Consider the following 71,851-nt stretch of genomic DNA (forward strand, 5'->3'; position numbering starts at 1 on the left):
TTAATGCTTGTGTCACTGTATCCATCCCTTTTTCCTGCCCTTCTACACCTGCAAGGGCTAAGCCTGATATAGAACCTCTTTTCCTTTGTGCAATTTTTGTTTTGGCTCTTGTTTTTATCTCATCTTCTTGGCCACTCATGTCCCAAGGTCGTTCCCACAGGAATTATTTCCAGATGGAAAACTCCACTGACTTGCTCTTTACACACTTGACTTTATGGCTATTTTCCCACAACCCTCTAGAGGGAGCAGCTCACAGTTCAAGGTATAGAGAAACAAAGAGAAAAATGGCTACAACTCTTCCAGTAAGTTTCCACTAAAAAGGCTGTCAATTTGTATCTTCAACCAAACTCCTAACAGTAGCAAATAAAGTCCCAACTTTGTATCAATCACGCAATGCACCAATTTTGTATCTATTTCAAATGACAGTTTCCAGTCCCAGTGACTTACTCTTCTTTTAAAGCAGTCCTTTCCCAAGGGTTTAAAACGGCAGAGAAATCTTTTTCCTTTCACCTCTTTCAAACAGCTAATACAAGTTCAGATTCATCCCCCCCCCCCGCTCCTGCTGCTAAGGGGGGAGGTTCAAGTTCAATGTCTGGGTTAAATGGTAATAAAATTATCTTCCGTCAAATTGCAGCTTGTATGTCGTTACTTTAGCTGTCATGCAGTCTGGGAAAGGCAGACTTCCTTATTTTAGCTCTTTCCCGTTTTCGGCCAAATTTTTAAATTTTTTGCTTTAAATCCCAAAAGTTTTCCAATCCTACTCACAGGTAATTTGTAAATCCAAATGCCAGGAAGGAATCGGTGCTCTCCATTATGGCGACGCGGCTTCACTCCACGGGCTGGGTAGCGACTCTCAGCACCGCGCTCTCACCCGATGCCGCTCCGGAGCCTTTAAAAAGGCTCCTTCACAGTAACGGGGGGCGCTTAGGGTGCTCACCGAGTCTCCTTGCTCACAGGCTTCTGTGCCTGTGATTTTAGGGGTCCCCGCTTCGCCGTAGCGGTCAGACCCGAACTCGCGGAGTAGTCTCCCTGAGCAGAGCTCAGCAGGAGACCGCCATTAAACGCTGGCGCCGACCGGAAGTCTTGAGGATGGGCATTCCTCCCCTTTCAACCATCTGGCGGAGTCACTCTTCCACCTGGCCCAGAACAGGAGGCTCCTTCCCAACACGCAGAATGCCTTGCACGTGATCAATGGGCCTGTGATCACTGTGACATAGGCAGGGCCGGATTTATGTATAGGCTAAGTAGGCTGAAGCCTAGGGCCTCTAGATCTAGGGGGCTTCGCCAGGCTGCACGCTCCCCAGCGCCACAGACAGTCTTCCCTCTCCCAAAATTGCAAACCCAAGACTTCATGTGAGGGCAGGGCAACTGGCAGAAAGATATTTCTAAGTTTGTCTGGAATGGGAAAAAGCCTAGAATAAAATACAAAATACTTATAGATACTAAAGATAGAGGAGGCTTCTCCCTTCCAGACCTAAAATTGCATTATGAAGCAGCTTGCATCACGTGGATTCGGGACTGGATTAAATTAGAGAGAGATGAAATAATAGATTTTGAAGGACATGATAATAGATTTGGTTGGCATTCATATTTATGGTATGGGAAAGATAAAAAAACACAAAGGTTTTCATAATCATATAATAAGAAAAACACTTATAAAAGTGTGGAATAAACATAAAGATTTTTTAGAACCCAAAACTCCATGGTGGCTTTCACCGGTTGAAGAATTAGCATTAAAACCTCTTAATAAGAGAGGAAATTGGCCGACGTACAGAGAATTATTAATAGAGGCGGGAAAAGGGTTAAAGCTGAAAGAATGAGGAACTAAAGGTTACCATAATAAAGGACAAAGGTGGAAAGAACCTAACAGAAGCAGAAGACGTCAAGAAGAGGTGGCAAGAATACACAGAGGGATTATACCAGAAAGATATGGATGTCTCATACACCCCAGGTAGTGTGGTTGGTGACCTTGAGCCTGACATCCTGGAGAGCGAAGTCAAATGGGCCTTAGAAAGCACTGCTAATAACAAGGCCAGTGGAAGTGATGATATTCCAGCTGAACTATTAAATTTTGTTAAAGATGATGCTGTTAAGGTGCCACACTCAATATGCCAGCAAGTTTGGGAAACTCAGCAGTGGCCAGAGGATTGGAGAAGACCAGTCTACCTCCTTTAGAGGAAAAGGCATTGAGGGGAGGACCTGTTGCCTCCACAATCCTTCCTAAACATGCATAAGCTGAGAGGCAATTGTCCGACAAATGTGGTGCTGTGGGGAGGCAGGAACATTTTCCTGCAGTTAAGTATTTTCTAAGTTCCTTTCCCAAAACTTCCCCAAACGGTTCTGAAGCCTCTCTAACCTCAGAAGTCTTTTCTTCTCTCTGGAATTCTGGGATTCGAGGATAACTTCATGGAGAAGGAAAGAAACCTGCAGAATCAGCAAATGAGTGCCCGCCGGGAGCCTCCACCCCCACCGCTGCCACCAAGCAGGCTGTAAGTTGCCTTAGAGGTGTACTGTGCCCTCCCGCCTCCTTGGTTTTAAGGACTACTTGAGTTCTGTTCTCATCTCCCTTAGGTGTATCCGTGACAAGGAGAGCATGAGCAAGAAGCAACCCCAAGTGACCCACACTATGCACAAGCTCTTTGTGCCTTCCACACATACGCAGTCCGGACAGAGAGAGGGACTCATCAAGCACGTCCTCGCCAAGAGAGAGAAGGAATATGTCAACACCCAGAATTTCAGGTTAGATCATGCAAAAGTGCAAACACCATGCAAACACCAGTGGAACCTGTATCATAGTTGGGGTTGGAGAAAGCGACATCTACATGACAGCTTTATTGTTGGGTGCCAGGCAAAGTCTGTCCTGTTCACTCAGGCCACATGGGTGGGTAATTTAAAGTATTAGTTGTGGTGGGCAATTTTCCTTGGTGCCACATACTGAACCGTGGCTTCAGAGCTTTCAGGGCAGCAGCTGAAGAAGGAGCAAAAGAGTTTTCTTGTGTGTGTGTTTCTTTGTGGCTGATTAGCTGCTCTCCCTGTGCAAAGGTCAGAGGGGGCAGGGTTTCTGTTGAGTCAGGTGATTAGCTGTGGGAGGAGCTTATCAGAGCTTGCAGGGCAGCAGCTGAAGGAGGAGCAAAAGATCCATCTTTTAGATTTAGGGGAGCTAGTTTCAAACGTTTGTTGGGGGAGACCAAGGTTTTTTTGGGGGGGTTATTTGTCCTGTCTTCGTGCTTTTTAAGATGGAGGACCACTGTAGACACCCCCAACGACACGTTTTCAAGATGGAGGGTGAGGGAACAGCTGCAGTCGCCTGCGGTTCCTGTGCAATGTTTGCCATCTTGCCAAAGGTTGCAGGCAGCTTTACCACGGCAATTGCATGTTGATTGCCCTCTTAGAAGACAAAGTCCAGCAACTGGAGGAACGTGTAGCTACGCTCCAAAGAATTAGAGAGCTGGAGCTTTTCTTGGAAGCAACAGAGAACACCGTCTCCACCAAGGAGGAGACAGGGGACACCCCTGAGAAGGAGGCTAGTTCACCAACACAGGTGCCAGATATATGGAGAAACGTGACTCAAAGAAGTAGGAGGCCCAGGGTTCGCTCTGATTGTTTAGAAATACACAATCGCTTTGAAGTCCTCTCCCCTAGCATGGAAGATGAAGAACAGACTCCATTTGAGGATCTCTCCCTCATTACAGTTGAACAGGTATATGAAGACGAGCAGCAAAGTCAGTCCTCAGGGAATGTGCAGGTGACCTTGGAACGGAGAGCTCACGGAAGAACCCCGACCAAACCTAAGAGGAGGCGTGTAGTGGTGATAGGGGATTCCCTACTGAGGGGAACAGAAGCAGTGATCTGTGGGCCTGACAAGATGTCTCGGGAGGTGTGCTGTCTCCTCGGGGCTAAGATCCAAGATGTAACTGAACGACTGCAAGGAATCATAAAACCCACTGACAAATACCCCTTCTTCTTGGTTCATGTGGGAACCAATGACACTGCAAGCAATAGCCTCCAGAAGATCAAAAGAGACTATGAGGCTCTGGGCAGGAAATTGAAGCAATTAAATGCACAAATTGTCATCTCATCTGTCCTCCCAGTTGAACGACGTGGCCCAGGGAGAGAGGGAAAAATAGTGGAAGTGAACAGCTGGCTTCGCAAATGGTGTAAACAGGAACGGTTTGGATTCTTAGATCACGGACTGCAGTTTCTTGAAGATGGACTTCTGGCAAGCTATGGGCTGCACCTCACAACAGTTGTGAGGAATGTTTTTGCCAAAAATCTCAGAAACCTCATCAGGAGGGCTTTAAACTGACTAATGTGGGGGAGGGAGACAGTGCTCCTGAAGGTAGGAGTCTATCAATTGATGAAGATGATCATCCAAATGTCATAGACCAAATGGAGCAAACAGCACGCAGACCTAGTGGTGGGAGGAAAAAATCATTAAATAAGAGACACGGGGCAATGATTAATGGACTTCAATGTCTGTACACTAATGCGCAAAGCATGGGAAATAAACAAGATGAGCTTGAGCTCTTGGTACAGCAAACTAAATATGACATCATAGGCATTACTGAAACCTGGTGGGATAAGTCCCACGATTGGAATGTAATAATGGAGGGATACAATCTATTTCAGAGAAACAGACCAGACAAGAAAGGAGGAGGAGTGGCGTTATATGTCAGGGATGTGTATACCTGTGAAGAGATCCAAGATTTAGAACCTCAAAGCCAAAGTGAGAGCATTTGGGTCAAAATTAAGGGAGAGAAGAATAACAGAGACCTCATTGTGGGAGTTTACTATAGATCCCCAAGCCAAACAGAGGACATAGATGATGCCTTCCTGGAACAGATGGCCAAGCATGCAAAAGGAAGGCAGATAGTAGTAATGGGGGACTTCAATTACCCGGATATTTGTTGGATCTCAAACTCAGCCAAGAGCATAAGATCAAACAGATTCCTCACTGGCCTTGCAGACAACTTCATTGTCCAGAAAGTGGGAGAAGCAACAAGAGGAACAGCCATTTTAGATCTGGTCCTAACCAATGTTGATGACCTGGTTAGTGGGGTAGAAGTGGAAGGATCATTAGGCGCGAGTGAGTATGCTCTTCTGAAGTTTACTATACAGCGGAAAGGAGCAGCCAAGCATACTAGGACTCAATTTCTTGACTTTAAGAAAGCCGACTTCATAAAACTTAGGGAAGTGCTGGGTGAGATCCCATGGACAGTAATACTAAAAGGAAAGGGAGTTCATGATGGCTGGGAGTTTGTTAAGAGGGAGATAGTAAAAGCACAACTTCAGGCAATACCAATGAGACGGAAACATGGAAGGTGCCTAAAGAAGCCAGGGTGGCTATCTAAAGAACTTTTAACTGAGTTAAGATTTAAAAAGGATGTGTACAAAAAATGGAAAAGGGGGGATACCACCAAAGAGGAATTCAAACAAATAGCCAGCACATGTAGACACAAAGTCAGAAAAGCTAAAGCACAGAATGAACTCAGGCTTGCTAGAGAGGTTAAAAGCAACAAAAAAAGGGACTTCCGGGTTAGCGCCATCGGTAATGGCGGATTCCCTCTGTCTCTCTGAGGGACTAGCTCCGCGGGATCGGGTCTGACCGCTGCGGCGAAGTGGGGACCCCTCTAAAAATCACAGGCGGGTGAAACCTGTGAGCGTGGGACTCAGCGGGCACCTTCAGCGCCCCCCCCAATCTGCAAAGGAACCCCTTTTCTGGGCTCTGGAGCGAAGCGGGGAGAGTGGCGCGGTGCTGTGAGTGGACTGCTTCTTCCGTGGAGTGAAGCCGCACAGCCGTTACCAGAGAGCGCTGACTTTTTCCTGGGACAATTTGGCTACAAAAAAGCAACTACCCGTGAGTAGAAAAAAATTGGATTTAAAAGAAGGAAAAAGAGTCAATTTGGCACCGAAACGGGGAGGTATAAACAGGAAGTCCACCTCCCGTTTCTTGTATATAGATTAAAGCAAAGAGACTGTGAGCTAGAACTTTGAAAGACGTCTTTAAAAGGGCTCAAATCCTAACATCAAATAGAAGATCTCCCCTCCGAATTGCAGGTGAGGAGGGGAAAAGGTTTGAACTGTATTTTCCTGTAAAAAAGTGTGGAAAAGAAGCTAAAATCCACCGCTTAGACCCTGGGAACGGACTGCTTTGAGACAATGAATGCCGTACTGTGAAAGGCACTATTGGCAAATTGAGCACTTTTGACAGCTAACTTTGCAAAAGAGATACAGTGTTTCTGGCGGACTTTTTCTGGTTTTAGAGTAACTTTAAAGCAACTGGAATTGATACAGTCGTTTTTTTATGAACTGGGGAACTTAAAAAGGTTATTTTTAAAAGTTTCAAGTCTGACTGTTACTGTGTCCCCCTAGAGGAAGCTGGGCATTGCTACAAAAATAACTGAGCCAGGGGAATTTTCCACTCCATAATAAATCCCAGCTGTGGGACTGACCTTGGACTTATCTAGAGTGTTATGGCAGATGGAAAAGAAAAGTCAGAGTTGCCTCGAGAGAAAACAACGAGGTCTGGTAAATCTTTTCGTACACATATAGGGCTACAGAGAAGGGCATCAGCATCCGGTTCTTCTGGAATACCTGGATCATCAGGGGCTGCACCTGCACAAGCGAAGTTAAAAGGAATGTCGTCTGAGGATGTTTTAGCTTTGGCATTAGGAAGAATTAATGAATCTTTGGAAAATTTAGCCAAACAAGTAGCTGAAACAAACAGGTAGCTGAAACAAACAAACAGGTAGCTGAAACAAACAAACAAGTAGCTGAAGCATCAGTTAAAATTGACCAAAACACTACAAGCATAAATAACTTGTGACAGAAGGTGAATACCAACACAGAGTCCATTGAGAAATTGCTTCAAGAATCCACCCAGACTCGAAAGACTGCTGAAGAAGCAAAGGAGATAGCAACTGCCACTGAAGAGAAGATACCACCGATATACAGACAACTTGACAACTACAGGTTGAGGTTTTCTATTGTTGAATTGAAGGAGAAACAAACGAATTTGAGGATCAGGGCTGTACCTGAACTTGAGAAAGACAACTTGGCTGACTTTCTTACAAAGGAATTTACAGACTTTTGGCAATTAGATTCAGGGAAGGACGAATTTAAGATAGTGAGTGCATTTAGACTTGGAAGAGGAGGAAAGAAGAATAAGGTGAGAGACTGCCTCATTACTCTTCAAACAAAAGAGGAGAGAGATAAAATCTTGAATCTGCACTTCCGAAGGACCTTGGAAATTTATCAGTCAAGTGTTGAGATATTTAAGGACATCCCGAAACATATTTGGACCTCAGGTTTAACTACGGAGATCTGGTCGCTTTGTTGAGAGGTAATAGAATCATTTTCAGGTGGGAATTCCCTCAAGGCCTGTCTTTTAAATACAAAGGAAGGAAGATAAAGATAAGCTCACTTGATGACAAAGAAAGATTTTTGAAAGACCACGGAGAAGATTTACAAAAAGAAGCAGAATCTGGGGAAGAGCCAAAAGCACTGGAAAGAGGAATGCTAGACATAGCAAACTTATCTTTTGGATTGCTTGGTTCAGAGAAAGTGACGCCACCCACAGAACAAGAACAGACACTTGGTGCAGTTGGAGGAAAAGTAAAGTAATTTCATTATGGCTCTGCAACTATTAAGTTGGAATTGTAATGGTCTCAACTCCCCCCGGAAAAGGAAAAATGTTTTTCATTTATTGAAAAAGGAACAATTGGACTTGATTTGCCTACAGGAAACACATGTGATAAGGCTACATAGAAAAGTACTGATTAACAAAAGATTGGGACAGGAGTTTATTTCATCTGACAAAGTTAAGAAAAGAGGAGTAGTGATCTATGCAAAGGAGAGATTATCACTGAAATTTATTTTTAAAGATGACCAAGGAAGATTTGTAGCAATTGAAATTCAATTTCAAGGAGAGAAATTCTTGAGAGTAGGAGTTTATGCACCGAATGAGGGGAAATCTGAATTCTTTAAAAAGTTGCATGAGACCTTAATGAACTACATGGATTATAACCTGATTCTGATGGGAGATATGAATGGAGTAGTATCTACAAATATGGATAAGGCACAAAGACAGGTGGTCACCAAGGATGGTAGATTACCGAAAACTTTTTTCGAGATGACAGATAATCTGGACTTAGTTGATATTTGGAGAACAAAGAATCCCTTGGGTAGAGAGGGAACTTTCTTTTCTGAAGCCAAAATGACATGGACCAGAATTGACCAAATATGGGTAACTAGAGGAATGGCACCAAAGATAAAGAAGGCGGAAATTTGCCCAAGAACTTGCTCTGACCATAATGCTGTGAAGATGGAGATGAAATTAATATCAACTGGCTCTTTTAGATGGAGGATGAATGACACCTTATTTAGAGATGAAAATGTAATAAAGAAGGCCCAAAAAACTATCAGAGACTATTTTGAGATAAATATGAACACTAATGTTGAAAAAAGAGTTATCTGGGACGCAAGCAAAGCCGTTATGAGAGGGTTCTTGATACAACAGAATGCAATAAAGAAGAGAAGCCAAAATGAGAAGAAAGACAAAATTTTGGAGAAAATAAAAGAAAGTGAGAAGAAATTGAGAGCAAAACCAAAGTCGCAAGAGATCCTGAGAGAAATAAAGTTATATCAAGTTCAATATATGAATAAGATGAATCAGGAAATAGAATGGAAAATTAAACAAATGAGACAAAAGACATTTGAATCAGCTAACAAATGTGGGAAATTGTTGGCTTGGCAAATGAAAAAAAGACAAAAATTAAATACTATTACAAATTTAGAAGTGGAAGGAAGGAACATACAGAACCCAGCCGAGATTAAAAAATGTTTCCAGAGATATTTTAAACAATTATACACACAAGAGCCACAGAAAGAAGTTGACATAGATCGATTTTTGAAGATGAATGGATTACAAAAAATTTCTCAAGAAAATAAATTAATGCTGAATTGTAAAATATCTGAACAGGAAATAGAAGGTGCCATTCAAAACATGCAATTGGGCAAATCTCCAGGACCAGATGGATTGACTTCAAGATATTACAGAACTTTAAAAGAATGGTTAGTACAACCTTTAAAGGAAGTCTGTAATGAAATATTGGAAGGGAAAAAGGCACCAGAATTGTGGAAAGAAGCGTACATTACACTTATACCGAAAACAGAAACTGAAAAAACCCAGCTTAAGAACTACCGCCCCATATCATTACTCAATGTGGATTACAAAATTTTTGCAGATATTTTGGCCAAGAGATTAAAAAAAGTGTTGATGGAAGAGATTCATAAGGACCAAGCAGGCTTTCTTCCGGGTAGACATTTGTCTGATAATTTGAGGAATATAATTAATATCTTGGAAAAGCTAGAGGTGAACATTAATACTAAGGCAGTTTTGATATTTGTGGACGCGGAGAAAGCCTTTGACAACATCTCTTGGAGTTTTATGAAGAAGAACCTACAGGGGATGGGGGTGGGAGAAGGATTTGGAAATGGTATAGGTGCAATTTACTCTGAACAAAAGGCTAAGTTAATTGTTAATAACGAGGTTACGGAGGAATTTAAGATAGAAAAAGGAACACGACAAGGTTGCCCAATTTCTCCATTGCTTTTTATATCAGTCCTGGAGGTTTTGCTGAATATGATTAGAAGGGACCAGTTGGTTAAAGGAGTACAAGTTGGAGCTAAACAGTATAAACTGAGAGCATTTGCAGATGATTTAGTACTGACATTACAGGAGCCAGAATCTAGTACCAAAAGTGTTTTGGAACTGATTCAAGAGTTTGGTCAGGTTGCAGGATTCAAATTGAATAAACTAAAAACAAAAGTTTTAGAGAAAAATTTAACAGCGATCGAAAGAGAGAGGTTTCAGAATGTGACAGGTTTAACAGTAGTTAAGAAAGTGAAATACCTGGGGATTAACATGACAGCTAAAAATGGGAACTTATTTAAAGACAACTATGAAAAATGCTGGTCGGAAGTGAAAAAAGATTTAGAAATTTGGTCAAATTTGAAGCTTTCACTGCTAGGCTGTATTGCTGCGATAAAGATGAATGTATTGCCAAGAATGTTGTTTTTATTTCAAACATTGCAAATTGTGGACAAAATGGATTGTTTCAAGAAGTGGCAGAAAGATATTTCTAGATTTGTCTGGCAGGGCAAGAAGCCCAGAATAAAATTTAAAATATTAACAGATGCAAAGGAAAGAGGTGGATTTGCCCTGCCAGACCTTAAACTTTATTATGAATCAGCAGCTTTCTGCTGGTTGAAAGAATGGCTACTCCTTGAAAACACAGACATTTTGGATTTGGAAGGTTTTAATAATGTATTTGGATGGCATGCATATTTATGGTATGATAAGGTCAAAGCACATAAAGCATTTAAAAATCATATTGTCAGGAAAGCATTGTTTAATGTTTGGACAAGATATAAGGATTTGCTTGAAAATAAAACCCCAAGGTGGTTGTCACCGATGGAAGCGAAGGCTCAGAAAAAACTCAATATGGAGGCCAAATGGCCGAAATATTGGGAAATTTTGGAAAAAGTGGGAGACATATTGAAACTACAGAGTTTTGAGAAATTAAAAAACAAAGTGCGAGATTGGCTTCATTATTATCAAATAATAAAGGTAAAGGTAAAGGTACCCCTGCCCATACGGGCCAGTCTTGACAGACTCTAGGGTTGTGCGCCCATCTCACTCAAGAGGCCGGGGGCCAGCGCTGTCCGCAGACACTTCCGGGTCACGTGGCCAGCGTGACAAGCTGCATCTGGCAAGCCAGCGCGGCACACGGAACGCCGTTTACCTTCCCGCTAGTAAGCGGTCCCTATTTATCTACTTGCACCCGGCACAAGATGTTGGACATAACATTATGTTTGCTGACTGGGAACAGTTGTAGACCACAGGTATGAAGTTTACGGCATGTAATGCCTTAAGAGAGAATATTATGAAAATGATATACAGGTGGTACATGACACCAGTCAAGCTTGCAAAAATCTATCATTTGCCCGATAATAAGTGTTGGAAATGTAAAGAAACTGAAGGTAAATTCTTTCACCTTTGGTGGACGTGCCCAAAAATTAAGGTTTTCTGGGAGATGATCTATAATGAAATGAAAAAGGTATTTAAATATACCTTCCCGAAGAAACCAGAGGCCTTTCTCTTGGGCATAGTCGGCCAATTGGTGCCAAAGAAGGATAGAACTTTCTTTATGTATGCAACAACAGCAGCAAGAATACTGATTGCAAAGTATTGGAAGACACAAGATTTACCCACCCTGGAAGAATGGCAGATGAAGGTGATGGACTACATGGAACTGGCAGAAATGACCGGTAGAATCCGAGACCAGGGAGAAGAGTCGGTGGAAGAAGATTGGAAGAAATTTAAAGACTACCTACAGAAATATTGTAAAATTAATGAGTGTTAAAATGATGTTGGATGAAAGTTAAGTGGTTTTTAGCTATAACGCTATAAGGAGTATGAAAAAAATGGACTATTAACAGACAAAAATTTAATGTTATATTATTTTAAGATTAAAGATTAGGATAAACAAAGAGGGGAAGGATTTGCTGAACTAACAAACTGAACTGGAATACAAAAAGGGAGGTGTGAGGAGGTCCAGGAAATAAGCAAACGAAACAAAGTGATGGAAAGATGGAAAAAAAATTTTAATCTATTTTTACTTTGTATTTTTCTTTTTTCTTTTTTCATTTTGTAAAATTCTAATAAATATCTTTAAAAAATAATAATAAAAGCAACAAAAAAGGCTTTTATGGGTATGTCCGTAGCAAAAGGAAGAACAAAGAAACAGTGGGGTCACTCAGAGGAGAAGATGGTGAAATGCAAACAGGGGACACAGAAAGGGCTGAACTCCTCAATGCCTTCTTTGCCTCAGTCTTCTCCGATAAAGAAAACAATGCCCGACCTGAAGAATTTGGAGCAAATGATTCAGCAGAGGAAACACAGCCCAGAATAACTAAGGAGATAGTACAAGAATACTTGGCTAGTTTAGATGTATTCAAGTCTCCAGGGCCAGATGAACTGCATCCAAGAGTATTAAAAGAACTGGCAGATGTGATCTCAGAACCACTGGCAGTCATCTTTGAGAATTCCTGGAGAACAGGCGAAGTCCCGGTAGACTGGAAGAGGGCAAATGTTGTTCCTATTTTCAAAAAGGGGAAAAGAGAGGACCCAAATAATTACCGCCCAGTCAGTCTGACATCAATACCAGGGAAGATTCTGGAGCAGATCATTAAGCAAACAGTCTGTGAGCACCTAGAAAGGAATGCTGTGATCACCAATAGTCAGCATGGATTTCTGAAAAATAAGTCATGTCAGACTAACCTGATCTCGTTTTTTGACAGAATTACAAGCCTGGTAGATGAAGGGAACACAGTGGATGTAGCCTACCTTGATTTCAGCAAGGCATTCGACAAGGTGCCCCATGATATTCTTGTAAAGAAGCTGGTAAAATGCGGTCTTGACTATGCTACCACTCAGTGGATTTGGAAGCTTCCACTTGTATTTTAAATTAACCACAGTTTGGTGTGTCCAGATCCTATGGTGGTTAATTTTACCAGCTTTGTAAACTCATGATTGGAAGTTGGCTTGTTTCAATGAGCCATGGTTCAAATTAAGCGGTTTGTGCAGCTTCAGACATTGTGACAAGATGCAGTTAATCCAAAACTGAAGCAAAACCTTTGGAACTCCTCCTAAAAGCTGTGCTGGAGGACAGGGAGGTGTGACCCCCCCCCAAAAAAAAAACTTGGTGTGGGTCATCCTTATAATGCTAAGCTTACTACTTCAGACAAAGTTTTTGCTTTGGTTATTTCCTCGTACCATTAGTAGTACCCAGTGGCCATTTGTTTTAAATGTCTGCTTTTATGATATGTTTATCAGTATGTGGTTAGCAGCTTCAGATCTTACTGTTTTACAGAGGCTGTTTAGCTTGCTCTTTTTACCGCTTTACTAGACAGGCTGTATTTCTGTGCTGTTTTCAGAGTGGGGAATGCCCATTCCTTCATGGCCAGCATGGAAACACAGAATGCTAGCCATTTAGGAGGTTTGCAAAGAGGACAAGGGTGTTACGGGGTAATCTTCTAGCAAACAAGCTTGGCACAGCAGATCTGAGAGGTGGTTTTCTGCTCCCTGAAAGCCAGCCTGGAAACCAGGTTGCCAGGTGAAGGAAGAATGGAGAGATCAACCAACTCACTTGCCTTCAAAGAATTTCTGGTTGCCTGTGGCTACTGGGATAGTGCTTAAATATCAGGCTGGCTGACACATCTTAAAAAATACAAGGAAAAAGCTTTTTTTCTTTCATTAGCAAAGCTCATTTGGGGCCCAGAATAGCTAAGTTGAGGAAGAAGTGGCTGGTATTACTTGTTCGTTCTTGGTCCTGATCTTGCCTGCCCTTGTAATCCTACCTGCCACACACTCCTGTTGTCTTTGCATATTTAACCAGCACGTCTGTTCAGATTGGAGTCTAATAATAATAATAATAATAATAATAATAATAATAATAATAATAATAATAATAATAATTATTATTATTATTATTTATTATTTGCACCCCGCCCATCTGGCTGGGTTCCCCAGCCTCTCTGGACGGCTTCCAACAAAGATGAAAAATACACAATACACTAAAATGTCACATATTAAAAACTTCCCTGAACAGGGCTGCCTTCAGATGTCTTCTGAATGTCAGGTAGATGTTTATCGCTTTGACATCTGATGGGAGGGCGTTTCACAGGGCGGGCGCCACTACCGAGAAGGCCCTCTGCCTGGTTCCCTGTAACTTGGCCTCTCGCAGTGAGGGAACCACCAGAAGGCCCTCGGAACTGGACCTCAGTGTCCGGGCAGAACGATGGGGGAGGAGACGCTCCTTCAGATATACTGGACCGAGGCCGTTTAGGGCTTTAAAGGTCAGCACCAACACTTTGAATTGTGCTCGGAAACGTACTGGGAGTCCAAACCCCCTGATGATCTCTCCCAGCGGCTTCATATAGATGTTAAAAAGCATGGGGGAGAGGACAGAACCCTGAGGCACCCCACAAGTGAGGGCCCAGGGGTCTGAACACTCATCCCCCACCACCACTTTCTGAACACGGCCCAGGAGGAAGGAGCGAAACCACTGTATAACAGTGCTCCCAGCCCCTCTAGATGGTCCAGAAGGATGTTATGGTCGATTGTATCAAAGGCCGCTGAGAGATCCAGCAGAACTAGGAAACAACTCTCACCTTTGTCCCTAGCTCGCCGGAGATCATCAACCAGTGCGACCAAGGCAGTTTCAGTCCCATGATGAGGCCTGAATCCCGACTGGAAGGGATCCAAATGGTCCACTTCTTCCAGGCGTGCCTGGAGTTGTTCAGCAACCACTCGCTCAATCACCTTGCCCAAGAATGGAAGATTTGAGACTGGGCGATAATTGGCCATCGTGGCCGCATCTAAAGATGGTTTTTTAAGAAGCGGTTTAATAACCGCCTCTTTCAGCAGGTCTGGAAAGGCTCCCTCATGGAGGGAAGCATTCACCACCCCACGAAGCCCATCGCCCAGTCCTTCCCGGCTAGCTTTTATAAGCCAGGATGGGCAAGGATCCAGGAGACAGGTGGTTGGCTTCACTCGTCCAAGCAGCCTGTCCCCATCCTCGGAGGTAACAGATTGGAATTGATCCCACACAACTTGACTAGACAGGACTCTAGCACTCTCCCGCCCTGGCCCTGCTCCCACGGTGGAGTCTACTTCTTCCCGAATCTGAGCGTTTTTATCTGCAAAAAACTTTGCAAAATCATTGCAGGAGATCATGTGGCCCGTACTGGGCCCCGATGTCGCAGGTGGTTCCTGCAGTTCCACATCCTTCTCTTCCTTGCAGGATTTTCGTGGGGACATGGAATGTGAATGGGCAGTCTCCAGACAGTGGATTGGAACCTTGGCTGAACTGTGACCCTGAACCCCCAGATATCTACTGCATTGGGTGAGCAGACATAATAGCTTTTCAGAGAGCCCTCTCTCAGAGTCTTTGTTTCCACACAGCTACTTTCTAAACTGAGGTCCTGTTGTGTGAAGACTTTTGCTTTCAACTTGGAACAAAATAGGAGAATCCTGAGGATTTGTATCTTTTAGCCAGGAAGCAACTTTCTGCCATAATGAATGTGGCAGTGCCATCCTTTCACCCTGTGGGCAGTGAATTACAGCAGCATCAAAGATAGCCAGAGGCCTAGGAGGCTCTGGGGGAAGGATGGCCTCAGTGCTAGGGATGTGTATTGTGTCTGATGGCACTTTGGCATTAGGTTCCAGGAGCTGGACCTGAGCACAGAGGCTTTCTTCTACTTGGACTCGACAAAGGAGCAAGAGTGGCTGACAGCTGTGGAAAAGGCTTTGCATTCCAAATCCAAGTACAAGAAAGTAAGTCCAACCCCACCCATTTCTTCAGCAGCCAGACAGCTGTCAGGAGCTGGAGTGAGGAGGAGGAGGAGGAGGAGGAGGTCAGCAAGAAAAAACACCTGGTGTCAGTGGTGTTTTATTCAAAAGAAGCCAACATTCTTTATTCAAAGAAACCAAAACCGTGCAGGCCTAGTGATCACAGAAACCTTTCCCAACAGGTCTTGCCCCAGTGAGGTAGTTGTGAAGGCTGAAGGTTGCTACCCTCCCACCACTCTCTGAAGTCTCCTCCTCCCCCTGGTCCTTCCCAAGCAACCTGAGACTCTGACACCTTGCCTGTCTTTGCTCCTTCCTCTTAATTTCTCTGTCTTCTGGGAGACCAGCACGGAGGGGAGCTGATCGCAGCAGGATGGGGAGACCCCCTGGCTTCTTCAGCAGCCTGCCTGATCTCTGCCTCTTGACCCCTGCCTCCAGCCTCCACTTCTGCCTCTGTTTCTGGACTGCTGTTTGCCACAGAATCTTCCTGCCCTCTTGCCTCTTCAGTTTCCAACACCTCCTCTTGCTCACAGTCTGCTCCCTCTTCTCCCTCTGACAACTCAGCGTCGTCGTCCCCCCACCAGTTCCCTGGCTCTGAGCCTTCTTCCCTTGGGGGACCCCCAGTTGGTGCCCCCTGCCACTCCTATCTGCATCCAGCCGGCCCAGGACATCAAGCAATGAACAGAGCTGGTAGACATCCCAGTACCTTGCATCTTCTAGGTGCAGCTGGTGCGTCTAGTCGGAATGATGTTGCTCATCTTTGTCAGGAAGGACCAGCTCAGCCGCATCAAGGAAGTGAGGGAGACAGTGGGCACAGGCATCATGGGGAAGATGGGGAGTAGACCCTGACAGCGGAATTCCCTACGTCTATCTTTCTGTCTTTCTATCTGTTTTTATAATCTCTGCCAACCAGTTTCCCCCTCTTTCCTGCTTGCTCACTAACAGCCATCTTTGCTCTGCCCCTGCAGGATAATAAGGGGTGTGTGACCGTGAGGTTTGTCTTCAACAATACCAGCTTCTGCATTGTCAATTCCCACCTTGCTGCCCACGTGGAAGACTTCAAGCGCCAAAACCAGAATTACAAGGATATCTGTGCCCAGATGAGCTTCCTGCCCCCTGACCAGGGTCTGCTGCAGCTGACAATCATGAAACACGAGTGCATTTCAAGGGCTTGGAGGGAGAGAGCCTTGGCTGATGTAACTTGTTGGTCTCCGCTATCTGGAGAAGCAAATTGAGTCACGTTTCTGTAACTTTCCTGCCTGTGTGTAGCTCAAGGGTAGGCAGCATAGTGCTCTCCAAATGTTGATAGACCAAAATTCCCATAATTGTTAAGAATTGGCCTTGCTGACTGGGGTTCATGAGAGTTCCACTTCAGCAACACCAGGAGGGTGCAGTGTCGGCAATCCCTGCTGCTGCAGCTGCACCACTAAGGTTTCTACTAGAGCAGCCAAAAGTGCCCAGCATTGTAGGCTCCTGCTTCATTCAGGGCAGACAGATACTAAACATCTGTGGAAGCGAGTGCTGGGCTTCATTCATTAATTCATTAATTGTGGGGATTTCTTCCCCAAAGTGGCATATTTAAAATAATAATCAGAAATGCACCTCAAGATAATTTAAAGCATCTAAACTGTACCTTAATAGCAGCAGATCTAAAGAGAGCAACATAAACCTAGTGGCAGAGATGTATTAGATTAGATTAGATTAGATTAGATTAGATTAGATTATAGCAAATGTGGGCAACTTCTCCAGTGATTGGGGTGGGGCAGGGGGGTGGGAGTTGCAATTTGTTAAGGGCAGTAATACAAAAGCAGAGCAGCCATTTTGCATGGAGAAGGTTCCAGGCTCAGTCACCAGTGTGTGCAGATAGGGCTGGGAATGATCTCTGCCTGAAAGCTGCTGCCAGTCCATGTAGTCAGTCCTGAGCTTGATGGGTCAATGGTCTGCCTCAATATAAGGTAGCTTCCTATGTTCCTGTGTACTACAGCAGTTTTTGGAGGGCAACAAGCACCCTACCCATGAATTAAAGAACCATGGGAAATTTTAAAAGTGTTTGCTGAAAGGACATCAAAGCAGGGGCCAGGTGAACCTCTTTGGGAATATTATTCTAAAAGGTAGGGTGCCATTACTGAAAAGGCCCTGTCATACTTGAAAGAGCAGGTGTACCCTGGGAAGGGGCTGCCCCTGCTAAAGATTCTAGTCAGTGGAGAGGCAGTGCAAAAATAAGTGGGCCTTCTTCTGGTACCCTTTTCCCAAACCTTGAAACACTTTAAAGGCCAAATGGAACACTCTGAATTGGGCCTGGAACCAGTTCAAGAGCCAGTGTAGTTCACAGAGCACTAGCCTAATATGATCATACTCTGAAAGTAATTTATTGCTCAGAGAGATAACAGTCCGGCGGGATTTCCTCGCTGCGCCAGGCCTTCAAAGGCATTCCAAAGCTCTGAGCAAAAGCAGAGTCTAGCAGTGGTCAGAAAATAAGCCTTCTGTCTTCTGTGCGTCGATGTGCATAAATCAGGCTGTCACGCAGAGTTACTAAAACTAAAAGCACTTTATAGCAGAAACTATCCATTATCTAGCAGAGTATGGAACATCGTACAAATGTGTCTGTCCCAGACAAAAACAAAAGCAGAATAGAACAAAGGACTGAGACTCTCAGATGTGACGCAGAGTCTCTCCGCCCCACAGTAGGCAGGACACACACTCTGAGCTGTTTAACCCTGTAAGCTCAGGTTCTCCTCACACCCCCTCTCGTCCTGCACTACTGGGGGCAAGCAAGTATCACCACTTACCCCAACTCCAAACCACCACAGAACTCCCCATGATGCTGGAAGCTCAATGGTTTAGTAAAACCATCAGCCAAGTTATCGTGACTGGCACAATATTTCAGCCGTATCAAACCTGACTGAACACTTTGACATACATTCTGGAAAAGTATGTGTAGATGCTTGGTTCTGGCCTTAAACTGCCCAGATTCTGCTAGCTTCAGACAGGGTTGATTGTCTTCCCAAACAGTGATGGGCAAGCTACAATCCCCACAGATCTCTTGCACCAAGCATCTATAGAACTCCAGTTCTCGGCACAAATCTGACAGTGTGCTGAACTCAGCCTCAGTAGAGAACAGCGCAACGAGACTTTGCTTCCGGGACTTCCACCCAACAAGAGATTTCCCAAACTTTATTACCACCCCAGATACGGACTTCCTGTCATCCAGATTTGCCCAGTTGCTGTCTGCCCAGAATGTGAGCTTCGTCTCACCTGCAGCTGACAGTTTGAGACTGAAGTCTTTGGTATCCTGCAGGTAGCGCAGTAAACGCTTGATACCATGCCAGGCACTTACACTGGGCTTTGAAGCTTCCCTACTGAGCTGATTGGTAGCAAAAGCAATGTCCGGTCTGCTCCATTGGGACAGATACAACAGACTACCCAGAGCTGACTGAAAGAGCACAGCGTTCTCGAACTCAGCACGTTCTGCTTGCTGACTGTCCATCACATAGCTTGTCTCCATGGGTGTCCTAACCCCTGCACAATCAGACATTCTAAACTTCTCAAGCAACTGCTCTATCTTGCCTTTCTGACTGAGCAAGAAGCTACCATCCTCAGTTCTAGCTATCTCCACGCCCAGGTAGATCTTTAATGCACACAGGTTCTTGAACTGAAACCGCTTCCCTAGCTCTTTGGCAAACTTCTGTACCTGTTTGTCTGCCCTTGCGGTGTAAATGATGTCATCAACAAAGATTAACACCATTTCCTGTGACTCTCTTGACCCTTTAAGGTACAGGCAACTGTCAGCAAGACTCTTCCTGAAACCTAGCTTCTCTAAAGCTTCATTCAGGCACAAGTTCCAATTCCTGGCTGATTGTTTCAAACCGTAAATTGACTTGTGAAGTCTCCATACAGTACCTTGCTCATTGCCCTCAAACCCTGGAGGAGGAAGCATGTACAGATCCTCCTGAAGGTCTGAGTTCAAGTAGGCTACATCCACATCAAAGTGATGCACCAGCAAACCTCTTTGTGCAGCAATGGCTAAGAGCATGCGCAGAGTTTCACTTCTGGAAGTAGGAGCATATACCTCAGTATAATACAGCCCCTTCCGCTGTGTGAACTCTCTGGCTACTAGACTAGCCTTGTACTGTGGTTCTCCAGTTGCTGTGGGTTTAAGACGGTAAACCCAGTGGCTACTCACGGCCTGTTTGCCCGCTGGCAACTTTGTGAAGGAGAACACACCTAGAGACTCCATTGAGCTCATCTTCTTTTGCATCGCCTCATGCCATTTCCTGGCTTCTTCCTGAGGCAGTTTCTGAACATCCTCAAAACTCTCAGGTTCACACTGTGCCATACCAACCCACACACTAGTGACTGCAAACCTGTCAGCAGGTTTCCCTTTCGTTGCCCGAGTTGAACTGCGCAACCCAACTTCAGATACCCCCTCTGACCCACTAGGGCCAGCCAGAACGTCCTTGGCATCAGAGAGCCCCCCCTCTGACTTGCTGCACCGTCTGGACTTCTCAGCTGACCTTATGGGAGAAGAAGGAGCACTGCTGTGTTCAAGCTTCACAGCCTTAGGAGAAGTTCTCCCCTCTACCTGATCTGGGTCTGGACTCTGTGCCTCAACAGAAGGTTCAACCTCTTCCTCTTCTTCATCAGCAGAGTCAAGCAGACTCTCTGAAAGAATATCAGAGTTCCCATGCATGCGTGTCCACCCACTCTGCTCACAGAATTCAGCACTGTTCTGGACTGATTCCCTGATGGATAAGCAAATCTCCACCCCTTGGTCCCTGGCTCATACCCACAGAAAATAATCTTTTGGGACCTAGGGCCACCCTTTCTGCGTTTGGCCTTTGGTATGAGGACCCAAGCCTCACAGCCAAAAACACAGAAGAAATGAGAGACTTCCGGTCGGCGCCAGCGATTAATGGCGGGTTCCCTCTGAGCTCCGGAGGGAACCGGCTCCGCGAAGCTTGGGTCTGGCCGCTGCGGCGAAGCGGAGACCCGAAGAAATCACAGGCGGTGAAGCCTGTGAGCTCGGAGACTCAGCGGGCTCCATTTGCGCCCCCCGACTGCAAGGGAGCCTTTTTAAAGGCTTCTGAACGGAGCGGGGGTGAGCGGCGCGGAGCTGAGAGTCGTCTACCCTCTTCGCGGGGTGAAGCCGCAAGCCATTGTCGGAGAGCGCCAATTCCTTTCTGGACAATTGGAACTGAAAGCAACTACCCGTGAGTAGGGGTAAGAAGCCGAATCAAATTTGGTACCGAAACAGGAGAAGTATAAACAGGAAGTCTGCTTCTCCCGGCTTGTAGATAGAGTAAAGCAAAGAGATTGCAAAGCAGTAACTTTGGAAGACGTTTTTTAAAGACCTTAAATCCACCACCAAAAAAGAAGGATCCCCCTCCTCTTAGCAGGGGTGGAGGGGTGAATTTGGAGCATTAGTTTCCTGCAAAGACAGTGAGAAGCAAAGTTTTACCTGCTGCCTCTAAAATCTGGGAACGGACTGCGTTTGACAGCTGTCAAAGTGCTAAGGGCAAAGAATATTGATACTTTGTGAAAGGATACAACTGCTTTTAGAACGGATTTGGATATAAAAGCAACTTTTGATTGAAATTGTGTATACTTAGAGAACAAAGGGGAGGTACTAGGACTATATTTGTTGCAACTGAAATTGGAAGTGTGTCCCCCTAGAGGAGATTATGTTGTAGCAAGCACCAAGCCACTAAACAACTGAGCCTGGAAAATTCCTTTTCAAAACAAAGTGACTAGGCGTGAGACTGACCTTGGGCTGTTTATGGGAGTGCTATGGCAGATGAGAAGGGCAAGATAGAACAGACGGAAGAAAAGACGCTCAGGTCTGGAAAACAATACAAAATAGATATTGCTCAGCAGAGAAGGGCCTCAACATCCGGAGCAGTAAGTTCAGCAGGAGCTGCGGCTTCACAACAAAGGCCAAAGGCTATGTCATCACAAGACCCATTGGCTCAGGCACTTAGTAAAATTAATGCATCACTGGAAAATCTAGCCAAACAGGTTGCAGAGACAAACAAACAAGTAGCTGAGGCCTCAGCAAAAATTGATCTGAACACTACAAGTATAATTGAACTGGGAAAGAAGGTGAACTCTAATACACAGTCTATTGAGAAGTTATTAGAGGAATCGGCCTCGACTCGGAAATTAGCTGAGGAAGCGAAGGAGATTGCAACTGCTGTCCAGGAGAAGATACCACCGGTATACAAGAAACTTGAGGACCATGACTTGACCTTGTCTATGATCGAACTCCAAGGGAAAGAGAGGAACTTAAGACTCAGGGCAGTACCGGAAAAGGAGCAGGACAATTTGGTGGACTATCTTACAAAGGAATTTACAGACTTTTGGCAAAAAGACCTGGGGAAGGAAGAATTCAAGATAGTGAGTGCATTTAGGATTGGCAGAAGACAAAGAAAGAATAGAGCAAGGGACTGTCTGATTACTTTAAGAACAAAAGAGGAAAGAGATAAAATTTTGAATCTACAGTATCAAAGATCTTTGGAAATTGAAGATTCTCTTGTGGAGATTTTCAGGGATATACCTAAACTTATACTGGATGTTAGGGCCCACTACAGAGATCTGGTGGACCTATTGAAAAGAGATAGAAGTCTCTTCAGATGGGAATTTCCCCAAGGCCTATCTTTCAAATTTAAAGGAAGGAAAATAAGAATAAGGACAGTGGATGATAAAGACAAATTTTTGAATGACCACGAGGAGAATCTACAGAAGGGGGTGGAAGCTGGAGAAGAGCCAACCGCATCAGAAGGAATTCGAGACATAGCAAACTTATCATTTGGACTTCCTGAACCGGGGAAAGATACATCACCGACAGAAGAAGAACAACAACTTGGTGCAGTTGGTGGGAGGAGTAAGTAATTCACTATGGCTCTGCAACTTCTAAGTTGGAATTGTAATGGACTGAATTCCCCTCGAAAGAGAAAAAGTGTTTTTCATATATTAAGAAAAGAACAATTGGATTTGATCTGTCTACAGGAAACACATGTAATGAGGCTACACAGGAAGTTGCTTATTAATAAGAGATTGGGACAAGAATTTATTTCATCTGACAAGGTTAAAAAAAGAGGAGTTGTGATATATGAAAAGGAGAAACTTTCACCGAAACAAATTTTCAAGGATGAACAAGGAAGATATTTGGCTATTGAAATTCAACTTCAAGGAGAGAAATTTCTGATTGTAGGGGTGTATGCACCGAACGAGGGGAAATCTGAATTTTTTAAGAAGTTGCATGAAATTCTCCTGGACTACATGGACTATAATATAATTTTAATGGGAGATATGAATGGAGTTGTTTCTATAAATATGGACAAGGCACAAAGACAGGTAATCACCAAAGATGGTAGATTACCAAAGACTTTTTTTGAACTGACTGATAATATGGACCTGATTGACATTTGGAGAACTAAGAACCCCTTAGGGAGAGAGGGAACTTTCTTCTCTGAAGCTAAAATGACTTGGACTAGAATTGACCAAATTTGGATTACTAGAGGAATGGCACCAAAGATAAAAAAAGTGGAAATCTGCCCTAAAACTTGCTCAGACCATAATGCAGTAAAGATGGAGATGAAGCAAATGACACCCGGCTCCTTTAGATGGAGGATGAATGACACTCTATTTAGAGATGAAGAAGTATATAAAAAGGCCCAAAAAACCTTGAGAGATTATTTTGAAATAAATATGACTACTAATGTTGAAAAAAGAGTAATCTGGGATGCCAGTAAAGCCGTGATGAGAGGGTTTCTGATTCAACAGAATGCAATAAAGAAGAGAAGCCAAAATGAGAAAAAGGATAAAATTCTGGAGAAAATAAAAGAAGGAGAGAAAAAACTGAGAGTAAAGCCAAAGTCACAGGAGATCCTGAAAGAAATAAAGTTACTTCAGGTACAATACATGGAATTGTGTATCTCACACACAAAAACCACCAAAAAACAACAAAAACATCAAAACTAATCGGACTGTTATGATGAGAGTGCATGTCGGATCTCGTCTTCAGTTTTTCTTTTTCTGTGAACCGTCCCTTGGAGCTCTCCTGGCCCCAAGCTGTCATTTGGCTTTGCTCAATTACCCACCCTTGCATCGTGGTGTTCACCCTCTGTTGTCGGATATATCAGTCTTTATGTCACTGTGTTTTTATGTTTGTGCATATTTTATGGGCTAATAGCCGTAAATAAATAAATAAAATGGAATTGATGAACCAGGAAATAGAATGGAAAATTAAACAAAAGAGACAGAAGACATTTGAATCAGCAAACAAATGTGGGAAACTACTAGCTTGGCAACTGAAAAAAAGACAAAAATTAAATACAATTACAAATCTGGAAGTGGAAGGAAAAGATATACATAACCCAATTGAGATTAGAAACTGCTTCCAGAAGTATTTTAAACAACTATATGCACAAGGGCCACAGAACGAAATGGACATAGATCGATTCTTGAAGATAAATGGATTACAAAAAATTTCACAAGAAAGCAAACTTATGTTGAACTGTAAAATATCTGACCAGGAGATAGAAGGTGCCATTCAAAATATGCAAGTAGGCAAGTCTCCAGGACCGGATGGGTTGTCTTCCTGCTATTACAGACTCTTGAAAGAGTGGCTATTGCAACCATTGAAGGAAGTCTGTAATGAAATCTTGGAGGGGAAGAGGGCACCAGAATCGTGGAAAGAGGCCTATATTACACTAATACCAAAAACAGAGACTGAAAAGACTCAACTTAGGAACTACCGTCCCATATCCCTATTAAATGTGGATTACAAAATCTTTGCTGACATTTTGGCTAAGAGACTGAAAAAAGTACTGATTGAGGAGATTCATAAGGACCAAGCGGGCTTTCTTCTGGGTAGACATCTTTTTGATAACCTGAGGAATATAATTGACATTTTGGAAAAGCTAGAAGTGAACATAAATACTAAGGCAGTTTTGATATTTGTGGACGCGGAGAAAGCCTTTGACAACATTTCTTGGAGTTTTATGAAAAAGAACCTACAGGGTATGGGGGTAGGCCATGGTTTTGAGAATGGTATTGGTGCAATATATTCAGAACAAACGGCCAAACTAATTGTAAATAATGTGGTTACAGAACAGTTCAAGATAGAAAAAGGGACACGACAGGGATGCCCAATTTCCCCTCTGCTCTTTATATCGGTCCTGGAGGTTTTGCTGAACATGATTAGAAGGGACCGGATGGTTAAAGGTATACAGGTCGGAGCTAAACAGTACAAATTAAGAGCATTTGCAGATGATCTAGTTTTGACACTACAGGAGCCAGAATCTAGTACTAAAAGAGTTTTAGAATTAATTCAAGAATTTGGTCAGGTTGCAGGGTTCAAATTGAACAAGTTAAAAACCAAAGCTCTTGAGAAAAACTTAACACCGATTGAGAGAGAGAAGTTTCAGAATGAAACAGGTCTGACTGTGGTTAAGAAAGTGAAATATTTGGGGATTAATATGACAGTTAAAAATGGGAATTTGTTTAAAGATAATTATGAAAAATGTTGGGCTGAAGTGAAAAAAGACTTAGAAATTTGGTCAAATTTGAAGCTTTCCTTGTTGGGTCGAATTGCAGCTATAAAGATGAATGTATTGCCTAGAATGTTGTTTTTGTTTCAAACTTTGCAAATTTTGGACAAAATGGACTGCTTCAAGAAGTGGCAGAAAGACATTTCTAAATTTGTCTGGCAGGGAAGAAGCCTAGAATAAAATTTAAGATACTAACTGATATAAAGGAAAGAGGTGGATTTGCCCTGCCAGACTTTAAACTTTATTATGAATCAGCAGCATTCTGCTGGTTGAAAGACTGGCTGCTTCTTGAGAATACAGACATTTTGGATCTTGAAGGTTTTAACAATGTATTTGGGTGGCATGCATATTTGTGGTACGACAAGGTTAAAGCACACAAAGCTTTCAAAAACCATATTGTCAGGAGAGCACTGTTTAACGTTTGGACTAGATATAAGGATCTATTGGAAAATAAAACTCCAAGGTGGTTGTCACCAATGGAGGCTAAGGCTCAGAGAAAACTTAACATGGAGGCCAAATGGCCAAAATACTGGGAAATTTTGGAACAAGAAGGGGACAGACTGAAATTGCAGAGTTTTGAGAAACTGAAAGATAAAGTGCGAGATTGGCTTCATTATTACCAGATAATGGAGGTTTACAATTTAGATAAGAAAGTTGGTTTCCAGGTGGAAAAATCTAAATTGGAAAAAGAATTGTTAGAATCCAAAACTAAGACTTTGTCAAAAATGTATAACTTGCTGTTGAAATGGAATACTCAGGATGAAATGGTTAAATCTGTAATGATTAAATGGGCACAAGACATTGGACATAATATTATGTTTGCTGACTGGGAACAGTTGTGGACCACCGGGATTAAATTTACGGCATGTAATGCCTTAAGAGAGAATATTATGAAAATGATATACAGGTGGTACATGACCCCAGTCAAGCTTGCAAAAATCTATCATTTGCCCGACAATAAATGTTGGAAATGTAAGGAAAATGAAGGTACATTCTTTCACCTTTGGTGGACGTGCCCCAGGATTAAGGCTTTCTGGGAAATGATATATAATGAATTGAAAAAGGTATTTAAATATACCTTCTTGAAGAAACCAGAGGCCTTTCTCTTGGGCATGGCCGGCCAAGTGGTGCCAAAGAAGGACAGAACTTTTTTCATGTATGCTACAACAGCAGCAAGAATACTCATCGCAAAGTATTGGAAGACGCAAGATCTACCCACTCTGGAAGAATGGCAGATGAAACTGATTGACTGTATGGGATTGGCAGAAATGACGAGCAGAATCCGTGACCGGGGAGAAGAGTCGGCAGAAGAAGACTGGAAAAAATTTAAGGACTATTTACAGAAATATTGTAAAATTAAGGAATGCTGAATGATGTTGGATTGAAATTGAGTGGTTTCTAGCTGTAATGATATAAAGGAACATGGATGAAAAAAAGGGTTTGGATAGAAAATAAGGTGATATTATAAGCTGTAATGCTTTAAGTTAGGGATTTGCTGAACAAATAACCTGAAATGGAATACAAGAAGGGGAGGTATGAGGAGGTCAGAGAAATTTGTTATTGAAAAGTATGTTTTTGAACTTTATGTCTTTTTAATCTTTTTGTTTGTTTTTTGTTTGTATAAAAAATTGGAAACTTTAATAAATATCTTTAAAAAACAACAACACACACACACAGAAGAAATGCACCTTGGGCTTCTTGCCGTGCAGCAGAAAATAGGGTGTGTCCCCTACCACTGAATTAAACGACCTGTTCAAGGTAAAATTGGTGGTCCGCCAAGACTCCCCCCAAAAGCGCTGTGGGAGCCCAGCATCAAACAGCAACGCTGCGGACATCTCCTGCAGCGTTCTGTTCCAGCGTTCTGCAACGCCATTCTGCTGGGGACTGTGTGGAGCTGTCAACCTGTGTTGAATTTCCTTCTGGCGGAAGAAACTTTGCAGCGCATACCCGGTGAACTCTCCGCCACGGTCACTCTGAAAGTTTCGCATGCATGTGGAAAACTGCAGTTCCACTGCCGCAATCCAATTTTTGATTAGCGGCGCAGCCTCACTCTTGTGTTTAAGAGTGAACAGTCAGCCATTCCTCGAAAAATCATTTATCAGCATCAATGCAAATTTGGCCCCGCCCAGACTGGTTACTGACATCGGGCCACACAAATCTGCATGTACTAACTGAAAAGGCCTAGTGGTCATCCTTTCAGACCTTGGGTATGGGCACGTTTTCACCTTTGCGTGCTTTACACGCTCTGCACTCAAGAAACTTAGCACAGGATTTCATTTTGCACCCCTCAGTGCATTCTGGGATCTTCTTCACGTAACCCCATGACACGTGAGCCATACGTCTATGCCAGAGATGAGCACACGCATCATGGACTGGAACATTGGCACATTACGCTTGAGCTGCCTCCGTGACATCTGGACCTGCAAGAGAAGCTTCTAGCACAAACAGCCTATCTTTACATTCCACACTGACTAGTTGTTGCCTATCCCTGGAAATAGAACACATGTTATTCTCAAAACAGACTCTATAATTGTCAGCAACAAGAGCAGCGACGGATAGCAATGCACAGGACAGTCCAGGAACGACAAACGCCTGTATCAAATTCTGTAAGAAAGAACAAAACAGTGAGCCAGTCTGTGTCAGAGCACGCTTAGTCCCATCTGTCAAACATACAGAGTTTCCAGAGACTACAGAGGTGCAGTTCCTCAGAAAACCACCAGAGGGCACGAGATGATGCAAAGCTCCTGAGTCAATCACAAAAAACAGCACAGCGTCCTGTTCACAGCTCCTGATTCTTGCCATAGAAGCTGCTAAATGTTTATGTTCAGGGCCATCTCTGCCAGCTGTCTTTGGCTTTTGCTTCCCACGTTTCAAAGAGCTCTTAATCTGGTTGCTCCGGGAGACAAAACCTTGGGCCCTTCCTGCACCTCCACTGGGCAGTCTCTCACGAGGTGGGAGGGAGAGCCATACCGATAACAGCAGCATGTAGCAAAAGCTCTCACAGCTTCTCCTCCAGCCATTCCTGCACTCACTGCACCCCCACCTTTGGGTGCACAGCCTGGGCCTGCATGCTCCCCAGCACTCTGGTTTCGGGCCTCTACATGACGTGGCCTCTCGGAGACAAAGCAGCAACTCCCAGCTGTATCTTCAGGAATGTGGCCTTCAGCCCCCACCGGGTCCTCGGCTTCCCCTCGGCCCTTGGCTCCTGCTGAGCTTTCACACAGACTCTTCAGCACCTGCCAGGCGGCCTGAGCAGTCTTGAGACCCTCCAGGTGGGGCAACAGCAAAGCATCCACACTTGCTCTCAGCATACAGAGCTCTCACTGCTCTCTCTGCTCTCTCTCTCTCTCTCTCTCTCTCTCTCTCTCTCTCTCTCTCTCCTTTTCCACAAGCAGCCTTTTCCCCACATTTGTCCTGATAACCAGCATCCTCTGTTTCATGGTGTGTATAACCGGTGTTGCAGTTCATTGAAAGGTGCAGCAGGCTGAATGAGAATCCTGTTTGTGTCAAGGAAGTCTGGGAATTAGACTTGGTGCTCTCTAAAGATGAGTCTGCCAGGGCATAAGAACATGAGAGCAGCCCTGCTGGATCAGGCCATTGGTCCATCTGGCCCAGCATCCTGTTCTCACATTGGCCAATGAGATGCCTCTTGGGGAGCCCACAAACAGGACCTGAGTGCAACAGCACACTCCCCTCCTCCCAGCCATACTGCTTCTGTTGGTGGAGTATGTTCTGTGGCCATTATGGCTAGTAGCCATTGAGCCTCATCATCCATGATTTTGCATATTATTGTGGTTATTGACAACTGTAAGAAGCCACCTAGGCCTGCTAGTTTAATTTTTCTTGCTGTGGTAATAGGGAAATCAAAAGGACAGGCGGAACATGTAGTGACGAAGCCGGAAAACGGCAGGCTCCTTTGGGCAGCATTTCAGGTGCCAGAAAGGGTATTTTTACATTTCTTGAAGCTTGGATCACTGAAAAAATAGTGTCTGAACAAAAATAACGGGGCCCATTGCTTTTGGGAAGGATCATAATTTGGTGGTGTGCCATATGCTTTGTATGCAGAGTCTCAAGTTGAAACTCTATGGCACCTCCACCTGAAAAAGGATTGGGCCACAGAGAGCTGCTGCCAGCCAGAGTAGACTTAATTAATTAATTGTGGGGTTGGAAGGGATCATGAGGGTCATCTAGTCCAACCCTCTGCAATGTAGGAGTCAAAACTGGGGTAGGTCAGAAATCCATTCTGACCTGGTAGAAGGCAGCTTTTGATTTCCTAACAACTCTCTCCATGAGGCAAAATACCAGCACACCTGCAAGGTCCGCCCCTTCAGAAGTTGGACTCCGAAGCCCCATCATTGTCGCGAATTCCTCGCGGCGCTTTCAGCAGAAATGCTCAGAGTCCCAGGTTTTTTCCAGTGCAGTCTTTTTAACGTGAGCTATATACAAGTATTTACAAAAAGCCATTTCCGACCTGGGAGGAGAGGGGGTTGCGGGCAGAAATCCCTCCCACATCTCACACGCGGGGGCTGGCCCTTGCCCCCGCGTGGTTAGGGAATCCCCGGGCGTGTCAGCGACCCGGCCCGCCAATCAGCGGGCCGGGGAGGCGTGGCCTAGCCTATTTAAGACTAGGCACGACCGGGGACCGCCCTCTTTGCCCCCTTTCCAGCTGAGCGGTTTTCCCATCCCACCCTCCCTTTAGGTTTAGCTAGCCTTGACCTTGCTATGGACTTCGGTTGGTCGCCGCAAGGGGCCTGGTAGGAATTTTTCCAAGTTGGCACACTTCAAGCCTTTTGGTTTTTTCGCCTACCTCGTAGCAAACGTCACAACTTATTTGGTATTGGCGGTTAGGCATTGGCAAGGGTCAATTGTTATGCAAATGAAGGGGGAAGGAAGCACCATCACCTTCCCCAAAAGTAAGGGTAGTCCGGTAGAGGACTCCGAGGGGCGTGGCCTTGTCCGAAACCTAGGGAGGTAAGGGCCTCCGGCACGCCCCAGAGCGGTGACACCCGTGGGATCCTAGTTGGCGTACTTCTTTTTTTTTTTTTAATAAATGTTTATTAAGGTTTTACAAAACAAAAGATTCATCATTTCAAAATGTATCATTTCCATACATAAAGTTCATATAAAAAACAAATACAACAGAAAAACAAAAATATATAGCAGAAAGGAAAAAAAGAAAAATAGGAAAAAAGAAAAAAGAAAAACCCACTTTCTTAAATTTATAAAGTTCCATACTCCTCTGTCTTGACCTCCTCACATCCCCCTTTTTTGTGTTCCTCTTTATTCCAATCAAATTCAGCAAGTTCAAAACCTTATTTAAACCATACTTAATTTTATATTCTTCTAGTTATTATGTCCCGATTTTTCATTATTTTAGTCCATACCTCATCTTATATACTATGACATAATAATGTTCTGTTCATAACCCCCTATCCTTTTTAACATTCTTCTTTTTATTCACATTTAACCAAGTCACACAAACCCTGTTACCTTCACTTCCCACATCATATTAACACTCAAAGATTTTACAGTATTTTTGTAAATAGTCCTTAAACTTTTTCCAATCCTGTTCAATCAAATCTTCTCCCTGATCGCGGATTCTGCCAGTCATTTCAGCCATCTCCATGTAGTCGATCACTTGCGTCTGCCATTCCTCCACGGTGGGTAGATCTTGTGTCTTCCAGTACTTGGCAAGAAGTATTCTTGCTGCTGTTGTTGCATACATAAAAAATGTTCTATCTTTCTTTGGCACCCATTGGCCAACTATGCCCAAAAGAAAGGCCTCTGGTTTCTTAGGAAAGGTAAGTTTAAATACCTTCTTGAGTTCATTATATATCATTTCCCAGTAAGCCTTGACCCTTGGGCATGTCCACCAAAGGTGAAAGAATGTTCCCTCAGCTTCTTTACATTTCCAACACTTGTTGTCAGGCAGGTGATACATTTTTGCAAGCTTAACTGGGGTCATGTACCACCTGTAAATCATTTTCATAATATTCTCCTTTAAGGCAATGCATGCCGTAAACTTCATACCGGTGGTCCACAACTGCTCCCAGTCAGCAAACATAATGTTATGACCTATATCCTGCGCCCATTTAATCATTGCTGATTTAACCGTTTCATCCTGCGTATTCCATTTCAACAGCAAGTTATACATCTTTGACAAAATCTTAGTTTTTGGTTCTAACAGTTCTGTTTCCAATTTTGATTTCTCCACCTGGAAGCCAATTTTTTTGTCCAGATTGTAGGCCTCTCTTATTTGATAATAATGAAGCCAATCTCGCACTTTGTCTTTTAATTTCTCAAAACTCTGCAGTTTCAATCTGTCACCTTCTTGTTCCAAAATTTCCCAATATTTTGGCCATTTGGCCTCCATATTGAGCTTTTTCTGAGACTTAGCTTCCCCTAGTTGGCGTACTTCAACAGGACTCCCACGGCTTGTGGACAACCCTCCCCGGTCCCCATGCCGGGTAGTCGATAGGAGCCAATGCCTAAGGCCAATACCTTCCAATTCTGTAATCAATAAAGTTGTGGCCTTTTTACGCCCATTAACCTTAAATTCTGTGTCCGGTGTCTTCATTTCACATGGGGGAGGGGACTTGCCACGCAAACAGTCCATACAGAGTACCTGCTCCTTAAGGCAAACGAATACTCACCACCACACCACAGCACAACCACCACACCACAGCACAACCACACCACAACCACACAACTGTTGCACAGGCTTTCCTTTTTAAAACAGGTGATAGCCAATCACATTCCCGCTGAGTCACTCTGACCCAGCACTTCACAGAGTATTGCATCAGCCTGTTGAAGCCTGCAGACTTACTCATCATCCTGCGAATCCCAACACTCCTCCTTAAGTCAAAGGCTTGAGACCTAATAATTCTCTTAAGTCTCGAAATTTAGGAGCATCCAAACATTTTGTATACAAATCCGCCACATTACATTTTGTGTTACAGTGCTGTACCTTTAACACATTTCTTTCCAAAGCATTTTTTACATTTCCGTATCTTATAGCAATATCTTTACTCTTGCTCTTAAAGTTCTATTGGTTAGCAAGCCGTTGTGCAGCCATGTTGTCACTTAGCACAGTGATTGGCATTTCAGAAGGTATTCCAAGTTCTTTTGTTAGACAAGCAAACCACTCTATTTGTGACACACATTCACTTATGGCTGAGTATTCTGCTTCACAAGTACTTGTGGCAACAAATGTTTGTTTCTGGGATTTCCACTGAACCAGGGCATTTCCAATATATATATGGCATAGCCAGTGGTAGACTTTCCATTTTTTCTGTCACCCCAGCTGGCATCAGCGTATGCATACACTTGCTGATCATATCCTGTATCCAGCACCAGTTTGTAATCTTTTGTGCCTTTCAGATACCTTAGGATTCTTTTAAGTGCTACCCAATCTCTCTGAGCCGGGTCTGCACTTCTTTGGCTTAACATGTGCACTGCCAATGTTATGTCGGGTCTTGTCCAACAACTTAAATATAACAGAGAACCCAACAGAGAATGAAACGCTGTTGCATTCTCACATTTTTGTCCTTCTGGTTCATTTTTGTACTGGGTAGTTATGGGAGTGTCAACCTCATTTGCCCTCTCCATTCCAACGGAAGACCTTATGGTCTTCAAACAAAATCCATTTGTGGATGGATGGCGGCTAACAGATTGAGGTTGAATCCTGACAAGACAGAAGTACTGTTTTTGGGGGACAGGAGGCGGGCAGGTGTGGAGGATTGCCTGGTCCTGAATGGGGTAACTGTGCCCCTGAAGGACCAGGTGCGCAGCCTGGGAGTCATTTTGGACTCACAGCTGTCCATGGAGGCACAGGTCAAATCTGTGTCCAGGGCAGCTGTTTACCAGCTCCATCTGGTACGTAGGCTGAGACCCTATCTGCCTGCGGACTGTCTCGCCAGAGTGGTACATGCTCTGGTTATCTCCCGCTTGGACTACTGCAATGCGCTCTACGTGGGGCTACCTTTGAAGGTGACTCGGAAACTACAACTAATCCAGAATGCGGCAGCTAGACTGGTGACTGGGGGCGGCCGCCGAGACCATATAACACCGGTCTTGAAAGACCTACATTGCCTCCCAGTACATTTCCAAGCACAATTCAAAGTGTTGGTGCTGACCTTTAAAGCCCTAAACGGCCTCGGTCCAGTATACCTGAAGGAGCGTCTCCACCCCCATCATTCTGCCCGGACACTGAGGTCCAGTGCCGAGGGCCTTCTGGCGGTTCCCTCATTGAGAGAAGCAAAGCTACAGGGAACCAGGCAGAGGGCCTTCTCGGTAGTGGCGCCCGCCCTGTGGAACGCCCTTCCAGCAGATGTCAAAGCGATAAACAACTACCTGACATTCAGAAGACATCTTAAGGCAGCCCTGTTCAGGGAAGTTTTTAACGTGTGATATTTTACTGTATTTTTGGTTTCTATGGAAGCCGCCCAGAGTGGCTGGGGAGGCCCAGCCAGATGGGCGGGGTATAAATAATAAATTATTATTATTATTATTATTATTATTATTATTATTATTATTATTATATGTCTTCAGTAACTTTTCGATTTTTTCCTTCTGACTCAGATAGTAGACGCCCTCCTCATTTCTCTGAACCTCTACTCCTAAGTAATTCTGAATTTCTCCCAAATACTTCAGTTTGTATTTGTTACCTAGGCTGTTTATAAACCAAGACACTTGCTTTTGTGCAGTTGTTATTAGACTGATATCGTCAACATACAAAAGTAAATAACAAACACTTCCTTGCACCATTGCTGAATATAAACAGGAATCAGCCAGGCTTTGTTTGAATCCCATCTTTTTCAAAGTTGTGTCTATGCATTCATGCCATAGACGTGCACTTTGGTGTAAACCGTATAGTGCCCTTTGCAGCTTTAACACCATGCTGTCTTTTTCCAGCTCATAACCTGGTATTTGCTGTAAATACACCTCGGTGTCAATAGGAGCATTTAAATATGCTGAGGCAACATCAAAATGATTAACTTTTAACCCTCTCAGACTTGCTATTGCTAAAACTGATTTTACTGTTTCAGCCTTTGCTGTTGGGGCAAACACTTCATCATAATGTATCTTTTTCCTTTGTGTAAAGCCCCTTGCAACCAACCTGGCTTTCCTCTGACAACTACCATCAGCCAGCTTTTTCACTTTAAAAACCCACTTACAGCTTATGGGCTTTTTACCTTCAGGCAATTCTGTAGGTACAAACACATTGTTGTTTAGCAGAGAGTTATACTCTGCCTGCATTGCCTTTAACCACGCCTCTTTCTCTGGAGTAGGTAACTCTTGCACTTCTTCAAAGTTTTCTGGCTCAGTTACACAAACCTGGTTTATGGTGGCTGGGAACCCATAACAGTCTGGAGGTTGACCTTTATTACTTCTTGCAGACCTCCTTGGTTCATTAATCTCACCCCCTGGGCTACCTTCAGGACTGCTTTTGGGGTGAATTGATTCTGGAGATTTACCTCCTCCTGTCCCTGTTGCACTTTCTTTTCCCCCCTGCTCCATGCTAGCAGCTGGAGAAAAATGATCAACCTTTACCTCCTCCCTTTCAGTTTCTCTGGGAGAGCTGCCAATTCTTAGCTTTGTTTCAGCTGCCTCAACAGGTATGCTCGGCAGTAAAACTTTTTCTGGCAGCAGGTTTGCATGTATCTTGGGCCAATTTCTTTACTCATTAAAGCTGGCTGATTGACTATAACTCAAAAGATTTTTATCATCTTCAAACCTGTAGGCTTTCGTACCACTTTCATACCCAAGAAATAGCAACTACTGTGCCCTTTTCCCACCTTTTCTTTGGTTCTTTACAGGTATGTCAACCCACGCCTTTGTCCCAAAGATTCTCAAATGTTGCAAACTGGGACTTTTGTTATAGAGAATTTTATAGGGTATGTCATCTAGTACCCTTGACCACAAGCGATTCCCAATATAATTCGCGGTCTTAATACTCTCAGCCCAGTACTTAGTTGGAAGATTTGCATCTGCTAACAATGCTTTCATTTGTGTCTGCAAGACACCTCCCCTACGCTCTGCTACTCCGTTCTCCTGAGGCGTTGCCACATTGGTAAGCCTATGTGTAATCCCTTGGGAGCGCAACCAGTTTCTTAGGGAGCTTGCCATAAACTCTCCTCCCCTGTCTGTCTGAATAGAGCACACCTTTTCGCCAAGTTGCCTTTCTACCCTTCTTACCCAGAACTTCAAAGTTTGGGCAACGTCAGACTTTTGCTTTAATGGATAGACCCAGCCAAATCTAGAATAGTCATCCACTAGGATCAAACAGTACTTGTTATGGGAGACACTTGGTGGAAAAGGAACAGTTGCATCAGCATGAATCAACTCCAGTGGTTTTTTGGTTTCTCTCTGGCTTGCTCTTGCTACTGGGCAAGCCCTTCTTTTAACCTCCTTGCAGATATTGCAGTCTAAGTAATTATCACAACTTTTTATGTTTTTTATCCCCCCACACAACTCCAATGTTTTGTTCAGCACCTTAAAGCTAGCATGAGCCAGACGCCTGTGCAGGAGATGAATACACATATCATGGGTTGGGACATTTTGCACATTTGCAACCTTAGACTCACACTGCAGTACATACATATTAGTTCTAAGGTTAGCATTTGCCAACACTGCCCCATTTTGCTTTATCTGGCACTGATCTCCCACAAAGTTTACTTCAAAGCCTGCTTTTGCCAAGTCTGGAATACTCAGGAGATTGTTTTGCAAACTAGGCACACACAACACATTCCTGAATGTGTGTCCCAGCTGTGGGAACACAACCTCCCCCTCACAAACCACATTAGCTTTCTGGCCCGTAGCAAGACTTACATGTTTTTTGTTTGAAGCCCTGGCATCAGTTAGCAATCCTTTTCTTTTACAAAAGGTTTGAGAAGCTCCACTGTCCAGAACCCACAGCTCTTCCTTTTCTTGACCATCTGCAGACACCCAAGCGGTAGACTCTCTCTGCTGCCTCCTGTGTTTCTGCTGTTTTTGTTGTTTTCTCGGGCAGTCCCGCAGCAGATGTCCACTGGACTTGCAGCAAAAACACCTTTTTACTTTGTTGACCACCGGCTGGTCTGCAGCAGCTCCTCCTGGCTGTTTCTCCGGCTCCCGACACCTCTGCTCTTCCCGGCTGTTGTTCCCTCTGGGATGCTCCAACAGCTGGGCTGAGGTCATCTTTCGCTCTGCACGCCTGTCCTCCTCTGCATACAACCGTCCAGTAACGTATTCCAGAGTCAGCTTATCAGTCTCTACAGACTCAAGGGAATTGACCAGCATATCATAGCTGTCATCAAGGGAACTCAGGACTATAAAGACTTTGTCCTCTTCCCCCATAGGCCTCCCTCTTAAGGCTAGCTCCTGGAAACAGCCTGTTAGGAATTTTAGGTGGTTCACCAGGGACTCCCCCGGTTTCTTCCGACACCGGTACAGTCTCCTGGTCAATGTTATCAGTGAGCCAGCTGTCTCTCGCACATGGACAGCCTTGAGCGCATTCCACGCCTCACTTGCCGTCACCTTATCAGCTACGTAGACTAGCTGGCTGTCGTCCACTCCAAGAATGATCGCAGCCAAAGCTTTCTCATCCTTTTCTAGCTGGGCCTCTGCTAGTGCCAGCTTTTCATCGTCGTCCTCATCCTCCTCAGGGGGCTGCGGTGGAGTTTCCACCACCTTCCACAGGCCCTCACACTTGAGGAAGTGTTGCATGCGGACCGACCAGATGCTGTAGTTCGTGGCCGTCAGCTTCTCCAGCAACACGCCAGTTCTGAACTACTCCATCCCTGCAGCTCACCTCCAGCACCCACGGCTAGATAACTGCCACCTGTACTCTTGCGCAGCGGAAGCGTGCTGGGCCCATAACCCTGTCGCGAATTCCTCGCAACGCTTTCAGCAGAAACGCTCAGAGTCCCAGGTTTTTTTCAGTGCAGTCTTTCAATCATCTCCAGCTGTTGACCATGGTCAAGATCACAGACCGTGTGTGGAGCCAAAGTTTGACTGTGTGAGCCTTGTGTGTTGCCTCAGGCAGTCCAACAGTCCTGGTGTCTCTCCTGCCTCCTTGCAGTGGGAAGTTCTGTGTGCCAGCATGGTGTGACCCAATCCTCTTGAGAGGAGGCAGTGTGAATCAGCTCAGCTACCAAAGCCACATGGAATTGAAAACGAGCGACCACAAGCCCGTCAGCTCCCTCTTCCTCACAGGGGTAACACCTGCCCTGGCCAGGGCTATCATCTATTCAGGGTTTTTAGTTGCCTGCTATGTGGCACCTCCTTGAATCTGGGCTGGCCCTGACCAACAACCAGGCCCCTTTCCACAGAGCTCCTCCTTAGCAAATGACTTCTGGTGCAAGGAGTGGGCAGGTTTTGGCTCTGTTAAATCCCTATGCTTCCATTCTCCACTGTTCTGAGTACACACTGCTCCTGCAGGCATGGCAGACCACATGGGCTGAACTATATACTTTAACAGTTGGCTCCATTCATGCAATGGAGCTTCTGTGGCACTTGGCTTGGAGCCCATTGGGTCTGGAAGTCACAGAGCCACTTCTGAGCTCGAGAGGAGGTGGGGTTGCGGGTCCCCCCTCCCACACACGCGGGGGCTGGTTTTGGCCCCCGCGAGAACGAGGCAATCCCCGGGCTTGTCTGCGATCCAGCCCGCCAATCGGTGGGCTGGGGAGGCATGGCCTAGCCCATTTAAGGCCGGCGCGCCCAGGGACAGCCCTCTTTGCCTCCATTCCAGCTGACCGGTTTTTTTCGCCTGGTACCGTCGTGGACTCGCCTTTCCCTCGTGCTCGGCCAGACCTCGCTCAAGAACTGAAATCACTGTCGGGACTTTGGTGTCAGTCAGAGCTGAAATCACTGCTTCGCTTTAGCATGGTTGCTGGTAGCAGAGGGTCAAGGCGCACAAACGGTTCGAAAGGGAGTGCAGCGGCGCTCGGGCTCTGCGGTCTTGCCGGACTAGGGAGTATTGCAGCGGTCACTTATTGGGTTCGCTTGCGGTGAGCTGTGCTACGCGGAGGGAAATCCTTGGATTAGCGTGCGGTCTAGAATCCGGGTGAAGTATACTGAGCGGGTCTTCCGTGGCTGTTCTTTCCTTCACCCTCCCGCACTAGGCACCATTTAACTGTGCCTTGCCTTATTTTGCCCTGGTTCCTTGGTCCCAAAGGCAATCTGCACGGCAGGAACCGAGTGAGCAAGGAGGATTGTAAACAGCGCAGCCCTCCCTGCCACGTTTTCTGCCAGGAGGCCTCCATTCTAAAAAAGGGGGGGGCTTGGCAGCTTTATCTTGCGAGAGCAGGGTAATTCTAACAGTGTTTCATAGGGCTTTTCTCCCATTACAAATCCCTAGCGTATCACTTTCGGTCGCCGGTTTATTTACAGTTGCCAGGGTAACGGGGGCGCCATTTTGTTTTACGCCACGTGGTGAAGCGCAAGCGGCCATTTTTGGTGAGGTTCTATAGCCGACAGTCAGGGTTTGTGGTTTACAGTGAAGCTCCGGCGGCCATCTTGCTTTAGGCCACGCGGCGAGGTGTGGGCAGGCTATCTTTAGTAAGGTACTAGAACCGGGCAACACTGTCTTTACTGTATCATTTGCTCATTCCTTTACTTTAGCGCCTGCAACCATCTAGTTTGAGGGCGTGTTTTCATTAGCGGTTTTCAGTTCAGGGGCGTTTTTGTTTCGAAGAAGCATTACCTGGCGCACGTCGCCCACGCAGGGGGTTGCCTGATTAGATAGCGCTAAATCTCGGGCAGCATTGTAAGCTTCATCGCTCCTGCGAGCGGGGCAGTAAACAGCAGGGGAGCTTTAAGCCTGGGAACTTTTAAGTCCTTTTTAAGTCTGTAAGGTTTACCCACGGGCTACAGGTCACGGTATTGCGATTCACTTGAAGTGCTTGAGCATTGTTTGGCGTGCTGTTTTTCCGAGGTTATTTTTCTGTCGCCGCAGCAGTGCCGCAATCTAAGTGCGGGGTGTATTGTTTGAAGGTTTAATTATCTGGCGGCTGATCTGTAGTTTGATTGTTTTGCTTTACACGGTTCAGAGAGTGGCTGTTTAGTTGGAGGATTCCGGTTATTGGCCAGCATATGTTTAGTACTGCTAAGGCACAGCTTGCCTCAAGTTAGAGTGCTGGGTGCATCCATTTAGGGATAATTGTTTGGGAGCTGATTCATAAGTTAGTTGCATCTCATTACATTTAAGTGCCTGGAGCTTAAATTCTGGTTATTCAGCAGTGGAGCTGCTGAATAATTTAAAACTACTGTGTTGCTAAAGTAAAATAAAATAGATAGATAGATAGATAGATAGATATAATAATAAATAAAAGAAAAGAAAAGAAAAGAAATAGTAATAAAATAAATACAATAAATAAATAATAAAAATATAAATAAATAAATAAATAACCCGAAGCATTTTAGGCCACTCAGTTGGTAAGCATCTAAGGTGGTCAGGATTGTTATAAGACCTGCTGTCTAAGTGGCTTACAGTGGGGAAGAGCTGTTGTCCCAAGCTCATACAAAAGCAACCAGGGGCTCTTATTTGCTAGCGTTCAGGGTACATAATACTGAGCTAGCCCTCTGTGTTGCCTTTTTCTTGCAAGGATAGCGTGTCAGTAATTATTTGGTACTAAATCCTACCTGAGATAATTCTCACCTCTGATAACTGAACAACCCTTAACTTTAATACCTATTGGGCGGTCGTTCATTCTGAGCGGCTTCTAGCGGGTACACATTTCCACCAGTGTGGACAATACTGAGCTAGTGGTTCGCAGATAATTAGAAGGTTTCTTTGTGTCTTTTTAATTTCGGAATGGCTTCTGGGGGTAATCAGCAGGCTTCCTCCACCGGTAATCAGCTGGGATCTTCCACGGGTAATGGAGGCGCTCAATTGCCAGCTATGCCCTGTGATCCTCAAGCCTTTGCTCAATTCTTCATGGCTTTTGAAACATTTTATAGGCAGTGTAGGCCGAGGGCTCTGGCACTTCCAGCGCCGGAATCTTCACAGGAGGCTATACTCGATACTCCCCTTAACAGTCAGGAGCAACAGGGCACATCAGTCGCTGCGTCGGTCAGCGGTCAGATAGAGACCACGGCAGTCGGACGCCCCAACACTCGCGCCCAATCAGCCATTGCTAAGAAACCCACCTCAGGCACCGGTAAAGGTAAGGCACCCGCATAGAGTGCCGGTAAAGGAAAGGCGCCTGCAAAGGGGGCCAGCAGTAATACCATATCACAGGCTGTATGTTCCCCCAGTGTTTTTCAGGAGCAGCAGCCGCAGCACAGTTCTACGGAGGGTAGCTCGGGTTCCGACTCTGATACAGAGCAGCTGGAACCCCAAGTCGCCCAGCCAGCAGCCAATGAGAACTCGGCCAACAGTGAGGTGCAAGGGGGCAAAAGAAAGTCCAAGAAGAAGCACACGTCGGCTAAGAAGAAAAGAAGTAAGCAGTCGGAGACGGAGGATGAGTCAGGTACGTCTTCCTTGGATTCTGGATACTGGGGTTTTGGGGAAGATAATCATGGGATCCCACTTTGGGCGCATGAGAGAAGAGCTAATTCGCACTGTAAGACATTCAATGGAACATTGGAATGGAAGGATGGGGTGTTGGTAGAAGATGTAAAGATTTCCACCAATCAGTCTACTGATTTTATATTAGGGAACCATTTGTCCCAGAGGAAGAGGAATAAGATCCTTAATGGCGACTATGTAGATATGTTTACCCTTCTCCCTCCTACCAAGTTAACTGGGAAAGGGGAAAAGAAGCGCTCTTTCGGTAAGCGGAGGTATAGGATGCCTAGGGCTGAGCGCACCTTTGAGAACTGGTTGGATGGGTACCAGGTCTTCATGGGAGTAATTTGCGCAGCTTACCCCAAACGTTTGATGGATCTGGTTGCTTATTTGGCTCACGTGAGGCGGGCTCACACACTGGCGAGTGAGACCGCGGCATTAACCTATGATGAGAATTTTCGTAGAAACGCTTCTCTCCTGCCCTCCACCCGGTGGGACCTAAGGGACCCTAATTACTGGGGCGAGGACGTTGGCCCTTACATCGAAAAGAAGAACCAGGAATTGGCCAAGTCGGGTAAGACAGAGGCAAAATGGCGCCGCCAGTGCTGGGAGTACAACAGGGGTGTGTGTTCGTGACCTTCTTGTAAGTATCTTCACGAATGTGAGGGGTGCCTGGAAAACCACCCCGCCTTTAAGAATAAGCAACAGCGTGCTTTAAGAATAAGCAACAGCCCTTTTGGGGGGCAGGAGGTACTTCAACAACAATGCTAGAGGTGCCCCCGGATCCTCTCACCAAGGACCCAGTAACCGCCAGTAACTTGTATCTTGGTCTCGCCTTCTCCCCCATCCGCCTCCAGCCCCTCAAAACCCTCCTAGACCAATACCCCGATAGAAAAGCCACAAAATACCTTTGGGAAGGATTCTCCATGGGGTTCAGAATCCCCGTGGCATTTCCTCCCAACACTGGGGATCCCCTAGCTCCAGCCCCCTAGCACTGACAAGAGGAGGCCCATAACTTTCGACATTCTGACCCAGATCCATAAGAAATTAAGAACAATATGCTGGTCAAAATATGAAGCTCGCCTATTCTCAGCTGCTTATTCCATGGCCTTCTTTGGTGCCCTCCGTATAGGGGAGGTTGTATGTGAAGGGGGAGGCGGCCCACAGCCAAAGGGGCATCCTCCTAAGTGACCTGACCCTGTCCAGTACTGACCTGATGGTGCAAGTACGGAGCTCTAAGACGGACCAGCAGGGTAAGGGGGCCCTCCTTCGCTTACCAGCGGCATAAGGGAGTGGACCTTGCCCGGTTAGGGATACTAGGCGTTTCCTCTATTTAAGACCCAACAGACCCGGCCCTTTCTTTATTCACGCGGATGGATCGCTCTTGGCCAGGCACCAGTTTACTTGCGTGATGCGCATGGCATTGGCAGCATGCGGGCTGCCTGCGGCAGAAATTGCTGCTCACTCCTTTCGGATTGGAGCCGCTACCACTGCGGTACACCTCGGGCTCTCAACTGAGAGGATAAAGGACTTGGGGCGGTGGAAATCTAATGCGTATAAAGCGTATGTTAGAAAGAATCTATGACTAGCTGCCTGGTTCCTGACCTGGGTTTTTCTGTTCATTTTCCTTCCAGAATACATGAGGGTGCACATCTGGTTGGTGGGCCACAGCATTGTGCATTGGGCTAAGAATCGAGCCATGAGCACCGGTTTGGGGCAAAACTTGAACTTACCTTCAAATGTTGAGGTGGCTTGGATTACGCGAAGAGGGATGTGCTGGAATGAATTCAAGCCAGCCATGATGGTGAGAGCCGCTTCTGAGGGCCCACCTGATGCCTTGGTTATCCAGTTGGGGGAGAATGACCTAGCATACCGCAAAGCTATAGACTTGAGATGGAACATTTTTGATGACTTTGCTGATCTGATGGCGGTTTATCCAAACATTACTATCTTGTGGTCCTCGTTGCTTGAGAGGAGGACATGGAGGGATAGCTTGAGCCCGGTTGCAATCAATAGAGCAAGAAAAGTGTTGGAGCGGGCTGTGGCGCGTAGAGTGGTGGCTCTGGGTGGGTGTGTCATTAGCCACCCCACCATCAATTACAGCAATGAGGCCCTCTACAGAGTTGATGGCATGCATCTGTCAGATGCTGGAAACGACATTTGGTTGGGGGACATCATGGCCGGGATTAGGAGTTGGTTACAGGTTTGAAGGTATTGGCGGCGAGCTTTGCTCGATTGGCGGTTAGGCATTGGCAGGGGTAATTGTTATGCAAATGAAGGGGGAAGGAAGCGCCATCACCTTCCCCCAAGGAAAAGGGTAGTCTGGTAGAGGACTCCAGAGGGCGTTGCCCTGTCCGAAACCTAGGGAGGTGAGGGCCTCCGGCACGCCCCCGAGCGGTGACACCCGTGGGATCCTAGTTGGCGTACTTCAACAAGACTCCCACGGCTGGTGGATAACCCTTCCCAGTCCCCATGCCAGGTAGTCGATAGGAGCCAATGCCTAAGGCCAATACCTTCCAATTCCTGTAATCAATAAAGTTGTGGCCTTTTATGCCCATTAACCTTAAATAATGTGTCCAGTGTCTTCATTTCACTTGGGGGGAGGGGACTTGCCACGCAACCGCTGCCATCCCTGGGGAAGCTCCCAGAGTTACAGTACTTGCCTCTTTCAGGGCTGGGAACAGGGTGGTGCATCAGGCATTTCTGCTCTTAACACATGCCCCCTTTTTAGTCCATAGCCCCAACAAATGTGCTCTGTTTCCCCCCCCCATAGGTGAAGGTTGTGGATGACCGACGGTACCAGAAAGTGTTTGAGGATATTGTTCAGTTGATGGACAGAATGGAGAACGAATTCCTTCCCTCACTGGAGCTCAGCAGGAGGGAGGTAAAGATGAATAGGATCCTCTCCAGCCCCTTAAAGAGGGTTTGCTGCAAACCCCCTTTTCTCCTCCTCTTTCCAACCCTCCTCCATCAAACCTTGGGAGTTTTGTAGAGCAGGGGAGGCTTAACATTTGTGGGCTACATTGCCCCATGCTCAAGCCTCCAAGGGCCACACATCAAAGCAGGTGAGCCCAAAGTGTAAAAGTGTGTGTGACCAGCTTTAAACAAACACACACACACACAAATGAACTGAAGCCCCAAAATGCTGAAGGGTCCCAAAAAACCTTTTGGCATCGCAGGGAACCAGTGAGAGCAGTCCGTCAAAAAATTACTTTTTTAAAAAAATATGCGTATTTTTACGTTGTGGAGGAACAAAAATATATTGGGGAACATATAGAACTAGCCAAACTTTTAAAAACCTCAATGAAATGTAGACTAAAAGAGAAAGTTACATTGGGGGCGCAAAAATCCTTTAGGAGACAAATAAGTGCTTTCCCTTTTTATATTCTTTTGTTAGGATCACTTTCTCTTACCCCCCCCCCCAGTATCCTGTCACCATTTTCTGTGCAGCTGCTGCTTTGGAGGACTAGAGAGGAAAGTGGGGTGGGGGTGGGAACTGAGTAGCTTCTTTTCCTAATTCTTGAAGTTAAGGTTTCCCCCATACACCTGTGAGAACAGGATGCTGTACTAGATGGGCCATTGGCCTGATCCAGCAGGCTCATATTGTGTCCTTCTGTTAAATTATTCACTATCTTAACTTTTAATTTACAAACAAACAAACTTGGCTATGCCAAAGAGTGTATCTACCTGACCTCCTCCCGTTTTAGATGAGACAGTGGACATTTCCCTGGATGTGTACGTCAGCAAGGACTCTGTGACGCTTCTCAATTCAAGAGAAGATAAGATTGAGGATATCTTTGTCCTTCACCTTGACCTTGGCAAGGACTATTTCCTCACCATCAGTGAGAGCTACCTACCAAGCTGCTTTGGGACCTCCTTGGAAGCCTTGTGCTGGATGAGGCAGCTGATTTGCGAAGTTCCCGTCACCAGACTTATTGACCTGGTAGGGAAAGGGGTTCATTTACCTGGCAGGTTCATTTGCTGAATGTCTAACCTTCCCACTCTGCTTGCCTGCTTGAAAAACAGCTGCTCTTCCACTCAGAAATGTGGGGGCTGGGGGTCCTTCGCTGCATTCAGCTTCAGCTTCTGTAGCTGTGCATTCGCTTCCTGTGTGCTGTTCATGCCTGTTGTTTGCATTGACTGAGTCATCCCACGTTCTTGTCCTCCCACCTGCCCTTTCGCAGGGCCACTAAACCGTGTGCATTTCCCTGCCATCTGCCCAGATACTGTTCAGCCAACGAGCTGTTTCTTTCTCTTCTCAGGGCCTGTGCCATTAACACACTTTGTTGTCTTTTCCCCACTTTTCTTTTGCTCTTGCCTTCCTCCTCTGATCTCAGGGAGAAGACAGCTTCCTAGAAAAGGTAATAGTTGGTTTGATATCCTCTAGATGTTATTGTAGTGGGCTCAAATCAGGTACAGGCAACGCCCCGTTTACACGGGGGTTGCGTTCCGAGGTACCGTGCGTTTAGATGAAATTGCGTATATTGGGGACAGCATTGGAAAAGCCTGCAAACACCCTCTAAACTTCCGGAAACCCTTTCGAAAGGCCTTTTGAAAACCAGCAGCACTTGCCAGACTCCCTGCAAAACTCCTTGCTCCAACTCTCCACAGGCCTCAAAGGTCGGTGCAAAAGCTCCTGGGAGGGAGTCTAGATGCTGTTTCCATGCCACTTTGCCGCGTTTGTGCTCTTTGGGGGGACATTTTTGCCCCTTCAAGTGCCACTTCCAGCTTTGCGGCAGTGTGCATGTGCCTCGAATGCACGTAAATGGAGTTGCCTGTACTGGAAGGCACTTGTCAACGATCAGCAGCTGCTCCATGCAGTGGCAGCTGGTCCCTTAGGGCAAACCAGGCACTACCCCACCAACCTCACTTTCCTCTCAGGCAACCCGCACCTGCCTGCCTTCTTACTCAAATCCAGTCCAGGTGGTGGCTCTAGCTCTCTGCTTTTTTCTCTTCCCTAGTCTCAACGTGGCCCTTGTAGAACTCAGCAGAGGAGAACAGAGATGAAACCAGAATTTGCCATCACTACTTGTAACTGATTTTGCTCTGCTTGACTCTAGGTCCGCTTGCGATTGGCAGCATGGGAGGCAGAAAGCCCAGTCTCATGATGCAGGCGCCAGCCCCCTCTGGCCCCAAGAGCCAGTTTTCTCCTTGTCTCTGTGCTCAGCAACTGCTGCACAGGCTATGCCACTCTTGCTTACTCTTACCACCTGAGCACTGGCATTTGGGAAGCAGTAGTGGCTGCTTTGGGGTGGCTCAGGGAAATGTCACTCCTCTCAAAATCAGATATACTTGGGTGTATTATCATAGCCACAAGGAGACAGTTGTTGTTGTTTAGTCGTTTAGTCGTGTCCGACTCTTCATGACCCCATGGACCAGAGCACGCCAGGTACTCCTGTCTTCCACTGCCTCCCGCAGTTTGGTCAAACTCATGCTGGTAACCTCGAAAACACTATCCAACCATCTCGTCCTCTGTCATCCCCTTCTCCTTGTGCCCTCCATCTTTCCCAACATCAGGGTCTTTTCCAGGGAGTCTTCTCTTCTCATGAGGTGGCCAAAGTATTGGAGCCTCAGCTTCACGATCTGTCCTTCCAGTGAGCACTCAGGGCTGATTTCCTTAAGAATGGATAGGTTTGATCTTCTTGCAGTCCATGGGACTCTCAAGAGTCTCCTCTAGCACCATAATTCAAAAGCATCAATTCTTCGACGGTCAGCCTTCTTTATGGTCCAGCTTTCACTTCCATACATCACTACTGGGAAAACTATAGCTTTTACTATACGGACCTTTGTTGGCAAGGTGATGTCTCTACTTTTTAAGATGCTGTCTAGGTTTGTCATTGCTTTTCTCCCAAGAAGCAGGCGTCTTTTAATTTCGTGGCTGCTGTCACCATCTGCAGTGATCATGGAGCCCCAGAAAGTAAAATCTCTCACTGCCTCCATTTCTTCCCCTTCTATTTGCCAGGAGGTGATGGGACCAGTGGCCATGATCTTCGTTTTTTTGATATTGAGTTTCAGGCCATATTTTGTGCTCTCCTCTTTCACCCTCAATAAAAGGTTCTTTAATTCCTCCTCACTTTCTGCCATCAAGGTTGTGTCATCTGCATATCTGAGGTTGTTGATATTTCTTCCGGCAATCTTAATTCTGGCTAGGGATTCATCAAGGAGACAGTGGTGACTGTCAATTTGGACAGCTGTAGACATTTAGAATCATGGAGGATAGGTTTATCAGTGGCTACCAGTCAGGGCTATTTATTGCCACTATTATCATAAACCACATGCTTTTGATTACTAGTTTCTGGGGAACATGATGGACAGAGTGTTATTGTCCCCGTGTCCCTATGGACTCCCAAGGGCATGTGGTTGGCCATTGTGGGAACAAAATGCTGATCTAACCTAGCAAGGCTTCTGTGTTCTTTAGCATGCATCAGCTACTCTTGCACTAAGACTCTGATACAGTATGTGTCATTCCCCACACCAATACACTCTCTCTCTCTCTCTCTCTCTCTCTCTCTCTCTCTCTCTCTCTCTCTCAAGACAGGGGCGGGGAGTATTGGCGGCGGGGGGTGGGGATGAATTGGGTCCTAATCAACAGCTTCCCTGGGGATGAGAGGAAGTGGAGTTGGAATCAAATTCTCCATCCTTGCCAACTCCTTTTAGTGATGGGCTGCTTGCCATTGCTGTGCTCCTAAAGCTCTCTTGCTCCCCCCTCCTCTCTTTCTCTTTCTCTTGAATGTGGTAGCTTGAGATAGAACTAACCACCCTGAACATTTCTGGAGAGGAAGATGGGAAGGAGGCAGGAGGCATTGTTCACCAGCTGCTGTGTGCTGCATTGCCCATACAAAGTAGTGGGCTGGGGCTCCAGCTGTTGTTCAGTTTCTACCACTGCCTCTGCAACGTGTTCTAGACAAGGGGTGGTGAACATGTGACCCCATCATCTCATCATGCTGGCTGGGGCTGCAGCCCATCAACCTATGAAGGCCCATCCATGTTCTGTTGCTGTTTTTGTTACTTATTTCCTGCCCTTCACCCTAAGGTCCCAGGGCAGGTTCCAACAATTAAAATAAAATGTTAGCCAAACCTCATGTCCACAGCTGCATATTCAGTAAGCTTTTGGGTGAACTGCACATCCGGAGTGGGAGGATTACTAGCTGCATATTAATAGGGGGAGGGGGAGCTTGGATTTGGGGTGCGAGCAATTTGTTTTTTGTTTTCCCACTTGAGATGCTTGTTGTGGCTAGGGCCAGGTGATATGTTAATTTATATATATTTTCAAATCAGTTTGAAGTCTATATAGTGATACTGGTTGCATAATTTCTGACCTGGCAATATATTGCGAATCATGATGTGTGTGTGTACTATGCAAAAAAAAAAACAATGTGGGGGAAAACTGTGAAGCCAGACAATGCTTCTCTAGATTCCTGCAGCCCCTGTGCACTCTGCCGGTTCAGCTTTCTCCTGCCCTCCTGCAGGGGGCAGCAAATCACAAGAGAGCAGGCACCAGCAAAAATCACAATGCGGGGAAAACCGTGAAGCCAGCCAATGCCTCTACATAGCTCCATCTTATTTTAGACATCGTGATATATTGGTGTATTGCAATGTTTAGCTAGTGATATATCACAGTGTTGAAAGCCAGATATCGCCCAGCCCTGGTTGTGGCCTCAGGGGGCAAGACTTGTCCACCCAGCTGGAGCAAGGAAAGAATGCATACAGGCACACATTCTGTCAGGCTCTCATGCCAGTCCCGCTTGTCATTGGACCTCCAGGAGAAGCAGTTTCTGGATATAGTACCCCAAGATGGTGATGACTCCACTGAGCGGCCTTTGCACATACCCAAGGAGATATGGCTTTTGGTGGACCACCTCTTCAAGAATGCCTGCCACCAGGTGAGCTGAGGGGGACTGTACCATTTAAAGGATGGGTGTTGGCCGGAATCCAGTACCAGTTTTGGGGTGTGCAGGTTCCAAACGTCACAATTTATTTATATCTTAGCTACCAACTCGCTCTTACAAACTCCTGCTGTGAGTATAGTGGCACCTTGGTGGAGCAGCAGTGGGTGGGACATCCAGCATACGGTATTCCTTAGAGCAGCTCAGAAAAACCCAAGTGTTCACAACCATTGTCTGTCTATCCCTAGCAAAGCGGCTTTCTGAGACTCGCCACTAGAAGAAGCGGGGAATGATTTCACTCTCCCATTGCCCAAAATCATGAGAAGGGTAGTAGGAATGCTACTGTGGAAAGCAGGTGGGATACAATTCTCAGCCTTTGTGCCAGCTTTCTTGGTGATGGGCTTCTCTCCATTGTGGCATTCCTCGACCTCACATTATGTACCCCAGGGCTGGATTGTTCTTCATGCTGTCCAGGATGTACCTCATCCCTTCCTAACGCATGGGTGATACTCTGCTTCAGGAGGACCTCTTCCAGACCCCGGGCACGCAGGACGAGCTGCAGGAGATAACTGAGTGCCTGGACACCAGCATTCCCGAGATCCGTATCCTCTTTGGGGGACATTGTTGGGGAGCAGGGCTGCTTGGTGGTTTTGTTTAGCTCTTGGCTGGAGTGGACCTCACTTTTATATACCTGGTGGCTTAGGTTCCTAGGCCACCCCATCCTTAAGGCTCTGGGACACATCAAAATGAAATGCCCACAGTAAAGTCCAGTCATGCATCCAAACAGCTTAACAGCTTTAACCCCCATTTGAAAACATCAGCCTGGCTAGATAGAGCAGAGGTGGGGAATCTTGACAGGCCCGCAGGCCCCACATCTAGCATCATACGTGGTATCAGGTGTGGAGACAGGTAAAGACATGGCTGCAAAGGAGCTTCAAGGGTAGGAATTCCCTAGAACTCCTCTTCATCATCCGTCGGCCCGAACACCTGTTGGACCAACCTACCCCTGGGCTTGGGTTTGTCAGGGAAGAAATTGTGGAACTCCTCCACTAACCCCTGGTCAGTGAAGCAACCCTCCGGTACCCAGGTATTCTCTGAGCTAGGGGCCCCTTCCCACGCTACCAGATACTCTAACTGTTCCCCACTCCACCGAGAATCCAGTATTTCCGTAACCTCGTTGCACTGCTCCCTCTACTCCATTTCGGGTGGTGGGAATTCCCCATCCCCACTACCCTGTCTCATTCCCCCTTCCCTGTAGGGGGACAGCAGCGACCTGTGAAATACCGGATGTATCCTCATGCTCTCTGGCAGCCTCAGTTTAAATGCTACCGGATTGACCTGCTGGGACTCCTCAAATGGCCCCACCCTCCTAGGTTTGAGCTTCTTACAACCTCCTCTCCAGGGCAACCCTTGTGTGGACAACCACACCCTGTCTCCCACCCGGATGACTTCTCCTGGTCGTCGATGCTTGTCGGCCTCCCTCTTGTAGACCTCCTTAGCCCTGTCCAAGTTCAATTGAAGTTGTAAGTGGATCACCTCCATTTCCTCCGCAAAACGTTCTGCCACAGGCACACTCCACGACTCCTCTCCCCTCCCCGGGAAAGCCCTCGGGTGACGCCCGTGGTTGGCAAAGAATGGAGTCATACCTGGGGACACATTCTCTACGTTGTTGTATGCAAACTCTGCTAGAGCTAGTTTATCCACCCAGTCGTTTTGTCTCTGACTGACATAACATCGCAAATACTGTTGCAAAACAGCTTTTGCCCTCCCCGCCTGCCCATTGCTCTCAGTATGTCTCGCCATGGTGAAACTCACCTCTACTTGCAACAAATTCATGAGTTTGCGCCAGAAATGTGAGGTAAACTGAGTTCCCCTGTCCGAGACCACCCTTGCAGGTACCCCATGTAACCTAAACACATGCCCAACAAACAGCTTGGCTGTTTCTTCCGCCGTCACGGCATGCGAGCAAGCCACAAAATGGCACATTTTGGTTAGTAGGTCTACCACCACCATGATTGCTGGTTTACCCTTTGACTTGGGCAGATCTGTGATGAAGTCCACCACAACCACCTCCCATGGCTTTCCTGGTGTGGACAAAGGTTCCAGCAAACCTGCTGGCGCCGCCCTTTCCCCTTTGGCAAGTGTCACACCCTCTCACATATTCCTTTACATCCTCCCTCACCTTGGGCCACCAGAATTCTCTGGTAACTAGCAACATGGTTTTGTGCTGCCCAAAATGCCCCGTCGTGCAGCTGTCGTGGAGCTGTTTAAGGATCCTGCTCCTGAGGGTTTCACCTGGGACATACAAAGCTCCCCTATAGTACAGGAGTCCCCCTTTCACCTCGAAACCACCCTCAACACCCCCTTTTTGCCTTAAATCCTCCATCTTTTGCCTTGCAAAGTCATCCTCTCTGAGCAGCCTCACCAGTTCATCATCTTTCACCAACGCCCCCCCCACATGTCCACTGTGTTTCTGGGAACATTAATTTAGCGACCGGCAGTCCTTGCTCTCCCAGGTACTCCGGTTTGCGGGACAGCGCATCCGCCCTCGCATTCTGTTCCCCTGGCACGTATTCAATTTTAAAGTTAAAGTTGGCAAAAAAACTCCGCCCAGCGTATCTGCCTCTGGCACAGCACCCACGCCTTGCGCCAGTACTCCAAGTTCTTGTGGTCCGTGCACACCAAAATTTGGTGCCTCGCCCCAATCAGGAAATGCCGCCATTGCTTGAACGCTGCGACAATCGCAAGCAATTCTTTATCGTAGATCGTGTAGTTCTGCTCCGGCTTCTTCAATTTCCGCGAAAAAAGCACATGGCCGCCACTCCCTCTTTTCATCCAGCTGCAGCAACACGGCCCCTATCGCCCAGTCTGAAGCATCCGTCTCCACTCGCAGCGGCCGCTCTGGATTGACGTGCAGCAGCTGTTCCTCAGACGCAAACGCCCTCTTAAGCTCCTCGAAACCCCTCTGCGCCTCCTCCGTCCACACAAACTTCTTCTTGACACTAAGACAGTCTGTTATGGGTGCCGTCAGTTTTGCGAAGCCCTTGATGAATTTTCTGTAAAAATTGCTGAACCCCAGGAAGCGTTGGACGTCCTTCCGGTTCTTTGGGCTCTTCCATTCGACCACCGCCCTGACCTTCTCCGGATCCATGGCCACCCCCTTGTCTGACAGCCTGTACCCCAGGAAATCCACCTCTTTCGCGTGGAACAGACACTTCTCCAACTTCACCCACAAACGGTGCTCCTTGAGTCTACTCAGAACTTGACGTACGTCTTCTACATGCTGTTTCTCGTTGTCTGAGTACACTAGCAAATCGTCCAAAAAGCAAACGCAGTTACGGTACAGCAACGGCCCAAGCACGTGATGCATGAAGGCTTGGAAACAGTGGCTTCCCGACTGCAAACCGAAAGGCATGACAAGATACTCAAACGCCCCCAGTTGTGTGAACATGGTGGTCTTCCATTCGTCTCCCTCTCGTACTCTGATGAGGTTGTAGGCCCCCCGGAGGTCCAACTTGGTGAAAATTTCCCCCTTCCGCACCCTGTCTAACACATCGTCGATCCGGGGCATCGGGAAGGCCACAGGTTCCGTCAGGCTGTTTAGGACCCTGTAATCTACGACCAATCTTTTCTCATTAGTCCCCTTCTTGTCCACGAAGAACACAGGGCTCCCTCCTGCCGCTTTGGATTCCCTGATGAATCCTCTCTTTAGATTTTTCTCTATAAAGTCCTTCAGGTCTTTGATCTCTCCCTCCGACATGGAGTAGAGCTTCCCCACCGGCAACGTGGCCCCCATGACCAGGTTGATCTGGCAGTCATATGGTCGATGCGGTGGCAACGTGTCGGCCTCTTTCTTGCTGAACACCTCCTGTAGATCCCCATAACACGGAGGAATCTCGGTCGTCCCTGCCTTGCATGCTGCTGCCCTCCTAGCCTCCGCTGGTCATGGTTGCTCTAGGCCCAGACAGTTCTCCATGCAGTGCGTCGAACCGAACGTCAGAGATCGTTGATGCCAGGAAACCACCGGATCGTGCAGAGCCAACCAGCTCATGCCCAGTATGATAGGCGGACCTGCCAATGTGGCCACATGAAAGGCGATGACCTCAGAGTGGGTGGACACCCGCATCCTCATGGGAGGCGTTTGATGGGTCACTTCACCCCCCAACAGCTCTCTGCCATCAATGGTGGTGACTTGCAACAGAAAGTCCAAAGGCCTCAGGTTCAGTTGGTGCTGTGCTGCAAACTCTTTGCTGAAAAATGACGCGGATGCTCCTGAATCCACCAAGGCAAACTCCGCCACTGCGTGGCCATTCGGGAGTTCCAGCACCACCTTCAGTACTATGCTTTCTTTGGGGTGTCCGAGCCGAGGGCTTTCACTGTTGCTCCAGCCTGGCTGTTGCCCCGGTTCACCACCAGCCAGGCTTCCCCATTTCCCGAAGTCTGGGGTGCTTCTGCCTCTGCCTGTTGAGTGGCCCCAACCATTCCCTGCCAGTTACGACGTTCCGGACACACTCTGGCAAAGGGCACGGTTTTCTGACACAAAAAACATTTCTTGGCTGCTTGCCAGTCTTTTTTCTTTTTCCCGCCTGGCTGTTGGGCTTTTGAACTTTCCCGCGCGCGGGCTGCGTCTATTTCCATGGGCTCCTGCAGTTGCTGATCTTCGGAAGCAGCTGCCGGCATTTCAGGAATGTGGTTACCATGGAAACTCCGGCCCTTGCCCTGCTTCCTCTCCCGCAGTCTGGCTTCCTGCCTCAGCCCCACCACTAGTGCAGCCTTCATTAACTCATCCATATCTTTGGGTCGGGGACCTCTAGCAAGCTCATCCTTAACTTCCGCGTTCAATCCATGCTTAAACAAAGCTTGCACAGCCTCTGATTGCAAGTCCCATCCCAGTTTGTGCACAAACATCGCAAATTCTGATCAGTAGCTCCTTACTGTAGCTCTGCCTTGCTTCAACTCCAAAAGCTCCTCCTGCATCTTGTCAATGTAACTTTGATCTGAGTACATAAAGTCCATCGCTTGCCAAAACTTGGGCAAACTTCTGAGAGCTTCAGGATTAGAGGCAATTAACGGCCTCACCCAACTGTTGGCACTTACCAACAGGTGGCTAATTAGGTAGGAAACTTTCTGGGCATCGTTAGGGAATTGAGCACTCTCAAGCTCCAGAAAATATTGAATTTCCATCTTAAAATCCAAATAACTTTCCGGGTCCCCATTAAACTGTTAGGATATTTCCATTCCACCTTAAAAAGGGGACAGGCTGTTGTGAGTCACAGCCTACGTATTTCCTGCTCACAGAAAGTTTCTGTTTTGTCTATTGCTTTCATTTTTCTCTTTTTGCCTGAGACATCGAAGCAGGCAGTCATGTTTTTTTCTTTGTTCTGACCAACGCTGAATAAAGTTATAAATAATGCTCTCCTGAGTGCGCCTTTCGTTGTGCAAACTCTGCTGATAGAGCGTGCATGAGCTCTGGAACGTGGCAAGCTATTTCTGAGGCTTTGTGTCGCTAATTGACATTCTGTGCTTGGTTGGAGAATGTTCACAGTAAACGCATTGGCTGTTTGTTTACTAATCGAGAGGCTGAATTCACTTCTCGGCAGTTTGAAGCTTTCCTAGAATCATAGAATCATAGAATCATAGAGTTGGAAGAGACCACAAGGGCCATTGAGTCCAACCCCCTGCCAAGCAGGAAACACCATCAGAGCACTCCTGACATATGGTTGTCAAGCCTTTGCTTAAAGACCTCCAAAGAAGGAAACTCCACCACACTCCTTGGCAGCAAATTCCACTGTCAAACAGCTCTTACTGTCAGGAAGTTCTTCCTAATGTTTAGGTGGAATCTTCTTTCTTGTAGTTTGGATCCATTGCTCCGTGTCCGCTTCTCTGGAGCAGCAGAAAACAACCTTTCTCCCTCCTCTATGTGACATCCTTTTATATATTTGAACATGGCTATCATATCACCCCTTAACCTCCTCTTCTCCAGGCTAAACATGCCCAGCTCCCTTAGCCGTTCCTCATAAGGCATCGTTTCCAGGCCTTTGACCATTTTGGTTGCCCTCCTCTGGACACGTTCCAGTTTGTCAGTGTCTGTGATGGGATGGTGAGCTGCTTGTGCGTAAAATCCTAGTCCCTCAGAGTTTGGCTAAGTCCACAAACCTCTGTCTCTGATGGAGCTCCTTAAGCATGGCTCCATCAGTCGCTCGTTGAATCGGACAGTGGGCGTTTACGGAACTTCTTCCAGCATAAAAGCTCCTTAACGGAAACGCGTCTTCTGGACTCTCGGCGTGACAGTTTCCGGCGAGGAGTGGGTGTCCCTACAGGAGGTCTTGAAACCTCCCCACTATTTTCGCTTGAAGTGTCTCTGAGCCCTCCCTCCGACTCACTTTCCCTTGGAACTCCACTTCTCCCCCTGCTGGTCCCCTCCTCAGCTGAATGTTCTCTCTCACCCTCTGTGAGCCCTTTCACCTCCTGCGTCTCAGATGGCAGTTCCCTGACATCCACCTCCCCTCCAGGGCCCCCTTCACCCCCTTCCCTCCCCTCCTCTGCGGGAGGCGAGGGAGCAAAACCCCTGAATGAACCTCCCTCATCTTCCGAAGTTTCGAACACTTCCCTCCACCTCTTGCTGTTACCAGTTTCCAAGTACTCCTCCTCATCGGAGTCTGTTCCTCCTTCCAACTCCGATTCCCTGAATCCTTCCAGTTCCTCCTCATCGTCGGTGGTGCCAAAGTACTCCCTCCGGAACCTCGCTATTGGCTGAGGTTTCCTGGGGAACCTTTGGTGGAACGTTTCGACCAAGATCTCGTCACGGACCTCCTCTGCCGTCACCCAGGTGTTTTCCGACTCCGGTTCCCCTTCCCACGCGACCAAATACTCCACCTGATTACCCTTCGGGTATATATAGAGCCCCTTTGTAATACAATGCCCCGTTTCTTTCTTCAAAACCTCCGGGGTCTTCTCCCTCTCTCCTTAAACCTCTGAGCTTATCCTGGGCGTATTCATCATTTACCGTTCCCTCTACCAGTTCCCTTTGCCCCACCCAGGCCGCCCCACACACCCAGTGGTCCTCTGGGATAATATGTCTCTCTTCAGGCGCTCCCTCCCCCTCCAAATATTCAGGTTTGCGAGAGAGAGCGTCCGCTCTGATGTTTTCTGGACCTGGCACATAGCAGATTTCAAAATGGAATTTGGAGAACTCCTGGGCCCATCTCACTTGTCGTTGGTTGAGCACTCGTGCCGTTCTCCAATACTCCAAATTCTTGTGGTCCGTACACACTTGCACCTTATGCTGTGCGCCAATTAGTAAGTGTCTCCATCTCCGGAACGCTTCGTGAATGGCGAGTAGTTCTCGGTCATATACGGTGTAGTTCCTCTCGGATTTGTTCAGCTTACGCGAAAAGAAGGCACAAGGTCTCCATTCCGACTTATTGCTCCCTGGCTGAAGCAGCACCGCCCCCACCGCCCGGTCTGAGGCATCAGTTTCCACTCTCATGGGTTTTTGTAAATCCACATGCAGGAGCTGTTCTTCCGAAGCGAATGCCCTTTTCAATTCCTCAAATGCTTGCTCCGCCTCCGCCGTCCAAACGAATTTCTTCTTGCTGCTTAGACAGTCCGTGATGGGAGCCGTTAAGTGGGCAAAGTTCTTGATGAATTTACGGTAAAAGTTCCCAAACCCTAAGAACCTTTGCACATCCTTTTTCGTTTTCGGTGTCTTCCATTCCAGCACCGCCTGGACCTTGCCTGGATCCATGGCTAATCCCTTGTCTGATAAGCGGTACCCCAGGAATTCCACCTCCTTGGTGTGAAACTGACACTTCTCCAATTTCACCCACAGCTGGTTTGCTTGCAGCTGGCTCAGCACTTCCCTGACATCCTTTACATGCTGCTCCTCATTCTCTGAATATATCAGCACGTCATCGAGGAAGGCCACGCAATTCTTGTAGAGCAAAGGTCCCAGGACATGGTTCATGAGCGATTGAAAACAGGCGGAGCCTGATTGTAATCCGAATGGCATAACGAGATATTCAAAAGCCCCCAAAGGGGTGAACATGGTGGTTTTCCATTCATCCCCTTTCTTTATTCGTATCAGGTTGTATGCCCCTCTCAGGTCCAATTTCGTGAATATCTTTCCCTTCCTCACCCTGGTCAAAATGTCATCAATCCTGGGCATGGGGAAAGTCACTGGTTCTGACACGGCATTTAGCCGCCTGTAATCCACTACAAGCCGGGGTTTATCCGTGTTTTTTTTGTCCACAAAAAACACTGGGCTCCCCCCCACCGCTCTGGACTCTCTGATGAAGCCCCTCTTCAGGTTTTTATCAATAAACTCCCTTAACTCCTGCATTTCCCTGTCTGACATGGCGTACAGCTTGCCCACGGGGAGCTGGGCCCCAGGGACCAGGTTAATTTGGCAGTCAAAGTCTCTATGCGGTGGTAGTTTATCTGCTTCCCTTTCGCTGAAGACCTTGCTCAGATCAGCGTATTGTTTGGGCACTTTCCCTTTGTCTGCCACTTCCGTCCCTGCTAGAAAGGCTTTTGCCCCTTCTGGCACCTTTCCCTCTCTGCAATGTTCCAGGCAATGTGCTGACCCAAAGGAGACCACTCTCTGATGCCAGCCCACTAGCGGGTCATGCAACGCTAGCCAGCTCATTCCCAAAATGACGGGAGCCCCTCCCAGGGTGGCCACATTGAACGCTATCCTTTCGGTGTGCCTGGCCACCCTCATAACCATTGGGACGGTCTGTAGACTAACTTCTCCTCCCAACAGCTCCCTCCCATCGATCGTGGTCACCTGCAGGGGGTTGCTTAAAGGGAGTGTCTGTATCTGGTGTTCAGCTGCAAACTCCTTACTCATAAAATTACAGGAGCTGCCTGAGTCCAACAGCGCCTTTGTCTTTAGTGGGTATCCGTTTGCCAGCTCTAGCAACACCTCTATTACTAGGGCTGGTCTTGGAGGTTCCGGAGTGGGCACTTTTACTGCTCCTTGGCCTGGCTGCAGTGCCCCGACGGTGGCAGCCAGGCGTTGGCTTTTACTGGCTCCTGGACTCCCTCCTCCTTCCCCCCAACAGCTCCCGCCATCCCTTGCCATTCCTTTCTTTGCGGGCAGACTCTGGCAAAGTGACCTGGCTGCTGGCAGAGATAACATTTCTTGGCGCTCTTTCCCTCCTTCTTCCTCCCTTCACTGGGATTTGAAACTGCGCGCGCGCGCGCTGTTCCAACTTCCATCGGCTCTCCTGGCGGGAAACTTGGCTCTGGAATCTCTGGAATGCGGAAATCCCTCCAACGCTCTCCTTTCCCCTCCCGCTTCTCCAAGGCTCTTGCCTCCTGGCGCGCTCCAATGGTCAGCGCTGATTTGGTCAGCTGGTCCATAGACTCCGCCCTGGGCGCCCGGGAAAGTTCGTCTTTCACCGCCGAAGAAAGCCCTTCTTCAAAGAGCATTTGAATGGGTTCCGCCGATAGGTCCCATCCCAATTTATGTATCAACATGGTAAACTCAGTCCAGTACTCACGAACCGATCGGCTCCCCTGTTTGCAAGCCATCAATTGTCTGCGCACCAGTCCCTGTTCAATCTCGCTGGAAAACATCAAATCCATGGCGCGAAAAAACTTCCTTGTGTCCTTCAGCATTTCACTATTCCCTGCCATCAGGGGTCTAACCCAGTCTCTCGCCCCTCCTTCGAGATGGCCAATCACAAACGCCACTCGCGATGCCTCGTCGGGAAAGTCGTTAAACTGCAGCTCGAGAGCATACTGCATCTCTGTCCTAAAGGCTTGATAGTTCCTGGGGTCCCCCCCAAACTTCTGCACCAATCCTGGCATCTTTCTTGCTAGTGGGGCGCCTTTTGTCTTATCTGCATCCTGTGCCCTCCTTTCCTCTAGCCTCGCCGTTTGCAGCGCTAGCTGGAGCTCCAACACCCTGTACCTTTCTTCCAGGCTTGGACCCTCTCCAGCTCCTCCTGCTCCCCCGGCTCCGGCTGGGTTGCTCATGATGCCTCTTTGCACAAGCTGCTTTCAGGGACTGTCCGATTGCTGTGATGGGATGGTGAGCTGCTTGTGCGTAAAATCCTAGTCCCTCAGAGTTTGGCTAAGTCCACAAACCTCTGTCTCTGATGGAGCTCCTTAAGCATGGCTCCATCAGTCGCTCGTTGAATCGGACAGTGGGCGTTTACGGAACTTCTTCCAGCATAAAAGCTCCTTAACGGAAACGCGTCTTCTGGACTCTCGGCGTGACAGTTTCCGGCGAGGAGTGGGTGTCCCTACAGGAGGTCTTGAAACCTCCCCACTATTTTCGCTTGAAGTGTCTCTGAGCCCTCCCTCCGACTCACTTTCCCTTGGAACTCCACTTCTCCCCCTGCTGGTCCCCTCCTCAGCTGAATGTTCTCTCTCACCCTCTGTGAGCCCTTTCACCTCCTGCGTCTCAGATGGCAGTTCCCTGACAGTGTCCTTCTTGAACTGTGGTGCCCAGAACTGGACACAGTACTCCAGGTGAGGTCTGACCAGAGCAGAATACAGTGGCACTATTACTTCCCTTGATCTAGATGCTATACTCCTATTGATGCAGCCCAGAATTGCATTGGCTTTTTTAGCTGCCGCGTCACACTGTTGGCTCATGTCTAGTTTGTGGTCAACCAAGACTCCTAGATCCTTTTCACATGTAGTGCTCTCAAGCCAGGTGTCACCCATCTTGTATTTGTGCCTCTCATTTTTTTTGCCCAAGTGCAATACTTTACATTTCTCCCTGTTAAAATTCATCTTGTTTGTTTTGGCCCAGTTCTCCAATCTGTCAAGGTCGTTTTGAAGTGTGATCCTGTCCTCTGGGGTGTTAGCCACCCCTCCCAGTTTGGTGTCATCTGCAAATTTGATCAGGATGCCCTTGAGTCCATCATCCAAGTCGTTGATAAAGATGTTGAATAAGACCGGGCCCAAGACAGAACCCTGTGGCACCCTACTAGTCACTCTTCTCCAGGATGAAGAGGAACCATTGATGAGCACCCTTTGGGTTCGGTCAGTCAGCCAGTTACAAATCCACTGAGTGGTAGCATAGTCAAGACCGCATTTTACCAGCTTCTTTACAAGAATATCATGGGGCACCTTGTCAAATGCCTTGCTGAAATCAAGGTAGGCTACATCCACTGCGTTCCCTTCATCTACCAGGCTTGTAATTCTGTCAAAAAACGAGATCAGGTTAGTCTGACATGACTTATTTTTCAGAAATCCATGCTGACTATTGGTGATCACAGCATTCCTTTCTAGGTGCTCACAGACTGTTTGCTTAATGATCTGCTCCAGAATCTTCCCTGGTATTGATGTCAGACTGACTGGGCGGTAATTATTTGGGTCCTCTCTTTTCCCCTTTTTGAAAATAGGATAGGGACAACATTTGCCCTCTTCCAGTCTACCGGGACTTCGCCTGTTCTCCAGGAATTCTCAAAGATGACTGCCAGTGGTTCTGAAATCACATCTGCCAGTTCTCTTAATACTCTTGGATGCAGTTCATCTGGCCCTGGAGACTTGAATACATCTAGACTAGCCAAGTATTCTTGTACTATCTCCTTAGTTATTCTGGGCTGTGTTTCCTCTGCTGAATCCTTTGCTCCAAATTCTTCAGGTTGGGCATTGTTTTCTTTATCGGAGAAGACTGAGGCAAAGAAGGCATTGAGGAGTTCAGCCCTTTCTGTGTCCCCTGTTTGCATTTCACCATCTTCTCCTCTGAGTGACCCCACTGTTTCTTTGTTCTTCCTTTTGCTACGAACATACCCATAAAAGCCTTTTTTGTTGCTTTTAACCTCTCTAGCAAGCCTGAGTTCATTCTGTGCTTTAGCTTTTCTGACTTTGTGTCTACACGTGCTGGCTATTTGTTTGAATTCCTCTTTGGTGGTTTCCCCCCTTTTCCATTTTTTGTACACATCCTTTTTTAATCTTAACTCAGTTAAAAGTTCTTTAGATAGCCACCCTGGCTTCTTTAGGCACCTTCCATGTTTCCGTCTCATTGGTATTGCCTCATTGGTATTGGTATTCCGTCTCAATTGGTATTGTGCTTTTACTATCTCCCTCTTAACAAACTCCCAGCCATCATGAACTCCCTTTCCTTTTAGTATTACTGTCCATGGGATCTCACCCGGCACTTCCCTAAGTTTTATGAAGTCGGCTTTCTTAAAGTCAAGAAATTGAGTCCTAGTATGCTTGGCTGCTCCTTTCCGCTGTATAGTAAACTTCAGAAGAGTCCTGACTGAGAAGGGAATCCAGAATAGCCTCTCAAGTCCTGGATCCCCATGGGAGGTTTGTGAGCAAACAAAGCAAACATTGCTTCAAGGCACGAAAACCGTGTTGCATGATGCCAATCTCCCTGAGATCTTTTGGGTGGAGTCTTTGAACTCGTATGTTTACACTTTTAACGGGAGACTGTCATCACCTATTGGTTGTACTCCCTATGAGAAGATGTTTGGTAAGAAACCTTACGTCAAGCACATGAGAATCTTTGGTTCTGACATGTGGGTACACACCCCACAGAGCAACAAGCTTGGGAAGCGTGGGGCACATGGTTTATTCATGGGGTACGAAAAAGGTGCATAAAGAGTATGGATGACTGACTCTAAATCCATTAAGTTCACAAAGAGTGTTGAGTACAATCCTAAGTGGGGGGGAAATGTGGGAATTTTCCAGAGTTACCCAGAGGAAGATGAAGGTGATGTGAAAAAAGCAGGTGATGTTGAGGTAGAAGAAGAAGCCGAGGAAGCTGAGGATGATGATGATCAGAGTTCGGATTCCAGTTCAGGGGGCGGCGCTGCTGCTGGTGTCAGCGACAGTGATGACTCAGCAGACTACAAGAGTGCAAAGGCCTCAGTCAGACCATCTGATGCGTCTGACAATGAACTGGAAGAACCACTGTTCACCATTGGTCATTTTTCTCCTAAGAAGGATGAGATGAGTCAAGAAGACTTGCGTATAGTACGCAGATCTGAAAGAGCCACGAAAGGCAAACTTCCAAAGAGATTTGCTGATGAGTTTGCTAAGACAGCAACTGCTGTTCTTAGTAGCTCAGAGAAGGTGTGGGAACCTTCAAGCTTCAAAGAGGTTCAGGAGTTAACCTCTAAAGATGCTGAGCCTTGGCTTAATGCCATGAAGGCTGAAGTTGATTCCTTGAACAGGAACCAAACTTGGGAGCTGGTACCGGTAGTCCCAGGAATGAGACTGGTTGGCAGCAAATGGGTCTTCAAGGCCAAGACAGACCAGAATGGCAAGGTTGTCAGACACAAAGCCAGATTGGTTGCCAGAGGTTTTTCACAGGTACCAGGACAGGATTACCACGAGACCTACTCACCCACCGTCAAGTATGAGAGCATTCGGCTAATGCTCAAGATTGCTGCAGAGGAGAAACTGCATGTTTCCCATCATGACATTAATACAGCTTTTTTGTACGGGGTTTGGGGGGAGGAGCTGTTTATGCTTCCACCTGATGGAATGCAGATACAGAAGGGAATGGTCTGTAAACTTCGGAAATCCTTATATGGTCTCAAGCAGAGTGCCAGGTGTTGGAACACAAAACTCACTGAGACGTTCCTTTCTCTAGGTTTTCACCAGGGCAAAGCTGATCCATGTGTGTTTGTCAAGGAGGAGGGGCAAAACAAACTGTATTGTTTATGTTTTGTTGATGATCTTCTGATGTTTTGGAAGAATCAGGCTTTGTACCAAAGCACCCTAGCTCAACTGAAGGAGCACTTTGACATGAAGGATCTTGGTGAGGTATCCAACTATCTTTCTCTGCAGGTGGAGAGGGACCAAGCAGGTAATTTTCTGGTACACCAAACACAGAAAATTGCTGATGTATTAACCAGGTTGAATTTGGTTGATGCAAACCCAGCAGACACGCCAATGGTGACAGGTTACCAGGTAGATGGTACTGCTGAAGCATTTTCTGACACTACGCTGTAGAGATGCATTCTAGGCAAGTTGAATTTCATTGCTAGATGTTCAAGACCTAGAATCATAGAATCATAGAATCATAGAATCATAGAATCATAGAGTTGGAAGAGACCACAAGGGCCATCGAGTCCAACCCCCTGCCAAGCAGGAAACACCATCAGAACACTCCTGACATATGGTTGTCAAGCATCTGCTTAAAGACCTCCAAAGAAGGAGACTCCACCACACTCCTTGGCAGCAAATTCCACTGTCGAACAGCTCTTACTGTCAGGAAGTTCTTCCTAATGTTTAGGTGGGATCTTCTTTCCTGCAGTTTGGATCCATTGCTCCTGACATAGCTGTAAGCACTAACCTGCTTAGCAGACATGCTAACAATCCTACTATTCAGGATTGGAAAGCTCTGAAGTGCATAGCCCGCTATTTGAAAGGGACTTTGCACTACAGGCTGAGGTTTACCAGTCAGAAGACTGGAGGTCTTGAAATCTTTGCAGATGCTAGTTTTGAAAGTGACACCACGGATGGTACAAGCACTCCTGGAGTATGCTACATGTACAACCACTGCCTGTTTGACTGGTTGTGCAAAAAGCAGACGACAGTAAGCCCAAGTTCCTGTGAAGCAGAACTCAATGCTCTGTCATTTTCACTCATGGATTGTGAATGGTTGATGCAACTGTTTAAGGACATCAGAGTTTCTGTGAAATGTCCTATACAAGTGTATCAAGACAATAGATCCTGTTTGGCTTTGCTGAACTCAGAGAGTTGCAAGCAAAGAACCAAGTACTTGCATATTAAGCTACATCATGCAAGAGAGTGTATTCAGAAAGGACTCATTCAGGTGTCCTACATGCCAGGAAATGAAATTCCTGCTGATCTGTTGTCTAAGGTTGTTAACAGAGAACAACTTAAGGTTTACATAAAGAGGTTGCAATTGGGTTGAACCACAGGTACTACAGGTTACACGGAAAGGGGGAGGATGTTAGGATATTTCCGTTCCACCTTAAAAAGGGGACAGGCTGTTGTGAGTCACAGCCTACGTATTTCCTGCTCACAGGAAGTTTCTGTTTTGTCTATTGCTTTCATTTTTCTCTCTGTGCCTGAGACATCGAAGCAGGCAGTCATGTTTTTTTCTTTGTTCTGACCAACACTGAATAAAGTTATAAATAATGCTCTCCTGAGTGCGCCTTTCGTTGTGCAAACTCTGCTGATAGAACGTGCGCGAGCTCTGGAATGTGGCAAGCTTTTTCTGAGGCTTCGTATCGCTAATTGACTGATACTGTATCTACGGGAGATCGATGGATCGTCCGGAGGCGACGTGGAACCATGATGGCCTTTGTCTCCCTGGCAGTGTCCCAACACTCCTCCACCCACGCTCCTTTCCTATTTCCCAATAGCCCACCTGTGGCACCACTCTGCCCATCTCTGCATTCCTCCAGCCGAGATTGCAAGTCTGAAGCCCTCATTTCAAGTCCGGCATTCCGTTTTCTCAGGTCAGCAATTTCCTTCTCCATAGCGTCTGTTTTAATCCCCTTTTCCACTAGCTATCAGCGAGGAGATGACTCATGCTGTGAGGGATGAGGGTGCTGATAAGCTAGTAAAGCAACTTTCCGGGCTTCGCGCCATCTCTTCACAAGATTTATTGTTCAGCTTTAAAGCCGTTTACGAGAGATCAAACACATACATTCATACTCAGCTATCCATTTGAGTCATCTGACTTTCGTCTGCGACACTGCCAACAAGCCCATTCCCGGAAATGATGCTTCCTTTTCGTTTTGCCCTGTGAATGGCTGGGTCCTGCTTTAGGTTCCCCCCTGCCAGTTTCCCCCTCTGACGAGGAAGAGACGCTGCTGAATGCCGGCTTGGGCTCTCTGTATTTGTCTCCCTCCCTCATGGTTTCCCCTGCAGCCTCCAATTCCCTGACACTGCCCTTCCCCTTGTGCCATCTTGCCATGTGCCAGCTCCCTTCCCTGTGCTTCGCCCTTTCCACCTTTTCCTCTTGACTCCTGACACGGTTGAACACTTGGTTTTCCACATGGTTTCAGGGCATTAGCAGTTTAAGTGTGCTTTGGGAGGGACCCTGTTAGAGGACAGTCATTCCCCTGCCCATCCTACCACCACTGCTGTTCTCAGTCCCTGTGCAGTAGTCCACTCTCTCCCCTTCTGCTGCAGCTGAGCATGTGATACTCTTGGTGGGTACAAGGCATAAGGATTCCTAGCCTGTCCTGGGATTGCAGGACCTCTTTCTCTGTTTCCAACGGCCAAATCCCGGCAATTCCAGGCGGATGGCAACCCTACCCACTTGTGCCAGATTGCCTGGCATACATTACAAGTATCTAGTCACATAGATTATCCAGAATCCCGGAGCTAGCCGACCTGACTAGAAGAGACCATGACCAGAAGGAGGAGGAGTACCAGGAAGAATGGACAAAATTCAAAGCTTATTTAGCTAAATATGTCAAGATAACCTAATTGGACAAGCTTGCAAATATGAGATAGGCTTAGGATTTAATTATGTAAGGATAGGAATTAAGATGTTTAAAGCTAGATTAGAAAGAATGAAAGATGTTAAGTGATCAAGTTAATTATTATTATTTTTTTGAGAAGATTGATTTTGGAAAACTGTTAAAATGAAATACAATGAAATTCAACCAGGGGGATTTGAGGAAGTCACTTAACAATGTTATCAAGATTGGTTTAATTACAATTAGGATGTATGTTTGTTTGTCTTAATTTTTTAAAAAAAAATAATTAAAAAATTTAAAAAAAACATAGGTTATCCAGAATCCCAAGCAGCGACATTGTGAAATTTTAATAGGTATAAAAGGTAGGGGGAAAGGAGGCACAATGTCAAGCAGGCAATAGAATAAACCCGAGCACTGTGGGTCTAAAACTGGCCCCTGAATTTCTTCCTCCCCACTCTGCCCTTCTAACAATAACATTTTTTTGTTTGCTGGATGGATGTGTGCATTGAGACCTCAGTCACTGAGGAAGGATGCTGGCCCAGTGGTAGAAGTATGTGCTTGGCATGCAGGCGATCCAAAAATCAATTCAAGACCAAAATTCCAGTTCTCGTGTTTTCTGTATACATGGCTAATTTAAAGAGGAATAGCATGGTGCCTTCCACAGAGTCAGACCATTGAGCCACCTAACTCCTTAAGGGAGGACCAGAGCTCGCTGGTGATGCAGGTCCCAGAACAGTCTCCAGCATCTCCAGGTGAAACTGAAAACATCACCTGCCTGGAAGCTTGTAGAGCCACTGCCAATCAGTACAGACAGTGCTGAGTTAGGTAGCTATGATCCATCCACCATCACCCTTTGCCCGAAGCAAAGGCACATCGCTGGTCCAAATCTTTGAAAGACTTTCCCTGCTCACCAAGCCACCTGCCCTCCTTTATGCATTGCCGATGGCTTATCAAAGGGATCCTCACTGCAAGTCTCATCAAGGCAGACAGCTTGGCGAAATCTTGGTGCCCTTTCTTACAAACTGCTAACAGGGACAATGGCACCAGTTGCCCTCTGGACTCACAGGGTGCAGCTTACTTTGGAGCCATCAATTGTACACATTTGGAATGGCCCTTGAGAAATGATGGTCTGCCTATAGTCAGCAGCTTACCACCTTGTTGTTTGTTAAAAACTTGAATAAAAAGCATGCTTAAAATAAAACAGGAAAAATGAAATTTTGCTGGCTTCTTGAGAAAAGAATAATGCCTCATTATTTGTATCTGCTTTTAAATGTTGTTTCTCTTCTCTTTGTAATGAGTTTTACTGGGTCTGTGGTCATTTTAAGTTGCTTACCTTCACTAAAATATATAAATATACTTGACTGGAAACTTTTATTATCCAAATTCAAACCCACTTTGGATAGCAAAATTCCTGGAGTGGGGAGGAGGGTTCAATGTTCTAATAGATTAGATATGGACAGTCCTTCAGTACAGCAAAACTTGACACTTTGAAACCTTTGAGTCCTTTCCAAAAGGACTTCACCCACTATTTAGGGGGGAAGTATGTCAGAACTGAGCTTCTGCAGTACTCATTTCACATTCTTGGACTCGTAATCTTACACGTAAATTAGAGCTGGAACCATCTCAGGCCCTATGGCTCTTGAAATGACCATGACCTATTGAGCAAAACCACAGAATCAACCTCTCTGGTGACTAAACCCCACTTGCTTTTACAAAATAAATTAACAACAGAGGAAAATCATGGAAGAAATAAAATGGCTTTTGAAATTAATGAAGGCGAGTCCTATTATCCACATGTATTACGGGACATGTTTAAAGCGCCCCTAAGGGGAAATTCTGTAAGCAAAGGTAGCAGGCTTTGAAAAGCTTATGCAGATACACAAGGACACATTGCTAAAAGAAACAAAGGGATTTGGAGTGACCATGAGTGAAGAGGTAGTACCAGAATGTACAGAATTGTACCTAGAAAAAGGTTACAACTGGATTACCTTTTTGTAAACAAAAACAACAACAACCCCCAAAATAAAACTCAGAAGCAGCAGGACTCCTTAGGAACTCTTAAAAAAACAAAACACAAAACTGCATATCCCTACCTAGTCACCAAATGTGAGGGGAAACGTAAACAAGCATCTTACACTGCTTTAATAACCAGATTCTGCAATTTTTTACCACACCAGAAGTAAAAGCACGGGGCATTAATAAGTTTTTGAAAAATCATGCAATTCATTTGTAGGCAAGGGAAAGCTTTCTGAAATGTACAAAATCTTACTAAGACACACAATCTGTTGAAATGACAAAGCAGCGGACGAGATTTGGGGACAGTGGTGTGTCGCCTGAGGAAATGTTCCTTTCCATTCACCTTAAGCAAAGATGTGGTGACCTTGTGCATCCATAAATAACTTTCAAAAATGTATTTCATTACTTCCCAAACCTTATCAATGGACTACCAAATGGCATTTCTTTCTATTTTTGATGAAACTGGGGAAGCAGCTTTAGAAGAAGGGGTAGTTGACATTCACTGGCCTGGAAAACACCTGATGCCAATATGATGGCATAGCGGTGTCTGCAAATTGTGGGTGGTGCATTGATGGAGAAACTAAGGCAACAAATGGGGACATGACGCCACCTGTGTTCTAAAGATACATTTCACACAATGTGGGTTTTCTTTATTAAACATGTAAAGATTATGATGGGCTTCTTCAAATGCACATAGCCTCTTACAAGCAGAGGTTTTAGATTAATTTTCTGTAAACATCTGTAATAAATAGTTGGCACTTAAAATACGAACAAACAATGCAATGCTGGACTCATCCCTCCCATCAACGTGCCTGGAAAGCACGGGTCCAAGTAGTTTCCGCCTTACTCTGCTCCTTTCTCTGTGAAAGCCTGCTCTTTAGCTTTCACATCGGAGCAAACGTCAATCCACCCCCTCCCAAATAAACATTTTTTTATGAGCCCCCCTACTCTGTTTGTGCTTTCTTTGGCTCCTGTCTCAATGTGCAGAAATTGAGCACATGAATTTTTCAGCATCATGAGTTTCCCCCAAGACAGTGTCAAGATAAGGCGTGTTTGTGTGGCTCCACACTTGCAATTATTGGGGCTTTGGCTAAGAGGAGTGCATGCACTTTCAGCAAGACATAGCTAGCTAGCTAGATAGCTAGATAGTTTACATCACTTTGCCTCCATGCCAGGAGAATGCTACAGCTTAAATTTATGCCATCTGCTGTTATGGAACAAGTCATCCCCATGATCCCTCTAGCACAGTGTTCTCTAGGTTGGCCCACAGAAGCTCTCAAGGGTTTCAGACAAAACATTTGTTCACTTCAGCATATAGTAGTCAAAAGAAATGTATGATCTAGAAGGTCACAGGCTCCCCTGTCTTTGGGGTAGAGGTTTGACGTCTGAGACTAGATCTGCAGGACTCATAAACATTTCACTCTCTAGAGATGAGTAGTCGGCACCGTCCGAGTATAGAAGGAGGGGGGTGGGGGTGGAATACAGGGCTGAGAAATAGAAGAATGTGTTCAATCTCCTACACGAAGCCAGAGCCAATTATGAAGATTTACCAGTTGCTTATAGATCAAATGCATGGATCATGCAGCTGCAAAGAGGTCTACCCAGCCGCTCCCACAGGCAACATGGAATTCTTCTGTGCAATTTACTGTGTTGTTGTTGTTGTTGTTAAAGATGTAAGACAAGCCTATATTGCACTTCATTAAAAATGCCAGGTCACTTCACAACAATATACTGATGGACTCAGTAGAATCAGCAATCAATACTGGGGCACGGGCCTTGGTTGGCACCCTGAAATGCACAGCCCCTGCGCCAGTCCTGAGGAGGCTCAAGGCCAGGGGTCAGCAACCTTTTTCAGCCGTGGGCTGGTCCACCATCCCGCAGAGCATGTGGGGGGCCGGACTATATTTTTTTTTGGGGTGGGGATGAACGAATTCCTATGCCCCACAAAGAACCCAGAGATGCATTTTAAATAAAAGGACACATTCTACTCATGTGAAAACACACTGATTCCCGGACCGTCTGTGGGCCGGATTGAGAAGAAGATTGGGCCGCATCTGGCCCCCGGGCCTTCGGTTGCCTACCCCTGCTCAAGGCAATCACTTTCTGCACTTCACGTTAACTCAGAAGACGGCCCAGTTGTGCTCAGATGCTCAAAATTCCCTTTTCACCTTTGAATCTTTGGAGGGTCTGTTTCAATTGGCATTGGGACAGCTCACCTAGCAGTGCAGCTGCCTTTATTGCAGAGGCAGGAAGTTTCCTTCCTTTCATATTCAGGATTTCTGTACTTACATAAAAATAATAAAATTGTTTATGCTGTTTTTTAGAAGTCATGAATGAACTCTCACAACTCGTTGATAGGGTAGCTTGCTTGTGTTTCGAGAAATCGTAAGAGGAGCACTCATAGGAAGTTGCACTTTACAGAGTCAATCTAGCCTAGCACTGCCTACACTGACTGGCAGCAGCGCTGCAGGGTTTTCAAACAGGGGACAGTCCCAGCCCTGTCTGGTGGAGATCCTGGACTGAACCTGGGATCTCCTGCATGCAAAGCAAGGCCTCCCTAAACTTGGGAGGCATGAGTTCTCTACTGTATTTCAACAAATGCTTGGGTGGCCTCTCTTGAGAAATGTTGCAAGAAAATGTATGAACTGGTTTGTGATAAAAAGTGATTCGTAAAGCTGCAAACAGCAAGTGTCCCAAAGTTAGGGAGAAAACATCGCAACTAAAGAGGGGGGAGATTAGTTCAGGGTCAAGCTGGGTGGGCTGTCAAGGAAACAGTGCCCTGCCCATCTTTGTGACATCTCTTGCTGCTTGTATAAAAGACAGCAGCTACACATACCGTCGTGGGTTAGTTGGGAGGAGTTGGCTGAGACAGAACTGGGACGGAGAAGCAAGCAAGCAAGCGAGGGACCAACAGGGGAGATAGGTGTAGACTTTTCTTTTCTTTGCTTTAACTTTATCATTTCATTTTCATTTGTATATTTTGTGCACATATTTTCCTGTATATTTTAGACAGAGAGGAGTAGGAATAGGGTTAGAGGCAAGGTTCAGAGTTAGTGTTGTGTGAGCATTTTAAAGCAGTTTAGTTTAAACAGGAGGGGATTTTACCTGAAGAGATGGCCAGCATCGTGAATCTGTAAGTAGGATTTCTTCTGCTTCTTTTTTTTTAATCTTCTGGGGCGAGGTCTTGGGGTCCCCCACACAGCCAGCATCCCCATGGAATTTAACCCCTTCCTGAACAGCTTAACGTCTCTTTCCCACCCACCCTCCCTTTCCCTGCCTTCCCATTCTCCCTCAAATCTCATTGCAGCTCAGCTGGTTAGAGTGAGCTGCAGATAGCACCAAGGTTGCAGGTTCGATTCCCATAAGGTACAGCTGCATATTCCTGCATTGCAGGGGGTTGAACTAGATGATCCCCAGGGTACATTCCATGATCATTATTTTGGGATTTTTTTTATTACATTCATAGGCCACTTTTCATCCAAGCAGTTCCAGGTGGCATTTATGGCTTGCCTTTCCCCCTGTTTTCCCCCTCACAACAAACCTGTTAGGCAGGCTAAGATGAGAGTGACTGGACCCAACATCAAACAGTGCACTTCATGACTGGGGATTTGCACTCGGATCTCCCAGGTCCTCCTAGTCCAGAATTCTAACCACTATACACCCCCCCTCTCTACCCCTTCTCCGTTTCTCAACTCTTCAGCCATCAACTGCAACAGACAGACGTTCTGTCAGTCTTCCTGTCAGTCACTCTGGTTCTAAGAGAGTTTTCATTGCATTCTTCGGCTCATCTATGCCTTGATGCTTTGACAAACTTCCTAGCAGCCCCCTTCCCTCTCCAGGCAGGGCTGCTGTCCTAAAAGCATTATGCTGAGGGCTCTTTTAAATACTGGAAATGCTTCCCTTATATTTGCTTTGCTTTGCTGGGGGTGGGGGGAGTGTTGGAATCCCCCCCCCCCATACATGAGATGCACCACTGTGTTCCTGTGGAGAGCCGTTTGGGGTCTGTGGGTGCATAAAAAAACAAAAAGAGCCCTATTGTGTGGTGAGTTCCCGCCCCCAGTGGAAATAAAGACACATGACACAATTATTTAAGGTTAATGGGCTAAAAATGGCCACAACTTGATTGGTTACAGGTGATGAGTGGTATTGGCTTAGGCATTGGTCCTAACCGACTATCCGGCTTCAGCCCGTCCGCTTGAAGTCTGGGAAGGGTTAACCACCAGTAGGGGGAGTCCTGCTGATGCACATCAACTCGGAACCCCCCCCCGGGGGTCACTGCTCAGGGGCGTGCCTTAGGCCCTCACCTCCATAGGCTTCGGACAGGGCCACGCCCCCGGGAATCCTTTATCGGACTACCCTTCAATATGCGGGGCAGGTGATGGTGCTTCCTCCCCTCTTCCATCTACAGAACAATACCAATACCAATGCCTAACCGCCAATACCCAGAAAGTTGTGACGATTTGCTATGAGGGAGGCAAAAAAGCAAGTGGCTGGTGCCAATTTGCCACAAATTGTGGTGACAAAACAACAAATACCCGAGGAGATGCAACAACACCAAATGCTCCTTTCCTTGTTGATACAATGTCCTGCAGCCAAAGTAGTGTGTGAAATGATACGGCTCTGCCTGCAACTGTTAGGCTACCCGTATTTGTGTTATGGCTATGCTGCAAAGACTCCACACACACACACCATTTTGGTTGTAGGCTTCTGTCTCAGGTTTTGAAATGTGTTGGGGAGGGGGGTTTACTGGGTGTTTTTCACCTTTATTATGCATTTTGTGTCTTTATATTGTGATTTTTATGTTGTAACCAGTGCTTTTTTCTTTAAAAAAATGTTTGGGGTAATCTCATTTTGACTCAAGAAAATCACCATTTTATAGTTCAAATCGGGGAAAATAAATACAGTAAAGTAAATGGACAAAAGTGCAAAGATTCACAAAATGTTTAGGGGTATGCGTACCCCTGCATCCCCCCAGAAAAAAGCACTGGTTGTAACTGAGACCTGTGGGTATAGGGCGGTATAACAACAACAACAACAAGGTCTGCCCCTCTCCTTCTCTTCTAGGTTCAGGCGACTGAGGGACATGGCAGCCCGCAAGAAGAAGAGGACCTGCAAAG

General features: G+C 46.3%; 1 protein-coding gene across 1 annotated transcript; it reads left to right on the top strand.

Moving 5' to 3' along the window:
* The first annotated feature begins 2,406 nt into the window (after window positions 1-2,406).
* LOC128406122 (inositol polyphosphate 5-phosphatase OCRL-like) lies at window positions 2,407-49,866 on the top strand. Its single transcript, XM_053373146.1, has 14 exons — window positions 2,407-2,489; window positions 2,572-2,739; window positions 14,868-14,969; window positions 15,286-15,400; window positions 16,133-16,250; window positions 16,358-16,568; window positions 37,025-37,160; window positions 40,211-40,415; window positions 42,088-42,162; window positions 43,269-43,337; window positions 44,161-44,396; window positions 48,217-48,336; window positions 48,860-48,962; window positions 49,598-49,866. The coding sequence occupies exons 1-14, from the start codon at window positions 2,407-2,409 to the stop codon at window positions 49,864-49,866; spliced, it is 2,010 nt and encodes a 669-aa protein (XP_053229121.1).
* Window positions 49,867-71,851: the final 21,985 nt, after the last annotated feature.

The sequence above is a fragment of the Podarcis raffonei genome, chromosome W (genome assembly GCF_027172205.1).
Source record: "Podarcis raffonei isolate rPodRaf1 chromosome W, rPodRaf1.pri, whole genome shotgun sequence".
In the NCBI taxonomy this organism is placed as follows: Eukaryota; Metazoa; Chordata; class Lepidosauria; order Squamata; family Lacertidae; genus Podarcis; species Podarcis raffonei.

Coding starts and splice junctions, on each gene's coding strand:
- LOC128406122 (XM_053373146.1), top strand. CDS start 2,407: ATGGAGAAGGAAAGAAACCTGCAGAATCAGCAAATGAGTGCCCGCCGG. Junction 48,337..48,859: donor TCAAGAATGCCTGCCACCAG/GTGAGCTGAGGG, acceptor ACTCTGCTTCAG/GAGGACCTCTTCCAGACCCC. Junction 48,963..49,597: donor TATCCTCTTTGGGGGACATT/GTTGGGGAGCAG, acceptor CCTTCCCTGTAG/GGGGACAGCAGCGACCTGTG.